At 36.9% G+C, this 72,089-nt stretch overlaps 3 protein-coding genes and 1 long non-coding RNA gene across 5 annotated transcripts in view; all 4 read left to right on the top strand.

The window, feature by feature from the left end:
- The window catches only part of armh3 (armadillo like helical domain containing 3), a 3,993-nt gene extending 3,186 nt beyond the window's left edge, over positions 1-807 (top strand). The window contains exon 1 of the mRNA XM_026921731.3: positions 1-807. This exon is cut by the window's left edge and continues 3,186 nt beyond it. The gene's annotated coding sequence lies outside the window, so the exon portion shown is untranslated.
- A 2,044-nt stretch (positions 808-2,851) lies between these two features.
- Positions 2,852-4,539, top strand: LOC117596696 (uncharacterized). Its single transcript, XR_008301102.1, has 3 exons — positions 2,852-3,066; positions 3,232-3,283; positions 3,380-4,539. It is a non-coding gene; the product is annotated as an uncharacterized LOC117596696 (long non-coding RNA).
- A 17,825-nt stretch (positions 4,540-22,364) lies between these two features.
- Positions 22,365-63,288, top strand: LOC113531474 (microtubule-associated protein 1A). 2 transcript variants are annotated; one of them, XM_053230304.1, is made up of 5 exons: positions 22,887-23,368; positions 24,487-25,005; positions 25,283-25,354; positions 25,659-25,730; positions 59,380-63,280. In XM_053230304.1, exons 1-5 carry the CDS (start codon positions 23,344-23,346, stop codon positions 60,018-60,020), a joined length of 1,329 nt encoding a protein of 442 aa, XP_053086279.1. In that variant the 5' UTR covers positions 22,887-23,343; the 3' UTR covers positions 60,021-63,280. The 2 variants fall into 2 exon arrangements, with proteins under 2 accessions (XP_053086280.1, XP_053086279.1); XM_053230305.1 differs by lacking the exon at positions 25,283-25,354 and having other exon boundaries at positions 22,365-23,368; positions 59,380-63,288.
- Positions 32,235-37,125, top strand: LOC113531240 (butyrophilin subfamily 1 member A1-like). Its single transcript, XM_053230317.1, has 4 exons — positions 32,235-32,480; positions 32,646-32,697; positions 32,798-33,118; positions 35,428-37,125. The coding sequence occupies exons 2-4, from the start codon at positions 32,682-32,684 to the stop codon at positions 35,517-35,519; spliced, it is 429 nt and encodes a 142-aa protein (XP_053086292.1). The 5' UTR covers positions 32,235-32,480; positions 32,646-32,681; the 3' UTR covers positions 35,520-37,125.
- Positions 63,289-72,089: the final 8,801 nt, after the last annotated feature.

Here is a 72,089-nt window from a genome sequence, read left to right as displayed (position 1 = left end):
TAAATGCTGATGTGCTTGATAACGTCCGAGGCATCATTTACCATTTTAACTCTAAGACTGAATCCTATTCGGAGCAGCCAAGAAGTGGATTTGAGAGAGGCGCTTCAAGGTTTTTCTTTTCAATGAATTCTGTTCTATATCCTGAGACGACTACCAACAGCCCATAACTATAACGACAAACACAATAACCGTCAATCATGTAACTACTGATTTTCAGGTGTAGTTCTTCTTGGAGTCACGGTTTAACACCCCAACTTGAATGTGTTTGCAGATTGTCAGTATATTTTTTGTTTCGTTTTGTTTTATGCAGCATTTATTGGTTATCTGTTGTTGTTCTTGTATTTTTTGCTTTTCTTCCCTGACTACATTCATTACAAATCATGTTTTTGGTGTCCTGCTGAACTGCTTGATTTCATCTGGATATTGAAAAGGTTAACTGACTTGATTTAATGTACAGAGTGCATTAGTGAACTAACAAATTCTGACAATATTTAAATTGGATTAATTTTTGATAAATCTTCAGTTCAGATCATCAGTGTTTCCCCGGTATAATGTTTATAATGATGAACATTTTAGTTTTTATGTAATGGTCAAAAGTCATTAAAGAAATTGGTAAAATTTAAGCAAGCACCCATTCAAAATATTCATGGTGAGCTACTGTTATGACCCTTGACACATTGTGTTTGATTTTTATTTTTATTTTTTAAACCTACTACTCACAATGTTCACATGCATAATGTACTCGTTTCATTACTGGCATTACTAGATTGTCGTAGGAAAGAAATAAAAACTCAAATAGAAAGAAAAGCCTGTCAATGACTGGTTTTATTGTGTCGTGTGGAAACTTATCTAGAATTTCATCTAGATGCTTAGCAGTGATGTCAAAATGTTTAAAATGATGTAGCTGTTTGTAGGGAAAATTAGTGTAGTGGAAGATAACCCCAGGCCATACTAATGAAATAGACCAAATTACACATGAAAAACTGCTTTATGACACCTACAAACCAGAGAATCATCAACTTTGACAAGGTTTTGTAGAAAACATTTGTATTTTTGACACATACTTGACCTCATACATAAGTGTAATTTAGAAATAAACAGCAATTTATGAGCTCAGAAGAAATTCTGATTGTTGCATGTCCAAAACCACATGCTGTTCACTATATTGTGCACCAGTTAGGGAGTTTTGCCATTTTATAAATGTTGCAATTAAGAAACACACTCCTACAATCACACAATCCACTGCAGCAGGTTAGAATTCAAACCATAACCTGTGCATTACAGCTAGATATAGAGTCAATGGTCCAAACAATGGTCTTAAAGCAATACCACCCTCTCTTAATGGTCTGAGGCATGCTGTGAGTTTAGACTTAAGAGTTGTTTTGTGATGTTCTGGTTTCATTCTGGCAACAATGGGCAACCTAAATGGTGCCCTACTCCCTGTGCCCAATAAATGGCAAAGTGGATTTTGGTTAGCAGCTAAGCAGCATCATGCAGTCACATCAGATGGGTTTTACTGTCATTCCTCCATATCATTAAGATAAGATAAGATAAACTTTATTAATCCCCGAAGGGAAATTCAGGTAGTCTTGTAGATAAGTAAGAAAGAAAGTAGTAAGAGTAGTAAAAAGTAGTGAGAGTAGTAGAAATTAGTATGCAGTGGAATGAAATGTTTCTTCAGGACTATGGTGCACACAATACAGCAACATGGTATGCTGGGTGGCCTAAAGTGCAAATACACCACGGTGTGAGACATGTGCACAAATATACAATAAGTACACAGAACAGTGCATGACAACAAAACTACACAATGATTAAAAACACACACACACACATCAGGATCTATGGAAATAAAAAGATATGAATTTTATAATAAATAATAAAATGAGTCCAGGTATGACTTGGGGGGGGGGTGTACTACACCACCAGAGTCTGGAACAAATTATTTATATATTTTTATTTATATATATATATATATATATATATATATATAATTTGTTCCAGACTCTGGTGGTGTAGTGGATAGCGCATTGGACTTCTAAGCTCAAGTTTGCTGCTATTCAAAGGTTGTGGGTTTGCGTCCCACCAGAGTCGTAGATTTTGTGGCGCAGGTGGGAAAAGAAAAAACCCGCTGCAATAGCCAATTGCACTGGTAAAACAATACAGAAGAACTTCTGAGATGGATGACTAGATAGATAAATAAAAATGAGATAGATTATAAATAAAAAGACAGACAGATAGATAGATGATAAAAAGACTGACAGACACATAATAAATAAAAAGAAACAGACAGACAGATGAGCCCGTGAAGGTAAACCTGTGATTTGCAGCTGCACTACTGTCAGCGCTGCTGTTAATCTTCTGACCAATCAGACTGAAGAATTCACAGCTAGTATATTCCTACAGTAAATATTTAATACTCTACACAGTGTATATGCAGGTTTATACAGGAACTGAAATCACCGACTAAAACATTATAAACATTCATAATGACATACTCTTCATGTTTTGTGCAGTTACAGTGTCACCTTTACTCATTAATTCTTTTTTCTAAAAATGTTACATTTTTACAAAATAAAAAACTGAGTGTATGTTTTCAAACCCAATTTCTGTAACATGAATGCAGAATATGAATCCTAAATTTATAAATGTGATACCAGCGACCAGAATTTGATAAGACGTTACTTAAAGAATTAACCCTAGGAAAAATATTGATTGATTGATTGAATGATTGATTGATTGATCAGGACATACATGTATAATTAGGAATTAGTAATGCTGAGCACAGGGGGCGGGGTTATCAGAGCAGAAGGGGCGGAGCTTCTCTCAGTTCTCTGGAATGAAAGTGAAAGTGAAAGTAGCTCTCCACTCGGAAACAGAGCAACTGCGCCATTACACTTCCTGCTGTAACGGACTAAAACAGGGGGAATATATGTGTTTTTAGACAGAGGACATTTTAATCACGGGGTTTAAACTGTAATGAGGTAAATATGAATATGAGCCGCTCTGAAATGTGGACACACTTCAGCTAAAGCAGCAGATATGTTTATATGAGGAACAGAAAAGGTAAGAGGAGTTAGCATCATGCTAAAGTACATGTTAGTCACCAACGACTCGATAAGCTGTTAAACTAATCCTCCAGAATACACTGTGGAATTGTGCTTTCTAACCATGTATTTGTGTGAGTTCAGTTGTTTAAAAGGATGACTCTCTCTTTCTGTGTGTGTTTAGGATTTTATTAGTTTGAATCTACAGAAAGAGATAAAGATGGCGACTGCAAGCAGTAAGTTACATTTCCAGAGATACATTTATCTGTATTATTTATTGCAGAGTAAACTAATTGTGTGTGTGTGTGTGTGTGTGTGTGTTTCCTACACAGATGAGTTTAAACTCATTGGTCCCAGTGATGAAGAGCGGTTTAATCCCTCTGCTGTCACTCTCTCATGTCGTCTGTCTCCTGAAATCAGTGCTGTTAACATGGAGATCCGGTGGTTTAAGGAGACAGACTGTGTTTGTGTCTATAAGAACAGACAGGTGACAGAGGGGAGAGGTTACGAGGGCAGAGTGAGTCTGTTCACTCAGGAGCTGGAGAGAGGAAACGTCTCCTTACAGCTGAGAGACTGTGAATGGTCAGATACAGGACATTACCTGTGTCAGGTCACTGCTGGAGACAGAACAGAGGAGATTACAGTATACATGAGTAAGTGTTCCTGACCTCCACACTGCATAAACTCCACATCATCATCTGTGCTTCTCATCTCAGTACATGAAACACACACTCAGTATTCAGTATGAGGTTCAGTATACAGGCTGCTAATGTGGAGTGAAGTTCATTTTAGTTGAATAAACAGTAACTGTGTTTTTCACTCTGCTCCACACCTGCACAAGGGCCTAAAAGCAGCAGCTTGTACAAATATGAATTAAATAGTGATTTAAATTGTATTTAATTTTATAATCAGAGACATTTTTCCATCAGAGAGGACATGAAATTACACACTAAATGTGGCCTTTAGATTGTTCCAGTCAGGGGCGTCGCTAGACCCTTTTTACTGAGGCACGAGCTCCAGTAAAATTTTCCTGATAAATCATTGTCTGATGAGGTAGATTACAGTAGACAGGTCCGAAAATAGGCTTTTCTATTCATTGAACGTTATCATTTACATCATTTGAGTGATTTAAAACATGAAGGCTGATTGTAGCGCCAGCTGAAGCGAAAATATCCTGCGCATCCTCTTCAATCATACGCCCCGCCCCCTCGCTGTGCTCCTCCTCCCTTCACTTTTCCCTGTGGAAACCTCCACTTTCAGTCAGACGATAATTCATAATCGACATTGTAGCTGAGGAGAGCTAACCACCAGGCTAACGCTTATCACTGTGTTAATGAGTGCTATGTGAATTTGTATTTAGCTGAATGAGGACATCCCGGTGTTGTACCGAAATCTGACTCCCCGGACAAATCATACACCCCTTTGTGTGCATCACGCAGTTGCCACGTGGTGCAGTGAGTTTGAACGCTCCTCTGTTTACCATAGCTGTTCATCCATCAATTTTCACACAGCTAGCACCAAGACCGTACATGGAAGCGTAGTCTAAACTTAAATTTAATTAATAATATTCAGCAAAACTGTTCATTTCACATTGACATGAATGTCCTGCTGCCTGAACTTCACACCCAAGAAGTTTGTGCTGTTGACATTTCTTATTAGTTCCCGCCGTGCTTTTTACTAGTTTACTACTTTCGTAGTAAAGTACTGTATCACTCTTCCCATTGCACAGGCATATGAATGTCATTAAAATACTAATATATAATAACATAGAATCATAACCTTAAACCATTTTTTTTCATGAAAGTAGGTTTTATATAACGCTCATCACACAAAATTTAGTCATTTTGATATTAATAATTGTCACTATTTTCCAGCACATTAGGGCTCAAAAAGCATTGTCATGTTTTTCTTCAGATCTTTTTTTTTCGTCTTGTATAGCTAATAAACCTACAACCGAAATAACAGGAACAATTGCTTTGAGGTCAACTCCTGTTTTTTTTTTTTTTTTTTTTTTTTTTTTTGCCATGGTACTTAAAGAGATAAAGATTGATGAGTTCATTGCAGGGTTTAATACAAAGCCACATGACTTCAGTATGTGCCTAAACCACATTTATGCTGCTAACACATCTTGTTATTGGGGCTGTGTCCTCAAAAGCATTGGACTGTAGCTTCAGTAGGATGGGTTTACCGGGGGGAGTATAATTTCCACAATGTTAACATTACCCCTGTTGAAATTATTCTCTCCTCCCCAACACAGGTGGCATTTTCCCCAAGCCCTCGTTAATTTCTGACCCTGTATCATATGTATTTAATGTTTTCTTTAAAACTCATATGACAGCTGGGAGGGGGCTGCACATTTATAAAGTTACATTTCATATTTCCATTTTGTGAATATACATCATATGTAGAAATTTATTCTCTTTTTTGTAGAAAAGTATGTGTCATTTAGGCTTCAAGCAGGCTTATTGAACTAATGAAATGATCTGCAGCACATACTTACATTAATGTTTGTTACATTATATGATGAAAAATTTCTTCCTGGGGTGTCGTGCCCCCGGACCCCTCTAGAAATTTTTAAGTCCTTTTGTACAGTTTTTGGGAGGCCTGTGCCCCAGTAGTGATCAAACTCTAGAAATGCCCCTGGTTCCAGTTACTGGATATCCAGCAGAACAGACTAGATCACTGCCAAATTTAGCACTGAAAACCAAAACAACACACATTTAGCTTAAAGTTAGAGAAACACAACACAGTTTGGCTGATGATTGAGACTTTTGGTGTAAGTATATCTGGCTAGTAGCTAATGAGAGGTGTATAACAGTCTAGAGAACACAAATAAGCTAGTCATGTAGCCAGCTTAGCTACTGCTAATGCGCTGTGTACGTACTTCTCTACTTCTGTACGTCTGTAAATTCATAGCGGAGACTAATATCAGGAGATACCGGTTGTAGTGTTGGATTTGCTCTTTTCACCAGCAGCCTTGTTCCAAAACCAGCACAGTAAGGTGCAAATCTGGAGAACACAAACTGCATTGTCTTTGGAACTGTGTTGTGCTGAAATGATCGACTGAACAGCCGACAACATGAAATGAGAAGCTGCTGCTCAAGTGAAAGACTCACACTACACTGTAGACACTCATCTTTCATTAGCCGTGTTTACACACAAAGATTTTACCAGTCTGAACGAATTTAGTCAGACTGCAGATTCCTAATAAACTATTTATGTGTGTCCTGAAATGGACAATTTTCATTTATATGCATGTTACATGTGATCTGATCCAAAGTTATCTTCATGCTGGGAGGGCAGTATAGTGTTAACATTACCACAACAACAAGGAGCACGTGAGAGCAAAAACCTAGTGTGATTTTTAAATGGACAGAGTTTGTGACTGCAATAAAGTTTCTCAACATTCCATATTTCCCGACATTCAGGAGCACAGATAAATATACTGTTGAAAATAACATAAAGGTTTTATTAAAACTTTTCCTCCTGATTTCACCGTGTGTATGTTCTGCATCTTCACTGAATATCTGACAAATTTCAAATGCTGAACAGACATTACTGAGGTCAGTTCCTGTCCCTCTTCTACCTTCTACCAAATGTTTGATGTCAGTCGAGACTCACAGTTAGATTTGTGAGATACAACAATCTTATCATCCTTACACGATATTTAATTTCCACAATATTCAGTGACGTTTGTTGCAGATTATATTATATTACCTAACCTAGCACATTTTGCATAGGAGCTCTGCTAAAACATTGGAGTCACTATTGTTAGAGGGCTAAGGGGTTAATTTAGGTGCACTGCATTATGGGTATTGTAGTTTGAGGTGGGGGTTGGTGCTGTGAGTGTGTGTGAGGTGCAGAGAGACAGTGACTCTCCTCTTTTTATTCTTCTAGCATATTTTCATTGTTCTGTCTTATAATTGTGAAGGGAAAAGACCTGAAAATATGGAAATTACTGAGTGGCGGAAATTTTGGAGTGCTAAAGCCCTGGAGCTCTCTGAGTAGAGTGGAGCCTCATGACCATGGTCTAGAGCTGGAAATCAGTTAAGATAGTACGAATTATCACTCAAACATACGCTAAGAGCAGTCTTTTCCCAATTAAATGGCAGATTAGCCAATTGACATGTGACTCTGGAATGATATGTGCATTTAGATTCATATTTAACATATACATTTACCATTTATATTTACATTCAAATTTTACACAAGCTTATAATTGTTCAATACAAATGTAAATGCTAAATTTAAATGTTAAATATAAATCTAAAATTACATTTAGAGGCCTGACCTACCCAAAAAACACTCTTCTAGGTGTTACACCGTGGTATTGTTAACATTATTCACACACAAAAAAAAGTTCCCGCTCAATAGGAGCTGTCACTTTCAGAGGCTCTGTATAGCTTTATATGAAACTCTGTATAGCTCTATATGAAGCTCTGTATAGAGTTATATGAAGCTCTGTATAGCTCTATATGAAGCTCTGTATAGAGTTATATGAAGCTCTGTATAGCTTTATATGAAACTCTGTATAGCTCTATATGAAGCTCTGTATAGATTTATATGAAGCTCTGTATAGCTTTATATGAAGCTCTGTATAGCTTTATATGAAGCTCTGTATAGATTTATATGAAGCTCTGTATAGCTCTATATGAAGCTCTGTATAGCTTTATATGAAGCTCTGTATAGTTTTATATGAAGCTCTGTATAACTTTATATGAAGCTCTGTATAGATTTATATGAAGATCGGTACAGATTTATATGAAGCTCTGTATAGCTCTATATGAAGCTCTGTATAGCTCTATATGAAGCTCTGTATTGCTTTATATGAAGCTCTGTATAGCTTTATATGAAGCTCTGGATAGTTTTATATGAAGCTCTGTATAACTTTATATGAAGCTCTGTATAGATTTATATGAAGATCGGTATAGATTTATATGAAGCTCTGTATAGCTCTATATGAAGCTCTGTATAGCTCTATATGAAGCTCTGTATTGCTTTATATGAAGCTCTGTATAGCTTTATATGAAGCTCTGTATAGCTCTATATGAAGCTCTGTATTGCTTTATATGAAGCTCTGTATAGCTTTATATGAAGATCGGTATAGCTCTATATGAAGCTCTGTATAGCTTTATATGAAGCTCTGTATAGCTCTATATGAAGCTCTGTATAGCTCTATATGAAGCTCTGTATAGCTCTATATGAAGCTCTGTATTGCTTTATATGAAGCTCTGTATAGCTCTATATGAAGCTCTGTATAGCTCTATATGAAGCTCTGTATAGTTTTATCTGCATTGAGTGCCGTTGCTTTCCTGAGCGATGTGTAGGCGTGTAGCAGGTCAGTTCAGTAAAGAGTTTAGTTTCTCTGAAACAGACACCAGGCCGTGCCTTTTCCCACTGCCACTCGTACACTGTAATCAGAGGATACAATCACATGAAATGTATTTCAGTTTCTGTTAACACTGGAACACGCTGTCAGAGTGGAGATCGGACTCATCCGAGAGCTGAAGAACAGAACTGCAGTTATTTGAGGAATGCACAATGCAACGCTAAAACAAAATTATTTTTACCCGTAATAAAAACTCTAAACAAAGTTATGGCTGTGTACTGTACATGTTATCTTTAATCACAGGAATTAGAAAAACCCTGCTTTCCTTTTTCTCAGTCGAAATCTGGCTTTTGCTGTAGTTTTGTACAAAATTAAATGACTGAATAAAAATCTGATGAGGCAGAGGCTAATTTCATTGGTTACATGTTTCCTCGAAATTTTACATCTTAAGCCTACATAGCCTATAGGAAACATTATGTCTGAAAAGACATTACATTTAAATTGACAGGCTTTTTGCTCTGTTCATATTAAGCCTATAGATTCCTCAAATGTGTGTTTTTATCTGCTGTAGCTGTAGCAACATGCTTGTGTGTGTGTGTTGTGAACTGAAGTGAATTAGGCCATGTGTAGTCTCTCCAAACTGGAAAAAGAACAAACTCTTGAGTGACAGTCTTGAGTTTTCTTTTCAAACTCTTGCCCACCCTGGTGTACCGAGGCCCACCACTGTTCAATAGGTTGGTGGGGTTGCCAGATTTACACCAAACTGTGCTAGTTTTGGAACAAAGTTGCCGGGTAAAATGAGCAAGTCCATCACTACAACCGGCATCTCCTGATATTAGTCTTCACTATGAATTTACAGATGTGCAGAAGTAGAGAATACGTACACAGCACATTAGCGGTAGCTTAGCTGGTTACCTGACTAGCTAGTCCTACAGCTAACTGTGATGAGTGATGTATATTTACCTCCTCAAAACAGTGAACTGTAAAGTCAGTGTTATAGATTTAACATGTGAATATGTCTGTATGTTGATTGAGCTAAAGCAAATACTTGTATATACAGTATAACTCATTTAAAGGTAAAAAAATACTTTGTTAACGTCTGGTGCTGTGAGCAGCCATGTTGATTTACGTCACTCCTTGAACTCGGTAGTTGAGAAGACCACCCCAATTTCACAAGTAGGAATATCGAGTTAAGGGGCTTTTTCTTTGGCCTTTTTTGTTGAACACATTAAACACTGCTGGTGGCTCCGTCGCTTCTGTCAAGGTAAATGGAGAATATTTTAATTCATTAATGTGAATAAAATCCATCAATGTACATTCGACTTTAACATTATACACATATACACATATATATTTATTAGGGACGCCATGAACAATTTCAGAGTTTCAAGTGAAAGAGAAAGAGAAAAAAGGACAAAGACTTTGACCCAAAAAGATCAAACTGACCCTCGACAAAGTGTCAAATCTAACACTTTACAAATTATGTTAATTCTGCAGTTTTGGTGTTTGGCCGTTACTCTCCTGCTCAACACTGAGCAGCATCAAGAGTGAAAATGTCACCATGTGAACATCAGACAATTGATTTGTAAAAGAGTTATATCAAAATGTTCTGTTATGGGTTTTTCACTGTTTACCCCACAATACTGCAGATTACAGTTTGCTAAAAAGTAGATGATGGACAGATGAGACAAAGACTAAGCTGTAGCAGAGTGATGAAAAGAGGAAAGTCTGAAGTAAAAAGCAAAGTGCTCATGATCCAAATCAAAGCAGCACTTCTGTGAAACATGGAGACATGGACATTTATGGAAGACAGTAGAACTTGTCTTTATTTTTCCCTGATACAGATAGAAATGGGATTAAAATATGCTGATGCTCAGCATTTTCACTTCATATGGAGTGTTTTATTCAACAGTTGATCACAGATATGTGTTACAGCACTGAGAAAAAACACTCCATGAAGTATTTCATTGTTTAAATCTCAACTATTTATAATGATTCACTATCTGTTGTTATATTTTATACAAATTAGTAAAATTGTAGCTGAACATCTTTGTACTGAAAGCACAGAGTGCAGATTGTTTAGCAGCTATTCTGACTGTAAATCATAAGTTTTTCTCTTTGTATTTTATCTAACATTACATTTCTCTCTGGTGTTTTACACGCCACCTTCAGAATCGGTAAGTAAATAACTCGACTTCACACTAATGGTAAAGGCTGATATTTTATAAACTCATCACATATATTACATTTTAATCCAGGGATCAAATAGAAAGATAAAAAGCATTTTCAGATCATGTTTACGTGAAGGACTCTGATCAGTAAGTGAGATTCCACTTCCATCAGTCAGCTTCTTTCCCACAATGCACCTGTGCGTAACCCCACTGCACTGCAATAATGTAGGCAGAGACGTTTCCCATGTCGAGTAAAAGACACAACAAACATGCAGCATATAACACACACCACTGCCAGACTCCATCAGAATCTTCTACAGAATCATATAAGAATAAAAATATAAAATTTCCCAGGATTCCTCTAGTTGGAATAGTTGTCTTTTTTGTGAATATCCAAGTACCATTTCACCTTTTTGGATTATACACCGATCATCCATAACATTAAAACCACTGATAAGCAACATGAATAACTTTGATTATCTCATTACAGTGGCACCTGTCAAGGGTTGAGATATATTAGGCAGCAAGTGAACAGTCAGTTCTCGAAGTTAATGTGTTGGAAGCAGGAAAAAATGGGCAAGTTTAAGGATCTGAGCCACTTTGACAATGGCCAAATTGTGATGGCTAGACGACTCGGTCAGAGCATCTCAAAAACAGCAGGTCTTGTCGAGTGTTCTCGGTATGCACTGGTTAGTACCCACCAAAAATGGTCCAAGCAATAAAAGCCGGTGAACCAGGAACAGGGGCATGGGCATCCAAGGTTCACTGATGCGCGTGGAGAGTGAAGTCTAGCCTGTCTGGTCCGGTCCCACAGAAGAGCTACTGTAGCACAAATTGCTGAAAACGTTAATGCCGGCTATGATAGAAAGGTGTCAGAACAATCAGTGGATCGCAGCTTGCTGTAGCCGCAAACCAGTCAGAGTGCCCGTGCTGACCTCCGTCCACCACCAAAAGTGCCTACAATGGGCACGTGAGCATCAGAACTGGACCATGGAGCAATGGAAAAATGTGGCCTGGTCTGATGAATCACGTTTTCTTTTACATCATGGGGACGGCCGGGTTCCTCTGCGTTTCTTACCTGGGGAAGAGGTGGCACCAGGATGCACTATGGGAAGAAGGCAAGCCGGCGGAGGCAGTGTGATGCTCTGTGCAATGTTCTGCTGGGAAACTTTGGGTCCTGGCATTCATGTGGATGTTACTTTGACATATGCCACCTACCTAAACATTGTTGTAGATTCATGGCAATGGTATTCCCTAATGGCAGTGGCCTCTTTCAGCAGGATAATGCGCCCTGCCAAACTGCACTGTTCAGGAATTGTTTGAGGGACATGACAAAGAGTTAAAGGTGTTGACTTGGCCTCCAAATTCCCCAGATCTCAATCCAATCGAGCATCTGTGGCAAGTGCTGGACAAACAAGTCTGATCCATGGAGGCCCCACCTTGCAACTTACAGGACTTAAAGGATCTGCTGATAAGGACTTGGTGCCAGATACCACAGGACGCCTTGAGAGGTCTTCTGGAGTCCATGCCTCAACGGGTGAGAGCTGTTTTGATGCCACAAGTGGGACCTACACAATATTAGGCAGTTGGTTGTAATGTTATGGCTGATCGGTGTATTCTTAAGTTGTGACTCATAATTGTGTTCTTCCTGAAATGAACAGTAACATAACATTTACTCCCACTTCACAATAACCATAAATCATAGCTTTAACAGTTTTCAGTGCTTGCAGACAGAATAATTGCCATCACTTGCTCTGCGTAACAATCACAGCGTATTTTGAAAAAGCATTGAAGAGTTGACTCGGCCTAGCGTTTAGTCTCTTTAAGCTAACAGTAGTAAGCCATGTTAATGCACACAGCATGAAGACAACCTGACTGAAGTGAGAACAGAAGTCCTTAACTTCATTTCTAAAACTTCCATAATAGGAGAGAGGGATTTGGGAGCGAAAGAGAGAAAAACATAACGAGATCACGCATCTTCCCAAGTCTACTGCGACGTATCATATGCTGTCGTAACCAATATATAGACGAGGCAGTAGCAAAGCACATCATTCTGTTATCTGTTCCATTTTTTACACTGAGAAATGTCTGTGTTATTAATTAAAGGAAGTGGAATCTGATATTCTGTATATTCCTTTATGTACTACAATAGCACATAGATTTATTACAAAATATTTAACTATATATTTAAAATACACAGGGGGAAATGCACATATACTGACATACTGTATATTGGTAAATACACGCATGTATCAGAAAATAGTATTTTCCAATAAATCACAAGATATTTCTGTTCCTTAAGGGGAACTAGCGCTATATTAGCACAATGCTACATTATACAGATTTACTGTGTGTGATGACTGATTGTTGTCTAGTTTTCCTCTTTTTTATTAAGACACACATCAGCTGTGTTTTAACCAGAGTAACAGTTACTTTCCACATTTTCACATGGAACAATTCCATTTGTAATCATGCATAAAATCTTCACACTGTATTATTTATTTTACAGCGTATGATGAGACGTGAGTATAAACCCCTTTTCTGTGATAGTGATGTGTTGATGCTGCATGAATAATATATTTCTTGTGCAGATGAAATAGATTAGACTGTGCTGTGTGTTCAGAGTGCAATAGCACATAGATATATGAGCATCATGAGCATAGTGTAGTGAACACAACAGACTGTGATCGCTGGCAGAACATTCATCATGCTGTTGTCTAGTTTGTCATTAGTGTTATACACACACAGAAATCTGATCTACACGCTGATACTGAGAGCTAAAAGCTGATTGTTTATTTACAAATGACACACACTCATTAGTGAACAATCTGATCTAATGGAGCTAATAATCAGAGCTTGACTCAATATCAGTTTAAAGTGAAAGAATCAGAGACATTTTTCCATCAGAGAGGAAATGAAATTACACACTAAATGTGGCCTTTAGATTGTTCCAGTTACTGGATATCCAGTAGAACAGACTAGATCACTGCCAAATGTAGCACTGAGAACCACAACAACACACAAAGCTAGCTAATATTGGGCAGCTAGTTTGTTCTGTAGCCTGTGTGCTGTGTTTGAATGAGCGCAGTCAGAATGATCACAGTTACACTGCCACATCGGAGATCAGACTGCTGCAGAATCAGACACAGCCACAGTGTGAGCTAACCGGCTAACGCTAGGTAAAAGACAAGCTCTTGTTGAAAGGGAGAGGTTTTGGTCTTTTACCTCGTACTCAGTAACTGTGACAGTCACATTGATGAGCAAATCAACTCCAATATTTTAAATACAACGAAAATACACCATGTACAACAATTAAACACAAACATTAGTGAAAGACTGTAGAGTTCTGAGACAAAGAAGAAAAATCCACCAGCATGACCTCAGAGGCTTTATCCAATAGATAGATAAACACACAGATAAGCTTGAAGAGCAAAGGAGCAGATTACAGTTTGCTAAAAAGTAGATGATGGACAGATGAGGCAAAGACTAAGCTGTAGCAGAGTGATGAAAAGAGGAAAGTGTGAAGTGAAAAGCAAAGTGCTCATGATCCAAATCAAAGCAGCACTTCTGTGAAACATGGAGACATGGACATTTATGGAAGACAGTAGAACTTGTCTTTATTTTTCCCTGATACAGATAGAAATGGGATTAAAATATGCTGATGCTCAGCATTTTCTCTTCATATGGAGTGTTTTATTCAACAGTTGATCACAGATATGTGTTACTGCACTGAGAAAAAACACTCCATGAAGTATTTCATTGTTTAAATATCAACTATTTATAATGATTCACTATCTGTTGTTATATTTTATACAAATTATTAAAATCGTAGCTGAACATCTTTGTACTGAAAGCACAGAGTGCAGATTGTTTAGCAGCTATTCTGACTGTAAATCATAAGTTTTTCTCTTTGTATTTTATCTAACATTACATTTCTCTCTGGTGTTTTTCACGCCACCTTCAGAATGGGTAAGTAAATAACTCGACTTCACACTAATGGTAAAGGCTGATATTTTATAAACTCATCACATATATTACATTTTAATCCAGGGATCAAATAGAAAGATAAAAAGCATTTTCAGATCATGTTTACGTGAAGGACTCTGATCAGTAAGTGAGATTCCACTTCCATCAGTCAGCTTCTTTCCCACAATGCACCTGTGCGTAACCCCACTGCACTGCAATAATGTAGGCAGAGACGTTTCCCATGTCGAGTAAAAGACACAACAAACATGCAGCATATAACACACACCACTGCCAGACTCCATCACAATCTCCTACAGAATCATATAAGAATAAAAATATACAATTTCCCAGGATTCCTCTGGATAAAACAGTTGTCCTTTGTGTGAATATCCAAGTACCATTTCACCTTTTTGGATTATTTTCATAAGGTGTGACTCATAACTGTGTTCTTCCTGAAATGAACAGTAACATAACATTTACTGCCACTTCACAATAACCATAAATCATAGCTTTAACAGTTTTCAGTGCTTGTAGACAGAATAATTGCCATCACTTGCTCTGCGTAACAATCACAGCGTATTTTGAAAAAGCATTGAAGAGTTGACTCGGCCTAGCGTTTAGTCTCTTTAAGCTAACAGTAGTAAGCCATGTTAATGCACACAGCATGAAGACAACCTGACTGAAGTGAGAACAGAAGTCCTTCACTTCATTTCTAAAACTTCCATAATAGGAGAGAGGGATTTGGGAGCGAAAGAGAGAAAAACATAACGAGATCACGCATCTTCCCAAGTCTACTGCGACGTATCACATGCTGTCGTAACCAATATATAGACGAGGCGGTAGCAAAGCACATCATTCTGTTATCTGTTCCATTTTTTACACTGAGAAATGTCTGTGTTTTTAATTAAAGGAAGTGGAATCTGATATTCTGTTTATTCCTTTATGTACTACAATAGCACATAGATATATTACAAAATATTTAACTATATATTTAAAATACACAGGGGGAAATGCACATATACTGACATACTGTATATTGGTAAATACACGCATGTATCAGAAAATAGTATTTTCCAATAAATCACAAGATATTTCTGTTCCTTAAGGGTAACTAGCGCTATATTAGCACAATGCTACATTATACAGATTTACTGTGTGTGATGACTGATTGTTGTCTAGTTTTCCTCTTTTTTATTAAGACACACATCAGCTGTGTTTTAACCAGAGTAACAGTTACTTTCCACATTTTCACATGGAACAATTCGCATTTGTAATCATGCATAAAATCTTCACACCGTATTATTTATTTTCACAGCACTCTTTTTCAGGTGAGTATAAACCCCTTTTCTGTGATAGTGATGTGTTGATGCTGCATGAATAATATATTTCTTGTGCAGATGAAATAGATTAGACTGTGCTGTGTGTTCAGAGTGCAATAGCACATAGATATATGAGCATCATGAGCATAGTGTAGTGAACACAACAGACTGTGATCGCTGGCAGAACATTCATCATGCTGTTGTCTAGTTTGTCGTTAGTGTTATACACACACAGAAATCTGACCTACACCTAAAAAGTAGATGATGGACAGATGAGCCAAAGACTAAGCTGTAGCAGAGTGATGAAAAGAGGAAAGTGTGAAGTAAAAAGCAAAGTGCTCATGATCCAAATCAAAGCAGCACTTCTGTGAAACATGGAGACATGGACATTTATGGAAGACAGTAGAACTTGTCTTTATTTTTCCCTGATACAGATAGAAATGGGATTAAAATATGCTGATGCTCAGCATTTTCTCTTCATATGGAGTGTTTTATTCAACAGTTGATCACAGATATGTGTTACTGCACTGAGAAAAAACACTCCATGAAGTATTTCATTGTTTAAATATCAACTATTTATAATGATTCACTATCTGTTGTTATATTTTATACAAATTATTAAAATTGTAGCTGAACATCTTTGTACTGAAAGCACAGAGTGCAGATTGTTTAGCAGCTATTCTGACTGTAAATCATAAGTTTTTCTCTTTGTATTTTATCTAACATTACATTTCTCTCTGGTGTTTTTCACGCCACCTTCAGCACCGGTAAGTAAATAACTCGACTTCACACTAATGGTAAAGGCTGATATTTTATAAACTCATCACATATATTACATTTTAATCCAGGGATCAAATAGAAAGATAAAAAGCATTTTCAGATCATGTTTACGTGAAGGACTCTGATCAGTAAGTGAGATTCCACTTCCATCAGTCAGCTTCTTTCCCACAATGCACCTGTGCGTAACCCCACTGCACTGCAATAATGTAGGCAGAGACGTTTCCCATGTCGAGTAAAAGACACAACAAACATGCAGCATGTAACACACACCACTGCCAGCCTCCATCACAATCTCCTACAGAATCATATAAGAATAAAAATATACAATTTCCCAGGATTCCTCTGGATAAAACAGTTGTCCTTTGTGTGAATATCCAAGTACCATTTCACCTTTTTGGATTATTTTCATAAGGTGTGACTCATAATTGTGTTCTTCCTGAAATGAACAGTAACATAACATTTACTGCCACTTCACAATAACCATAAATCATAGCTTTAACAGTTTTCAGTGCTTGTAGACAGAATAATTGCCATCACTTGCTCTGCGTAACAATCACAGCGTATTTTGAAAAAGCATTGAAGAGTTGACTCGGCCTAGCGTTTAGTCTCTTTAAGCTAACAGTAGTAAGCCATGTTAATGCACACAGCATGAAGACAACCTGACTGAAGTGAGAACAGAAGTCCTTCACTTCATTTCTAAAACTTCCATAATAGGAGAGAGGGATTTGGGAGCGAAAGAGAGAAAAACATAACGAGATCACGCATCTTCCCAAGTCTACTGCGACGTATCATATGCTGTCGTAACCAATATATAGACGAGGCGGTAGCAAAGCACATCATTCTGTTATCTGTTCCATTTTTTACACTGAGAAATGTCTGTGTTTTTAATTAAAGGAAGTGGAATCTGATATTCTGTTTATTCCTTTATGTACTACAATAGCACATAGATTTATTACAAAATATTTAACTATATATTTAAAATACACAGGGGGAAATGCACATATACTGACATACTGTATATTGGTAAATACACGCATGTATCAGAAAATAGTATTTTCCAATAAATCACAAGATATTTCTGTTCCTTAAGGGGAACTAGCGCTATATTAGCACAATGCTACATTATACAGATTTACTGTGTGTGATGACTGATTGTTGTCTAGTTTTCCTCTTTTTTATTAAGACACACATCAGCTGTGTTTTAACCAGAGTAACAGTTACTTTCCACATTTTCACATGGAACAATTCCCATTTGTAATCATGCATAAAATCTTCACACTCTATTATTTATTTTCACAGATCACAGTAATACGTGAGTATAAAACCCTTTCCTGTGATAGTGATGTGTTGATGCTGCATGAATAATATATTTCTTGTGCAGATGAAATAGATTAGACTGTGCTGTGTGTTCAGAGTGCAATAGCACATAGATATATGAGCATCATGAGCATAGTGTAGTGAACACAACAGACTGTGATCGCTGGCAGAACATTCATCATGCTGTTGTCTAGTTTGTCGTTAGTGTTATACACACACAGAAATCTGACCTACACCTAAAAAGTAGATGATGGACAGATGAGACAAAGACTAAGCTGTAGCAGAGTGATGAAAAGAGGAAAGTGTGAAGTGAAAAGCAAAGTGCTCATGATCCAAATCAAAGCAGCACTTCTGTGAAACATGGAGACATGGACATTTATGGAAGACAGTAGAACTTGTCTTTATTTTTCCCTGATACAGATAGAAATGGGATTAAAATATGCTGATGCTCAGCATTTTCACTTCATATGGAGTGTTTTATTCAACAGTTGATCACAGATATGTGTTACTGCACTGAGAAAAAACACTCCATGAAGTATTTCATTGTTTAAATATCAACTATTTATAATGATTCACTATCTGTTGTTATATTTTATACAAATTAGTAAAATTGTAGCTGAACATCTTTGTACTGAAAGCACAGAGTGCAGATTGTTTAGCAGCTATTCTGACTGTAAATCATAAGTTTTTCTCTTTGTATTTTATCTAACATTACATTTCTCTCTGGTGTTTTTCACGCCACCTTCAGCACCGGTAAGTAAATAACTCGACTTCACACTAATGGTAAAGGCTGATATTTTATAAACTCATCACATATATTACATTTTAATCCAGGGATCAAATAGAAAGATAAAAAGCATTTTCAGATCATGTTTACGTGAAGGACTCTGATCAGTAAGTGAGATTCCACTTCCATCAGTCAGCTTCTTTCCCACAATGCACCTGTGCGTAACCCCACTGCACTGCAATAATGTAGGCAGAGACGTTTCCCATGTCGAGTAAAAGACACAACAAACATGCAGCATATAACACACACCACTGCCAGCCTCCAGGAGAGAGGGATTTGGGAGCGAAAGAGAGAAAAACATAACGAGATCACGCATCTTCCCAAGTCTACTGCGACGTATCATATGCTGTCGTAACCAATATATAGACGAGGCAGTAGCAAAGCACATCATTCTGTTATCTGTTCCATTTTTTACACTGAGAAATGTCTGTGTTTTTAATTAAAGGAAGTGGAATCTGATATTCTGTTTATTCCTTTATGTACTACAATAGCACATAGATATATTACAAAATATTTAACTATATATTTAAAATACACAGGGGGAAATGCACATATACTGACATACTGTATATTGGTAAATACACGCATGTATCAGAAAATAGTATTTTCCAATAAATCACAAGATATTTCTGTTCCTTAAGGGGAACTAGCGCTATATTAGCACAATGCTACATTATACAGATTTACTGTGTGTGATGACTGATTGTTGTCTAGTTTTCCTCTTTTTTATTAAGACACACATCAGCTGTGTTTTAACCAGAGTAACAGTTACTTTCCACATTTTCACATGGAACAATTCGCATTTGTAATCATGCATAAAATCTTCACACTCTATTATTTATTTTCACAGTGGGCAGTATTAGGTGAGTATAAACCCCTTTTCTGTGATAGTGATGTGTTGATGCTGCATGAATAATATATTTCTTGTGCAGATGAAATAGATTAGACTGTGCTGTGTGTTCAGAGTGCAATAGCACATAGATATATGAGCATCATGAGCATAGTGTAGTGAACACAACAGACTGTGATCGCTGGCAGAACATTCATCATGCTGTTGTCTAGTTTGTCGTTAGTGTTATACACACACAGAAATCTGACCTACACCTAAAAAGTAGATGATGGACAGATGAGCCAAAGACTAAGCTGTAGCAGAGTGATGAAAAGAGGAAAGTGTGAAGTAAAAAGCAAAGTGCTCATGATCCAAATCAAAGCAGCACTTCTGTGAAACATGGAGACATGGACATTTATGGAAGACAGTAGAACTTGTCTTTATTTTTCCCTGATACAGATAGAAATGGGATTAAAATATGCTGATGCTCAGCATTTTCACTTCATATGGAGTGTTTTATTCAACAGTTGATCACAGATATGTGTTACTGCACTGAGAAAAAACACTCCATGAAGTATTTCATTGTTTAAATATCAACTATTTATAATGATTCACTATCTGTTGTTATATTTTATACAAATTATTAAAATTGTAGCTGAACATCTTTGTACTGAAAGCACAGAGTGCAGATTGTTTAGCAGCTATTCTGACTGTAAATCATAAGTTTTTCTCTTTGTATTTTATCTAACATTACATTTCTCTCTGTTGTTTTACACGCCACCTTCAGAATCGGTAAGTAAATAACTCGACTTCACACTAATGGTAAAGGCTGATATTTTATAAACTCATCACATATATTACATTTTAATCCAGGGATCAAATAGAAAGATAAAAAGCATTTTCAGATCATGTTTACGTGAAGGACTCTGATCAGTAAGTGAGATTCCACTTCCATCAGTCAGCTTCTTTCCCACAATGCACCTGTGCGTAACCCCACTGCACTGCAATAATGTAGGCAGAGACGTTTCCCATGTCGAGTAAAAGACACAACAAACATGCAGCATATAACACACACCACTGCCAGACTCCATCACAATCTCCTACAGAATCATATAAGAATAAAAATATACAATTTCCCAGGATTCCTCTGGATAAAACAGTTGTCCTTTGTGTGAATATCCAAGTACCATTTCACCTTTTTGGATTATTTTCATAAGGTGTGACTCATAATTGTGTTCTTCCTGAAATGAACAGTAACATAACATTTACTGCCACTTCACAATAACCATAAATCATAGCTTTAACAGTTTTCAGTGCTTGTAGACAGAATAATTGCCATCACTTGCTCTGCGTAACAATCACAGCGTATTTTGAAAAAGCATTGAAGAGTTGACTCGGCCTAGCGTTTAGTCTCTTTAAGCTAACAGTAGTAAGCCATGTTAATGCACACAGCATGAAGACAACCTGACTGAAGTGAGAACAGAAGTCCTTCACTTCATTTCTAAAACTTCCATAATAGGAGAGAGGGATTTGGGAGCGAAAGAGAGAAAAACATAACGAGATCACGCATCTTCCCAAGTCTACTGCGACGTATCATATGCTGTCGTAACCAATATATAGACGAGGCGGTAGCAAAGCACATCATTCTGTTATCTGTTCCATTTTTTACACTGAGAAATGTCTGTGTTTTTAATTAAAGGAAGTGGAATCTGATATTCTGTTTATTCCTTTATGTACTACAATAGCACATAGATATATTACAAAATATTTAACTATATATTTAAAATACACAGGGGGAAATGCACATATACTGACATACTGTATATTGGTAAATACACGCATGTATCAGAAAATAGTATTTTCCAATAAATCACAAGATATTTCTGTTCCTTAAGGGGAACTAGCGCTATATTAGCACAATGCTACATTATACAGATTTACTGTGTGTGATGACTGATTGTTGTCTAGTTTTCCTCTTTTTTATTAAGACGCACATCAGCTGTGTTTTAACCAGAGTAACAGTTACTTTCCACATTTTCACATGGAACAATTCCCATTTGTAATCATGCATAAAATCTTCACACTCTATTATTTATTTTACAGCGTATGATGAGACGTGAGTATAAAACCCTTTCCTGTGATAGTGATGTGTTGATGCTGCATGAATAATATATTTCTTGTGCAGATGAAATAGATTAGACTGTGCTGTGTGTTCAGAGTGCAATAGCACATAGATATATGAGCATCATGAGCATAGTGTAGTGAACACAACAGACTGTGATCGCTGGCAGAACATTCATCATGCTGTTGTCTAGTTTGTCGTTAGTGTTATACACACACAGAAATCTGACCTACACACTGATACTGAGAGCTAAAAGCTGAAGGTTTTTGTTTGAATGTGATTTCATAGCAATAAGTCCTTCTGAAAGTGATTGAGACTGGCTAACATTACTGTAGTGTATAGAACTACAGAGAGAGATGTGAGTTAGAGAGTTCACACTGGATAATGGTGCATGAAAGAGATTATAACAGAATGGAAGTCAGTGATCTGGTGAATATGTTTCTTATGGCATTAATACTGAAAGAACCTGAAGAGATTTTTTTTCAGATCAGCAGAAAGAGGAGAGAAACAAGCCAGTACAGGATAAAAACACACTTCATGAGAACAGCTACAGAATGCTTCTAGCTAATACTATAGAATAAAATACAGAGAAAATTACTGAAAATAACAATGTATTTTTAATAATCTCAACAATCTGACTTTTCTTTGTTGTCTCTGTTCTCGTCTATATGGAGGTTTCTGGGTTTATGAGGTGAGTAAACTTTTATAAACTCATAAGTTCATGAATCTCTTACTGATGGTCTCTTATTGAAGAGTCGTAAATTATGTAATAAATAAGCCTGTGCCTGGTGACGGTGACTGAGTTACCATGGTAACAGAGCCACGTGACATTTGAAAGCTTGTTTACCTCGGGTTAAAATAAACTAAAAGTTGTTTGTAATCCCACATTTAGTGGTGATTGTAGAAACACAGGTGTTGAGCTGCGCTGGTTGAAAGTGTTTAGGGGGCGGGGCTCTGTGTGGGCAGATATCATTTAAAAAATAAAAACAATTGTGCAGAGAAACTCACGCTCGCTTCCTTTCACCTCGCGAGTCAAGTTATTTAAAGTAAAAGAGCCATGGACTAAAGGAAATATTGTGTAATGTTTATTTTATCTCTATTCTAACAACTAATTTAAAATCAAATGTGTCTTTCTGTGAGGATTGTTATTGTCACATTTAATAACAATTTATTATTATTAATAGTATTATTATTATTATGTAAAAAATAGTCAAAATAAAATGAGTGTAAAAAATAAAATGTAGTCAAACTTTGTATTAAATTACTTTGTAAGTGGCGCTGAAAAGGTTTAAAAAGTATTAAATTTAACTTGGGGGTATGTGCAGACACCCTATTTGGAAAAAATTAATAAAATTAATTTTCATAAGAACATTTTCCCTCAAAACATGTGAAAATATTAATGGCACCACAAAAGAGATTTTTAATTTAATTTTTTTTGGTGAAAATAAAAGAATACATAAACTGCTCTCAGTGTCCAGGAACTCTGCTGTTTCCTTTGTCCATGACTGACAGATGGTCACGAACATGTAAAAGTCATGCAGTGAACATAAAAAACAGAAACACTTCCTGTTTAACTCTTTATTTACATACAGTATGGAGTCACGTATAAAACCTTCACACTGTTTTATTCACTTCCACAGAGTGACAGAAAATGGACAGAAGATGAGAGACTGAAAATGGAGAAATCTGCTCTACTGACTGGTGAGTTTGGAAGGAGCTACAAAAGTAAACGCACCTGTTCATTTGTTGCACAGTGATTATTCAAACATTATAGAGAAAGCACACAGTCTATGGAGGGGTAAAAACTCAGTTACAGATGTGCACAATTTCAGTATTAATTTTCACTATACACACTTAACTCTGAATACAGCCCACAGTTTAATTTATGAATTTACTTATTATTTATTTTTATATCTGTAACAATGAATTACTCTAAATCACGTGTCAAACTCAAGGCCCAGGGGCCAAACACACACCACTGCCTCATGTGTGGCCTTCAGTGTGATTCACTGATTAATGCCAAATCCTGAAATGCATCACCCAGTGTACAGACCTATAAATACAGTATGTTGGGAAAAAGAAAACTTGATGGGACGCAAAGACAAGAGAGACAGGAGACTAAGGATATGTAGGTTCCTTACAGAAATAATCCTGTGTGAGTTCTTCTTCATCTCTTAATGTTATATATTTTTGATATTTAGAAAACAGATATATGTTTAAAGTTTTTTTAATCAGTATAATAATTGTTATTGATATTTCAAACAGTTGAGTAGTTTATGTTTGCTTTTCTTTTACCAAGAAACATCTCATCCTACTTTCAAAGCCTAAGGTACTGGTGTTAATTAACAGAAATATTAATATATTTAAAAATAAATAGTCTTAGTTCACAGCCCTTAAACACTTCAAATAATGTTAATGTGGCTGGGGCAGAATTTGCTCTAAAGCATATTTTATACAGCCATCAAAAAACACTGAACACTACAGAGCTTTACAGGTGACTACAATCCACAGAGAAGCGGAATGTATTTATTTTTATGTGTTTTAAATGTTTAGCCATTTTTAAACTGAACTACAGTTAGGTCTATAAAATGTTATAATATTATAATGAATAAGAGCTTAGAGTACATCACTAGTTTTACTGTATTAAAATAGTGAATGCTTCACGTTATTAAGTGCACTGCTCACTTTAGTTTTTATGCTAAAGTAATTATAAACAGTAATTTTGTCTTTAATCATAACAAGCGGTAGTTCTGTAGCTGATCACTGGTTATGAACATATTAATAATTCAGCTCACTCTCCTGCCTAAATTTTTTTAAAGAACTGGATGGAGCATCAAAATCACTGAGAAATAAAGACCAACAGCTAGAAGACTGTAAAAGACAAATGGAGAATAAAGATACAGAACTGAGAAATAGAGAGAAAATCATCAAGGAGAAAGACACAGAAGTGGAGAAGATGACTACAGAGCTACAGGAGAGAGAAAGAGCTTTGAGTGAGAAAGATACACAGCTGAAGAACAGAGATAAAGAGCTGGAAACCAGTAAAAATAACCTGGAGACACTGGAACAGGAGCTGCAGGACAAGAAGAGACAACTACAGGAGATGATGATCGTACTGGAGCAACAGAAAACTGAGTTAGCAGAAAAAAACAAACAGCTTGAAGAGAAAGAGAGTCTTCTAACTGAGAGAGAGACACAGCTAATGGAAAGAGACAAACAGCTTCAGGAGAAAGACAGACTTCTAGAGAAGAAAACAAAGCAGCTGCAGGAACAGACAGATCCAGAATCATCAGCCCCCATCAGGAGAAGAAACAGCAAGGAAGACTTACCTCCAACAAGTGAGTAATTTATTAAATTAAGCAAGTAAAAGATGCTTCTCAGAAGGTCAGTACTTCCAAATGGTAAATATACACTTAATAAATCATATGTAAGTGTGTCAAATATACTGTAATGATACTTAATGGTGCAATTCTTCAGATATTGAAAGGAAATGTAATATAAACAGTTGAAGTGGTTAGTTATAGTGTATAAAACATATCTTAAATGAAATCATCTGTGTAACTGTGCCTTCTGAAGAATGTCTTTCTCATACTGACTGGTTCTGATGTTTCCTAGTGAGTGGAGAGACTCAGGACTCAGCAGCACCAATCAGGAGAAGAAACAGTATGGAGGGATTGCGTCCAACATGTAATTGATTAATGATTCATGTTGTATATTTAGTGTGTAACTCAACATTAGTTTTGGGTAAAAGAGACGACTATAAAGAGAGGCAGCAGGCAGATTTAGACACTTACATTTATAATTTGTTTACAGTGTAAATATAAAAATTATAAAGCTGAAATAACACAGGAACAGTGACAAGTAATGAAAAAATATCTAATATCAGGTAAAAATGAAAAATCTGCTGATATGTATGGATCCTGAGCGGTCTGTGTAACTATAACTTCTGAAAAATGTCTTTCTCATTCTGACTGGTTCTGATGTTTCCTAGTGAGTGGAGAGACTCAGGACTCAGCAGCACCAATCAGGAGAAGAAACAGTATGGAGGGATTGCGTCCAACATGTAAGTGATTAATGATTCTTGTTGTATGTTTAGTGTGTAACTCAGCATTAGTTTTGGGTAAAAGAGACCACTAAAATGAAAAATCTGCTGATATCTATGGATCCTGAGCAGTGCAACAGAAAAGCATTTGCCCTATCATGAGTTTGCCGTTGTTGTTGGGGAGGGATGGATGGCATTACTCTCTCCTCTGTCAATCACAGTGACACTGGCCCATCATGGGGATTATATACGTCATGTGTCTCAGAGGAAGCATATGCTAGCCTTCACCTGCAACAATTGTCAGCTGTTGTGTGAGAGGAGAGAGCTTACTAGTGGGTGGGAATTACAAATGACCAAACTGGGAGAAACTGGGGTAAAATAATTGTTCTTCATCTGTGAATATAGATACACAAATACTTTATTTCCAGCTCGACACATATATTACTGTTAAAAACAACACTTTACCTTAAGCATTGGGGAATTTGAATATGTGTTACATAAAGGATGTAGGCTATCCAGATGTCATCATTAATAAATGATCGATCCACCACTGTACTCCAGAGAACAGCATAATCACCATAATGCAGTAAGTGATTCTGTATTAAACGATTCATTCTTGTTCATTTTCAGTGAGTGGAGAATCATCCAGTGTCGGTTCAGATGGAGGAGAGGCACCAACAGGAGATGGAGGAGATCAGGGAGGTGTATGAAGGAGAGGTCAGGATGGAGGCAGAGAGAAACCTCATGAAGATCATCCTGCCTGAATTCCAGAGAAACATTTTGACCACAAAAACGAAGATGCAGGAAGAGTTCAGCAGACAGATGGAGGAGACTCACAGTCTGCTCGAAGAGCTTTATGAGAAAACTGTGAGAAGCAGCTCAGAACCAGAGAGAGCAGCTCTAACAGGAGAGGCATCGGCCAGAATCTCTCAGAGACTTAAAGACTTTTTATTATTATTAGTATCAGTAAGCAACAGTAATAATTATTATTATTATCAACGGTAAGCTAGTTACTGCTACTTTCTTGTCATGCAGGACAACATAACATAGTATAGTGAGTGGAGGTCATTTGGATATTTACACACTGAAGAAATCACATCATGCCCCAAGGTGTTTTATTCTTCTTATACAACAGCAATTTGCCAACAATTACATTTTAATTATTAAAAAAAAAAACACAAAATGTGTAAGAAAACCTGTTCATTGTTACTGTGAGCACTGAGGGGTTGATGACGTGACACAGACTTTTTCTGTCCAACAATTTTTTTTTTTTTGCCTTAAAATGTTTTTTTTTTGCATGTTATGTTTTGGTAATTTTTCATTAGAAGTGTAAAATATAATGTGGTGCAACCGTCTGAACATTATTGCAATTCTGAAAAGTTGAATATCTTGCTAGGAGAAGAGAAAAAAGAAAACGGTTACCAACGTATGTTGTTAATATTTTAAAACCATTTAAGACAGATATATGATAAAGGACCTCTGTTCTGATTGGCTGCTCTGTATTGCACTTCCTTAAACAACTAGTATAGGATAAAATGTTCACTGTAAATGGGCGTGTCTAAACTGCTATGGACTAAATCACAGTGATGTGGAAATGTGAATCACGACTAGGAATCGTTAAAGGACTGATGTTGCAGGGCTGAAGCATACAGTACACCCCCATCCATGAAAACTACACAGTGTTTTTTAACTTGCATCATACTTTCTATAAAACATTTTTAAAGTTTAATATTAATATTTTACCTAATGATTGTCTATGCGATTTCACACCTGGTGTAGTGTGTATTAATATATTTTTAATCATGTGTGATATTCTCATCATTTGATGTGATAGTGTCATCACTGCTTTTACTGCTGTCTGACATCCACCTGAAATGCACAAGCGCACCACACTTATCAATTAAACTGTACAGATTTCAAAACAATCATGATTTTATTTTGTATATTTACTCATCTGACCGAAATTAATTCCTTAATTACGCCACAACACCTGATGTGATTCTGCATTGTTTTTAGACGTGAGTGTGACTCACATGAAACACAGCTGACAGGCGTTGATTTAAATCAGTGTTTCAGCACTGTGACACTTGAGCCTGTACAGTGGAGCTTGCTACACTACAGATCTGCTGTGAATTGTAGATAGTGTGAAAATGTTCATGTACTACATGCCATTTCAGTATTTTTTTTCCAGGTTCATGTGGACTGAATGAAACGAGGCTGCAGCTGTATTTGACCCATGGGCCTTGTGTTTGTTGCACTTATGCAAATCATAAAGACACAGGAACATGTGTGTACCTGAACTTCATACACCCTCAGGTCCACATTTTGTAAATGCCACCAAATGGTGGATTGGAGTTGGACTGCAGGGCTTAGGCTGCCAGTTTTGGACAGGGCTAATATGTAGAGAGCAGCTGCTAGTTTTGTTGGGAGAACGGGTGTTTGGAGAAACATCAGTAGTATTCAAAATGGAACAATAGATATGAGACACCTCATCATTAGCTGCTGTTGCTAGCTCACACAAAACACATCCACCACATTTCAAGAGGCCAGCTTTGATTGTAAGCCAGTGCAGGTCTATGGAAGGACGCAGATCTACCCTGATCAAATCATCTTTAACTTTGAGAGACACCATGCTGAAGCTATGTGCATCATTAAAAACTAGGGATTGTCATATTACTGAGAAACTGCAAAACCATCCATCCTGAAGACTTTCCCATGTAAAGGAACAACTTTACCTCTGACTGTTACAAAGCACTGACACTGGACACTCATATATGCTAAATAATTGTCATCTCACAGAAAGAAACACCACAGTAACTATTATTCACTTTTTAAATCTAATTATGTGGAATGTCTGCTGTTCAAGTCCCTGTGTGAGTTGTTACAATAGAAACAATTACTATAAAAAGGCATGAATATAAATCTGTAATGTGCAACTGCACGACTGTAGTAAGTACTCCACTTATTACTATAAACTGAATAATTAGTATTTAAGTGCTGTAATAATATCTGTATTTTTTCTTAGATAGCATGATAACATATGATTTCAGCAAGAAAGGTCTTCGCAGTGACCTTAAGATGATCTTGCCATGTAAAATGACCATAAGAGGAGAATGCTTTGTGAGCCGTGATTAATAATCAACTATTTCACTAACTGATTTTTGTCTTCCACAGGAAAGACAACACAGAAAAGATAACAAGTATTTAATTCTTCTAACAAAAAATGCACTGTATACTCCTGAGGACTTCATTTATTGTCTTACAAAACAAATACCAGACCTTCAGGAGGTGTTCACAGTGAATGGGTGTGATTTCGTTGTGGTTTTCTGCCTGGTTGTTGGAAGAGCTAGAACTGACATTGAAGCACCAGAAGTTTTCAGAACAATTTGATGTATAAACTGTGTAATGTATCATATGTAATGAGTAAATGCCTTATATGTTTTCTATGGACACTAAACCTGCTGTTCTGGTGGTGCTCCATCACACGTTTGATCCAGAGTGTGTTGTACCAGACAGCAGCAGAGTTGTAAACAGAGAGAACACGATCACAGTCGATCGTCTGTTCCATGAAGATCAGAGATTACTGCCAACCTGGAAGAATTATGAATCTTTAATAATAATTACAAACCACATAAATCCAGGTGTTTGTGTGACTTTTTACATATAGGAGCAAATTTTATGTTTTAGACTGAACAGTAAACTGATCAACTGCAGATCATTTAAAATACAGATCAAAGTTCATTTGAAATACATGTAATGCATATTTAATATCTTTAACTTTTACAAATTGAAATCTTTAATTAAACATACTCATCATAAAGATTGTTGTATTTCTTGCTACAAGTGATCGTTTTCTCATGGCTTTTTTTCTTTCCTGCTTTAAGTGTTAAGAAGAAATTTTTATTTTACTCAAAAGACAGGTATTTTAATTTAGGTCTCATACATATTGTTAGTTTTCAGGTCCTAGCTTATAATAAACCTTCGTATGTAAAATATTGCTAAAAACTGATCCATGTTCAGAATCTAAAAGTGTATGATTATTATTTTTACTGGGTTTGGTAGCATTATCCCAGCAGATGTTATCATTAAAGCGTGGTGTAGAAGAAGCCGCCAAGGTAATACTCTAGCTTTAAATCTGTAAATACATTTTTGGGGAACTGTAACAGAGTTTACAGGATAAAAGTGAGCAGACTATCACTGCATTCCATAAGAAGAAATTTATAACAGAAGCAAAATTTAGCCAAACTGAGTATAGCTGTTTTTATTTTTGTAGGTATGTGTAAATTGCAACTTTGTGACCATGTGTTCTGTTAAAGTGATCATTGTAGTGTGAAATGGAAAAACAAAATAAACATTTGAAAACCTCCTTTCTATGCAGACAACTGTGCATTGCTTTACCCCTCAATATTCTTAGCATAATTTGCACTAATAAGGGATAAATCTATCTATCTATCTATCTATCATATAAGAATTCAATTCAATTCAATTACATACTTTATAGCCATAATCCAGTTGAATGTATTTTATTAACAGTGTATTAAATGCTTTTACTGTATATGCAAATATATAAGAATTGTAATAAATCCCTCCACCAGTAGAGGGCAACAACACACTGTTGTTATTTTTCTTTCTCATTATGGCAGGCAGATTGGATATTTATTTCTGCACATCAGGGGATAAGTAACACACACTAACACTGCAGTGCATCAGGACCAGACAAACCTCATAGATACAGTGGGTGAAATAACTATTCAACAAGTCAACACTTTTTTTTTATTAAAGATAATTTCAATGTAGCTATGCGCATAAGATGTAGAGCAGACATTGGTATTAACTCAGTAAAGCTACACAGCTAAATATAATATTCCAATACATAAAAAAGTTATGTGCAACAGAGTGGAATGGCACAAGAAAAAAATATTTGTATATCAATAAAGTAACTAAACCAGCTAACTAGAATCAGCTGGGCTATTTAGAATCAGCTGGTTAATTAGAATCAGATGGGTTAGTGCATGTTGGTAGGTTAGTACTTTCATTCTCTGAAAAAGGGGAACCCACCTCTGAATACAAGTAAACAAACCATTTGTCACCAAGCTGTCATGCAAGAAACATCTCATGATGAGTTGAGGCAAAGAACTCTCTCAAGACCATCAGAATAAGATCGTTGAGCAGAATAGCACTGGCACTGGCTACCGATGGATTAGTCAAATCCTGAATGTTCCTGTAAGTACCACTGTGGCCATTACCTGTGAAAAGAACGTTTTCTTTTCATAGTGAAAGGAACGTCACTCGACCATCAACTGGCCATGCACAGGAGCTCCTCACAAGATTCAGAAAGTTAGTCAGAAGAGTAGCCCAAGAGTCAAGGACCACTCGAAAACAAGCTCCAGAAAGACCTGGAAGAGCAGGTACAGTCATCACAGAGAAAACAACAGACACTGGACTCCACCTCCTCACTCTTCATTCGTGATCACCCTGGAAGAAAAGGGATGTTGAAGCTTGTTTGAGTTTTGCTACAGAACATTTGGAGAAACTTGTAGATTACTGGGAGAATGTGGTGTGGGCAGACGAGACAAAAATCAAACTTTCCAGCAGCAATACGACATATTTAAAAATACCTACAGTGAAGTTCAGAGGTGGAAGCATCATGGTATGGGGCTGTTTCTCTTCTCATGGTACCAGCAAAATCCAAATTATCAAAGGGAAGTTGAATGGAGCCATGTCCCAGAAAAGTCTTGTAAAGAATCTATTGCCATCCACCAGGACAGTGAGGGTGAGACACAGGTGAACCTTCCAGCAGGACAACAAACCAAAATATACTGCAAAGAAGACTCTCAGTTGGTTCCACAGGAAGAAAATAAAGGTGTTGGAATGGCCCAGTGAATCACTAGACTTAAACCCAATAGAAAATATGTGGAATGAACTGATTAGAACAGATTAGGAATGTGGAAGATCAGATTAGTTTCTTCATACAGGAAGCATCTTGAAGCTGTTGTTGCAAACAAAGGCTTCTCCACCGAGTATTAAAATAAATATCAGTTAGCGTGTTCAATACATTTTCCCTGTGTCATTCCATTTAATTGCACATAACTTTTTTTATGGATTGGAATATTACGATTTCTTTAGCTGTGTAGTTTTATTGAGTTAATACCAATGTCGAGTCCACATTAAATGTGAAGAGTTGCACTGGAAATATGTTTTATTAAAAAATTGTTGACCTGTTGAATACTTATTTCCCCCACTGTAGACAGATAGATAGATACATACATACATACCTACATGGATTAAACATATTAACAATAGCACTTATGATTATGATACTCTACTGGTTATGATTTTCCACAGGAACTGAAATCTCCGAGTAAAACATTATAAACATCATTAATGACGTACTGTTCATGTTTTCTACACATCTACAGTTACACTTTCACTCTTTACTCTGCTAGCAATAGTGATAATAAAACATTGTGTAGGCTAATTATTAACTATGAAGGTGAACTATGAACAGGGCAGCGTTCTCAGAGTGTGAGGGAGGAAAGTTCTCTCAGCGATTGTACTGAAGGTGAAACTTTTTGACTAAAAAACAAACAGGTGTGACTGCACCATTAGACTTCAAGGTATGATAGAGACATTTGTCTGTGGGTACGTGAAAAGTTTAAACAGGGTGTTAAACGCTTACTGTAATGAGGTAAATAGTGAATATGAGCCGCTCTGAAATGTGGACACACTTCAGCTAAAGCAGCAGATATGTTTATATGAGGAACAGAAAAGGTAAGAGGAGTTAGCATCATGCTAAAGTACATGTTAGTCACCAACGACTCGATAAGCTGTTAAACTAATCCTCCAGAATACACTGTGGAATTGTGCTTTCTAACCATGTATTTGTGTGAGTTCAGTTGTTTAAAAGGATGACTCTCTCTTTCTGTGTGTGTTTAGGATTTTATTAGTTTGAATCTACAGAAAGAGATAAAGATGGCGACTGCAAGCAGTAAGTTACATTTCCAGAGATACATTTATCTGTATTATTTATTTATCTTATTATACATTTATCTGTAAACTAATTGTGTGTGTGTGTGTTTCCTACACAGATGAGTTTAAACTCATTGGTCCCAGTGATATAGAGTGGTATAATCCCTCTGCTGTCACTCTCTCATGTCGTCTGTCTCCTGAAATCAGTGCTGTTAACATGGAGATCCGGTGGTTTAAGGGGACAGACTGTGTTTGTGTCTATAAGAACAGACAGGTGACAGAGGGGAGAGGTTACGAGGGCAGAGTGAGTCTGTTCACTCAGGAGCTGGAGAGAGGAAACGTCTCCTTACAGCTGAGAGACTGTAAATGGTCAGATAGAGGAGATTACCTGTGTCAGGTCACTGCTGGAGACAGAACAGAGGAGATTACAGTATACATGGGTAAGTGTTCCTGACCTCCACACTGCATAAACTCCACATCATCATCTGTGCTTCTCATCTCAGTACATGAAACACACACTCAGTATTCAGTATGAGGTTCAGTATACAGGCTGCTAATGTGGAGTGAAGTTCATTTTAGTTGAATAAACAGTAACTGTGTTTTTCACTCTGCTCCACACCTGCACAAGGGCCTAAAAGCTGCAGCTTGTACAAATATGAATTAAATAGTGATTTAAAGTGGATTTAATTTTATAATCAGAGACATTTTTACATCAGAGAGGAAATGAAATTACACACTAAATGTGGCCTTTAGATTGTTACAGTCAGGGGCGTCGCTAGACCCTTTTTACTGAGGCACGAGCTCCAGTAAAACTTTCCTGATAAATCATTGTCTGATGAGGTAGATTACAGTAGATAGGTCTGAAAATAGGCTTTTCTATTCATTGAACGTTATCATTTACATCATTTGAATGATTTAAAACATGAAGGCTGATTGTAACACCAGCTGAAGCGAAAATATCCTGCGCATCCTCTTCAATCATACGCCCCGCCCCCTCGCTGTGCTCCTCCTCCCTTCACTTTTCCCTGTGGAAACCTCCACTTGCAGTCAGACGATAATTCATAATCGACATTGTAGCTGAGGAGAGCTAACTACCAGGCTAACGCTTATCGCCGTGTTAATGAGTGCTATGTGACTTTGTATTTAGTGGAATGAGGACATCCCAGTGTTGTACCGAAATCTGACTCCCCGGACAAATCATACTCCCCTTTGTGTGCATCACGCAGTTGCCACGTGGTGCAGTGAGTTTGAACGCTCCTCTGTTTACCATAGCTGTTCATCCATCAATTTTAACACAGCTAGCACCAAGAATGTACATGGAAGTGTGGTCTAAACTTAAATTTAATTAATAATATTCAGCAAAACTGTTCATTTCACATTGACATGAATGTCCTGCTGCCTGAACTTCACACCCAAGAAGTTTGTGCTGTTGACATTTCTTATTAGTTCCCGCCGTGTTTCGTAGTAAAGTACTGTATCACTCTTCCCATTGCACAGGCATATGAATGTCATTAAAATACTAATATTTAATAACATAGAATCATAACCTTAAACCATTTTTTTTTTCATGAAAGTAGGTTTTATATAACCCTCATCACACAAAATTTAGTCATTTTGATATTAATAATTGTCACTATTTTCCAGCACATTAGGGCTCAAAAAGCATTGTCATGTTTTTCTTCAGATCTTTTTTTTTCGTCTTGTATAGCTAATGAACCTACAACCGAAATAACAGGAACAATTGCTTTGAGGTCAGCTCCTGTTTTTTTTTTTTTTTTTTTTTTTTTTTTTTTTTGCCATGGTACTTAAAGAGATAAAGATTGATGAGTTCATTGCAGGGTTTAATACAAAGCCACATGACTTCAGTATGTGCCTAAACCACATTTATGCTGCTAACACATCTTGTTATTGGGGCTGTGTCCTCAAAAGCATTGGACTGTAGCTTCAGTAGGATGGGTTTACCGGGGGGAGTATAATTTCCACAATGTTAACATTACCCCTGTTGAAATTATTCTCTCCTCCCCAACACAGGTGGCATTTTCCCCAAGCCCTCGTTAATTTCTGACCCTGTATCATATGTATTTAATGTTTTCTTTAAAACTCATATGACAGCTGGGAGGGGGCTGCACATTTATAAAGTTACATTTCATATTTCCATTTTGTGAATATACATCATATGTAGAAATTTATTCTCTTTTTTGTAGAAAAGTATGTGTCATTTAGGCTTCAAGCAGGCTTATTGAACTAATGAAATGATCTGCAGCACATACTTACATTAATGTTTGTTACATTATATGATGAAAAATTTCTTCCTGGGGTGTCGTGCCCCCGGACCCCTCTAGAAATTTTTAAGTCCTTTTGTACAGTTTTTGGGAGGCCTGTGCCCCAGTAGTGATCAAACTCTAGAAATGCCCCTGGTTCCAGTTACTGGATATCCAGCAGAACAGACTAGATCACTGCCAAATTTAGCACTGAAAACCAAAACAACACACATTTAGCTTAAAGTTAGAGAAACACAACACAGTTTGGCTGATGATTGAGACTTTTGGTGTAAGTATATCTGGCTAGTAGCTAATGAGAGGTGTATAACAGTCTAGAGAACACAAATAAGCTAGTCATGTAGCCAGCTTAGCTACTGCTAATGCGCTGTGTACGTACTTCTCTACTTCTGTACGTCTGTAAATTCATAGCGGAGACTAATATCAGGAGATACCGGTTGTAGTGTTGGATTTGCTCTTTTCACCAGCAGCCTTGTTCCAAAACCAGCACAGTAAGGTGCAAATCTGGAGAACACAAACTGCATTGTCTTTGGAACTGTGTTGTGCTGAAATGATCGACTGAACAGCCGACAACATGAAATGAGAAGCTGCTGCTCAAGTGAAAGACTCACACTACACTGTAGACACTCATCTTTCATTAGCCGTGTTTACACACAAAGATTTTACCAGTCTGAACGAATTTAGTCAGACTGCAGATTCCTAATAAACTATTTATGTGTGTCCTGAAATGGACAATTTTCATTTATATGCATGTTACATGTGATCTGATCCAAAGTTATCTTCATGCTGGGAGGGCAGTATAGTGTTAACATTACCACAACAACAAGGAGCACGTGAGAGCAAAAACCTAGTGTGATTTTTAAATGGACAGAGTTTGTGACTGCAATAAAGTTTCTCAACATTCCATATTTCCCGACATTCAGGAGCACAGATAAATATACTGTTGAAAATAACATAAAGGTTTTATTAAAACTTTTCCTCCTGATTTCACCGTGTGTATGTTCTGCATCTTCACTGAATATCTGACAAATTTCAAATGCTGAACAGACATTACTGAGGTCAGTTCCTGTCCCTCTTCTACCTTCTACCAAATGTTTGATGTCAGTCGAGACTCACAGTTAGATTTGTGAGATACAACAATCTTATCATCCTTACACGATATTTAATTTCCACAATATTCAGTGACGTTTGTTGCAGATTATATTATATTACCTAACCTAGCACATTTTGCATAGGAGCTCTGCTAAAACATTGGAGTCACTATTGTTAGAGGGCTAAGGGGTTAATTTAGGTGCACTGCATTATGGGTATTGTAGTTTGAGGTGGGGGTTGGTGCTGTGAGTGTGTGTGAGGTGCAGAGAGACAGTGACTCTCCTCTTTTTATTCTTCTAGCATATTTTCATTGTTCTGTCTTATAATTGTGAAGGGAAAAGACCTGAAAATATGGAAATTACTGAGTGGCGGAAATTTTGGAGTGCTAAAGCCCTGGAGCTCTCTGAGTAGAGTGGAGCCTCATGACCATGGTCTAGAGCTGGAAATCAGTTAAGATAGTACGAATTATCACTCAAACGTAGGCTAAGAGCAGTCTTTTTCTTCCCAATTAATGGCAGATTAGCCAATTGACATGTGACTCTGGAATGATATGTGCATTTAGATTCATATTTAACATATACATTTACCATTTATATTTACATTCAAATTTTACACAAACTTATAACTTTTCAATAGAAAGTGTAAATGCTAAATATAAATGTTAAATATAAGTCTAAGATTACATTTAGAGGCCTGACCTACCCAAAAAACACTCTTCTAGGTGTTACACCGTGGTATTGTTAACATTATTCACACACAAAAAAAAGTTCCCGCTCAATAGGAGCTGTCACTTTCAGAGGCTCTGTATAGCTTTATATGAAACTCTGTATAGCTCTATATGAAGCTCTGTATAGAGTTATATGAAGCTCTGTATAGATTTATATGAAGCTCTGTATAGCTTTATATGAAGCTCTGTATAGATTTATATGAAGCTCTGTATAGCTCTATATGAAGCTCTGTATAGCTTTATATGAAGCTCTGTATAGTTTTATATGAAGCTCTGTATAACTTTATATGAAGCTCTGTATAGATTTATATGAAGATCGGTACAGATTTATATGAAGCTCTGTATAGCTCTATATGAAGCTCTGTATAGCTCTATATGAAGCTCTGTATTGCTTTATATGAAGCTCTGGATAGTTTTATATGAAGCTCTGTATAACTTTATATGAAGCTCTGTATAGATTTATATGAAGATCGGTATAGATTTATATGAAGCTCTGTATAGCTCTATATGAAGCTCTGTATAGCTCTATATGAAGCTCTGTATTGCTTTATATGAAGCTCTGTATAGCTTTATATGAAGCTCTGTATAGCTCTATATGAAGCTCTGTATTGCTTTATATGAAGCTCTGTATAGCTTTATATGAAGATCGGTATAGCTCTATATGAAGCTCTGTATAGCTTTATATGAAGCTCTGTATAGCTCTATATGAAGCTCTGTATAGCTCTATATGAAGCTCTGTATAGCTCTATATGAAGCTCTGTATTGCTTTATATGAAGCTCTGTATAGCTCTATATGAAGCTCTGTATAGCTCTATATGAAGCTCTGTATAGTTTTATCTGCATTGAGTGCCGTTGCTTTCCTGAGCGATGTGTAGGCGTGTAGCAGGTCAGTTCAGTAAAGAGTTTAGTTTCTCTGAAACAGACACCAGGCCGTGCCTTTTCCCACTGCCACTCGTACACTGTAATCAGAGGATACAATCACATGAAATGTATTTCAGTTTCTGTTAACACTGGAACACGCTGTCAGAGTGGAGATCGGACTCATCCGAGAGCTGAAGAACAGAACTGCAGTTATTTGAGGAATGCACGGTGCAACGCTAAAACAAAATCATTTTTACCCATAATAAAAACGCTAAACAAAGTTATGGCTGTGTACTGTACGTGTTATCTTTAATCACAGGAATTAGAAAAACCCTGCTTTCCTTTTTCTCAGTCGAAATCTGGCTTTTGCTGTAGTTTTGTACAAAATGTATGTTGTTGATGGTGACATTTAATGGTGAAGATAATTCGATGATGATTAAATACGCTGTTTTGGTGTTTGGCCGTTACTCTCCTGCACAACACTGAGCAGCATCAACAGTGAAAATGTCACCATGTGAACATCAGACAACTGATTTGTAAAAGAGTTATATCAGAATGTTCTGTTATGGGTTTTTCACTGTTTACTCCACATTACTGCAGATTACAGTTTGCTAAAAAGTAGATGATGGACAGATGAGACAAAGACTAAGCTGTAGCAGAGTGATGAAAAGAGGAAAGTGTGAAGTAAAAAGCAAAGTGCTCATGATCCAAATCAAAGCAGCACTTCTGTGAAACATGGAGACATGGACATTTATGGAAGACAGTAGAACTTGTCTTTATTTTTCCCTGATACAGATAGAAATGGGATTAAAATATGCTGATGCTCAGCATTTTCACTTCTTATGGAGTGTTTTATTCAACAGTTGATCACAGATATGTGTTACTGCACTGAGAAAAAACACTCCATGAAGTATTTCATTGTTTAAATATCAACTATTTATAATGATTCACTATCTGTTGTTATATTTTATACAAATTAGTAAAATTGTAGCTGAACATCTTTGTACTGAAAGCACAGAGTGCAGATTGTTTAGCAGCTATTCTGACTGTAAATCATAAGTTTTTCTCTTTGTATTTTATCTAACATTACATTTCTCTCTGGTGTTTTACACGCCACCTTCAGCACCGGTAAGTAAATAACTCGACTTCACACTAATGGTAAAGGCTGATATTTTATAAACTCATCACATATATTACATTTTAATCCAGGGATCAAATAGAAAGATAAAAAGCATTTTCAGATCATGTTTACGTGAAGGACTCTGATCAGTAAGTGAGATTCCACTTCCATCAGTCAGCTTCTTTCCCACAATGCACCTGTGCGTAACCCCACTGCACTGCAATAATGTAGGCAGAGACGTTTCCCATGTCGAGTAAAAGACACAACAAACATGCAGCATATAACACACACCACTGCCAGACTCCATCACAATCTCCTACAGAATCATATAAGAATAAAAATATACAATTTCCCAGGATTCCTCTGGATAAAATAGTTGTCTTTTGTGTGAATATCCAAGTACCATTTCACCTTTTTGGATTATTTTCATAAGGTGTGACTCATAACTGTGTTCTTCCTGAAATGAACAGTAACATAACATTTACTGCCACTTGACAATAACCATAAATCATAGCTTTAACAGTTTTCAGTGCTTGTAGACAGAATAATTGCCATCACTTGCTCTGCGTAACAATCACAGCGTATTTTGAAAAAGCATTGAAGAGTTGACTCGGCCTAGCGTTTAGTCTCTTTAAGCTAACAGTAGTAAGCCATGTTAATGCACACAGCATGAAGACAACCTGACTGAAGTGAGAACAGAAGTCCTTCACTTCATTTCTAAAACTTCCATAATAGGAGAGAGGGATTTGGGAGCGAAAGAGAGAAAAACATAACGAGATCACGCATCTTCCCAAGTCTACTGCGACGTATCATATGCTGTCGTAACCAATATATAGACGAGGCAGTAGCAAAGCACATCATTCTGTTATCTGTTCCATTTTTTACACTGAGAAATGTCTGTGTTTTTAATTAAAGGAAGTGGAATCTGATATTCTGTTTATTCCTTTATGTACTACAATAGCACATAGATATATTACAAAATATTTAACTATATATTTAAAATACACAGGGGGAAATGCACATATACTGACATACTGTATATTGGTAAATACATGCATGTATCAGAAAATAGTATTTTCCAATAAATCACAAGATATTTCTGTTCCTTAAGGGGAACTAGCGCTATATTAGCACAATGCTACATTATACAGATTTACTGTGTGTGATGACTGATTGTTGTCTAGTTTTCCTCTTTTTTATTAAGACGCACATCAGCTGTGTTTTAACCAGAGTAACAGTTACTTTCCACATTTTCACATGGAACAATTCCCATTTGTAATCATGCATAAAATCTTCACACTGTATTATTTATTTTCACAGTGGGCAGTATTAGGTGAGTATAAAACCCTTTCCTGTGATAGTGATGTGTTGATGCTGCATGAATAATATATTTCTTGTGCAGATGAAATAGATTAGACTGTGCTGTGTGTTCAGAGTGCAATAGCACATAGATATATGAGCATCATGAGCATAGTGTAGTGAACACAACAGACTGTGATCGCTGGCAGAACATTCATCATGCTGTTGTCTAGTTTGTCGTTAGTGTTATACACACACACAGAAATCTGACCTACACCTAAAAAGTAGATGATGGACAGATGAGACAAAGACTAAGCTGTAGCAGAGTGATGAAAAGAGGAAAGTGTGAAGTAAAAAGCAAAGTGCTCATGATCCAAATCAAAGCAGCACTTCTGTGAAACATGGAGACATGGACATTTATGGAAGACAGTAGAACTTGTCTTTATTTTTCCCTGATACAGATAGAAATGGGATTAAAATATGCTGATGCTCAGCATTTTCTCTTCATATGGAGTGTTTTATTCAACAGTTGATCACAGATATGTGTTACTGCACTGAGAAAAAACACTCCATGAAGTATTTCATTGTTTAAATATCAACTATTTATAATGATTCACTATCTGTTGTTATATTTTATACAAATTAGTAAAATTGTAGCTGAACATCTTTGTACTGAAAGCACAGAGTGCAGATTGTTTAGCAGCTATTCTGACTGTAAATCATAAGTTTTTCTCTTTGTATTTTATCTAACATTACATTTCTCTCTGGTGTTTTACACAGAACCTTCACCACCGGTAAGTAAATAACTCGACTTCACACTAATGGTAAAGGCTGATATTTTATAAACTCATCACATATATTACATTTTAATCCAGGGATCAAATAGAAAGATAAAAAGCATTTTCAGATCATGTTTACGTGAAGGACTCTGATCAGTAAGTGAGATTCCACTTCCATCAGTCAGCTTCTTTCCCACAATGCACCTGTGCGTAACCCCACTGCACTGCAATAATGTAGGCAGAGACGTTTCCCATGTCGAGTAAAAGACACAACAAACATGCAGCATATAACACACACCACTGCCAGACTCCAGGAGAGAGGGATTTGGGAGCGAAAGAGAGAAAAACATAACGAGATCACGCATCTTCCCAAGTCTACTGCGACGTATCATATGCTGTCGTAACCAATATATAGACGAGGCAGTAGCAAAGCACATCATTCTGTTATCTGTTCCATTTTTTACACTGAGAAATGTCTGTGTTTTTAATTAAAGGAAGTGGAATCTGATATTCTGTTTATTCCTTTATGTACTACAATAGCACATAGATATATTACAAAATATTTAACTATATATTTAAAATACACAGGGGGAAATGCACATATACTGACATACTGTATATTGGTAAATACACGCATGTATCAGAAAATAGTATTTTCCAATAAATCACAAGATATTTCTGTTCCTTAAGGGGAACTAGCGCTATATTAGCACAATGCTACATTATACAGATTTACTGTGTGTGATGACTGATTGTTGTCTAGTTTTCCTCTTTTTTATTAAGACGCACATCAGCTGTGTTTTAACCAGAGTAACAGTTACTTTCCACATTTTCACATGGAACAATTCCCATTTGTAATCATGCATAAAATCTTCACACTGTATTATTTATTTTCACAGTGGGCAGTATTAGGTGAGTATAAAACCCTTTCCTGTGATAGTGATGTGTTGATGCTGCATGAATAATATATTTCTTGTGCAGATGAAATAGATTAGACTGTGCTGTGTGTTCAGAGTGCAATAGCACATAGATATATGAGCATCATGAGCATAGTGTAGTGAACACAACAGACTGTGATCGCTGGCAGAACATTCATCATGCTGTTGTCTAGTTTGTCGTTAGTGTTATACACACACACAGAAATCTGACCTACACCTAAAAAGTAGATGATGGACAGATGAGACAAAGACTAAGCTGTAGCAGAGTGATGAAAAGAGGAAAGTGTGAAGTAAAAAGCAAAGTGCTCATGATCCAAATCAAAGCAGCACTTCTGTGAAACATGGAGACATGGACATTTATGGAAGACAGTAGAACTTGTCTTTATTTTTCCCTGATACAGATAGAAATGGGATTAAAATATGCTGATGCTCAGCATTTTCTCTTCATATGGAGTGTTTTATTCAACAGTTGATCACAGATATGTGTTACTGCACTGAGAAAAAACACTCCATGAAGTATTTCATTGTTTAAATATCAACTATTTATAATGATTCACTATCTGTTGTTATATTTTATACAAATTAGTAAAATTGTAGCTGAACATCTTTGTACTGAAAGCACAGAGTGCAGATTGTTTAGCAGCTATTCTGACTGTAAATCATAAGTTTTTCTCTTTGTATTTTATCTAACATTACATTTCTCTCTGGTGTTTTACACAGAACCTTCACCACCGGTAAGTAAATAACTCGACTTCACACTAATGGTAAAGGCTGATATTTTATAAACTCATCACATATATTACATTTTAATCCAGGGATCAAATAGAAAGATAAAAAGCATTTTCAGATCATGTTTACGTGAAGGACTCTGATCAGTAAGTGAGATTCCACTTCCATCAGTCAGCTTCTTTCCCACAATGCACCTGTGCGTAACCCCACTGCACTGCAATAATGTAGGCAGAGACGTTTCCCATGTCGAGTAAAAGACACAACAAACATGCAGCATATAACACACACCACTGCCAGACTCCAGGAGAGAGGGATTTGGGAGCGAAAGAGAGAAAAACATAACGAGATCACGCATCTTCCCAAGTCTACTGCGACGTATCATATGCTGTCGTAACCAATATATAGACGAGGCAGTAGCAAAGCACATCATTCTGTTATCTGTTCCATTTTTTACACTGAGAAATGTCTGTGTTTTTAATTAAAGGAAGTGGAATCTGATATTCTGTTTATTCCTTTATGTACTACAATAGCACATAGATATATTACAAAATATTTAACTATATATTTAAAATACACAGGGGGAAATGCACATATACTGACATACTGTATATTGGTAAATACACGCATGTATCAGAAAATAGTATTTTCCAATAAATCACAAGATATTTCTGTTCCTTAAGGGGAACTAGCGCTATATTAGCACAATGCTACATTATACAGATTTACTGTGTGTGATGACTGATTGTTGTCTAGTTTTCCTCTTTTTTATTAAGACGCACATCAGCTGTGTTTTAACCAGAGTAACAGTTACTTTCCACATTTTCACATGGAACAATTCCCATTTGTAATCATGCATAAAATCTTCACACTGTATTATTTATTTTACAGCGTATGATGAGACGTGAGTATAAAACCCTTTCCTGTGATAGTGATGTGTTGATGCTGCATGAATAATATATTTCTTGTGCAGATGAAATAGATTAGACTGTGCTGTGTGTTCAGAGTGCAATAGCACATAGATATATGAGCATCATGAGCATAGTGTAGTGAACACAACAGACTGTGATCGCTGGCAGAACATTCATCATGCTGTTGTCTAGTTTGTCGTTAGTGTTATACACACACACAGAAATCTGACCTACACCTAAAAAGTAGATGATGGACAGATGAGACAAAGACTAAGCTGTAGCAGAGTGATGAAAAGAGGAAAGTGTGAAGTAAAAAGCAAAGTGCTCATGATCCAAATCAAAGCAGCACTTCTGTGAAACATGGAGACATGGACATTTATGGAAGACAGTAGAACTTGTCTTTATTTTTCCCTGATACAGATAGAAATGGGATTAAAATATGCTGATGCTCAGCATTTTCACTTCATATGGAGTGTTTTATTCAACAGTTGATCACAGATATGTGTTACTGCACTGAGAAAAAACACTCCATGAAGTATTTCATTGTTTAAATATCAACTATTTATAATGATTCACTATCTGTTGTTATATTTTATACAAATTAGTAAAATTGTAGCTGAACATCTTTGTACTGAAAGCACAGAGTGCAGATTGTTTAGCAGCTATTCTGACTGTAAATCATAAGTTTTTCTCTTTGTATTTTATCTAACATTACATTTCTCTCTGTTGTTTTACACAGAACCTTCAGAATCGGTAAGTAAATAACTCGACTTCACACTAATGGTAAAGGCTGATATTTTATAAACTCATCACATATATTACATTTTAATCCAGGGATCAAATAGAAAGATAAAAAGCATTTTCAGATCATGTTTACGTGAAGGACTCTGATCAGTAAGTGAGATTCCACTTCCATCAGTCAGCTTCTTTCCCACAATGCACCTGTGCGTAACCCCACTGCACTGCAATAATGTAGGCAGAGACGTTTCCCATGTCGAGTAAAAGACACAACAAACATGCAGCATATAACACACACCACTGCCAGACTCCATCACAATCTCCTACAGAATCATATAAGAATAAAAATATACAATTTCCCAGGATTCCTCTGGATAAAATAGTTGTCTTTTGTGTGAATATCCAAGTACCATTTCACCTTTTTGGATTATTTTCATAAGGTGTGACTCATAACTGTGTTCTTCCTGAAATGAACAGTAACATAACATTTACTGCCACTTGACAATAACCATAAATCATAGCTTTAACAGTTTTCAGTGCTTGTAGACAGAATAATTGCCATCACTTGCTCTGCGTAACAATCACAGCGTATTTTGAAAAAGCATTGAAGAGTTGACTCGGCCTAGCGTTTAGTCTCTTTAAGCTAACAGTAGTAAGCCATGTTAATGCACACAGCATGAAGACAACCTGACTGAAGTGAGAACAGAAGTCCTTCACTTCATTTCTAAAACTTCCATAATAGGAGAGAGGGATTTGGGAGCGAAAGAGAGAAAAACATAACGAGATCACGCATCTTCCCAAGTCTACTGCGACGTATCATATGCTGTCGTAACCAATATATAGACGAGGCAGTAGCAAAGCACATCATTCTGTTATCTGTTCCATTTTTTACACTGAGAAATGTCTGTGTTTTTAATTAAAGGAAGTGGAATCTGATATTCTGTTTATTCCTTTATGTACTACAATAGCACATAGATATATTACAAAATATTTAACTATATATTTAAAATACACAGGGGGAAATGCACATATACTGACATACTGTATATTGGTAAATACATGCATGTATCAGAAAATAGTATTTTCCAATAAATCACAAGATATTTCTGTTCCTTAAGGGGAACTAGCGCTATATTAGCACAATGCTACATTATACAGATTTACTGTGTGTGATGACTGATTGTTGTCTAGTTTTCCTCTTTTTTATTAAGACGCACATCAGCTGTGTTTTAACCAGAGTAACAGTTACTTTCCACATTTTCACATGGAACAATTCCCATTTGTAATCATGCATAAAATCTTCACACTGTATTATTTATTTTCACAGTGGGCAGTATTAGGTGAGTATAAAACCCTTTCCTGTGATAGTGATGTGTTGATGCTGCATGAATAATATATTTCTTGTGCAGATGAAATAGATTAGACTGTGCTGTGTGTTCAGAGTGCAATAGCACATAGATATATGAGCATCATGAGCATAGTGTAGTGAACACAACAGACTGTGATCGCTGGCAGAACATTCATCATGCTGTTGTCTAGTTTGTCGTTAGTGTTATACACACACACAGAAATCTGACCTACACCTAAAAAGTAGATGATGGACAGATGAGACAAAGACTAAGCTGTAGCAGAGTGATGAAAAGAGGAAAGTGTGAAGTAAAAAGCAAAGTGCTCATGATCCAAATCAAAGCAGCACTTCTGTGAAACATGGAGACATGGACATTTATGGAAGACAGTAGAACTTGTCTTTATTTTTCCCTGATACAGATAGAAATGGGATTAAAATATGCTGATGCTCAGCATTTTCTCTTCATATGGAGTGTTTTATTCAACAGTTGATCACAGATATGTGTTACTGCACTGAGAAAAAACACTCCATGAAGTATTTCATTGTTTAAATATCAACTATTTATAATGATTCACTATCTGTTGTTATATTTTATACAAATTAGTAAAATTGTAGCTGAACATCTTTGTACTGAAAGCACAGAGTGCAGATTGTTTAGCAGCTATTCTGACTGTAAATCATAAGTTTTTCTCTTTGTATTTTATCTAACATTACATTTCTCTCTGTTGTTTTACACAGAACCTTCAGAATCGGTAAGTAAATAACTCGACTTCACACTAATGGTAAAGGCTGATATTTTATAAACTCATCACATATATTACATTTTAATCCAGGGATCAAATAGAAAGATAAAAAGCATTTTCAGATCATGTTTACGTGAAGGACTCTGATCAGTAAGTGAGATTCCACTTCCATCAGTCAGCTTCTTTCCCACAATGCACCTGTGCGTAACCCCACTGCACTGCAATAATGTAGGCAGAGACGTTTCCCATGTCGAGTAAAAGACACAACAAACATGCAGCATATAACACACACCACTGCCAGACTCCAGGAGAGAGGGATTTGGGAGCGAAAGAGAGAAAAACATAACGAGATCACGCATCTTCCCAAGTCTACTGCGACGTATCATATGCTGTCGTAACCAATATATAGACGAGGCAGTAGCAAAGCACATCATTCTGTTATCTGTTCCATTTTTTACACTGAGAAATGTCTGTGTTTTTAATTAAAGGAAGTGGAATCTGATATTCTGTTTATTCCTTTATGTACTACAATAGCACATAGATATATTACAAAATATTTAACTATATATTTAAAATACACAGGGGGAAATGCACATATACTGACATACTGTATATTGGTAAATACACGCATGTATCAGAAAATAGTATTTTCCAATAAATCACAAGATATTTCTGTTCCTTAAGGGGAACTAGCGCTATATTAGCACAATGCTACATTATACAGATTTACTGTGTGTGATGACTGATTGTTGTCTAGTTTTCCTCTTTTTTATTAAGACGCACATCAGCTGTGTTTTAACCAGAGTAACAGTTACTTTCCACATTTTCACATGGAACAATTCCCATTTGTAATCATGCATAAAATCTTCACACTGTATTATTTATTTTACAGCGTATGATGAGACGTGAGTATAAAACCCTTTCCTGTGATAGTGATGTGTTGATGCTGCATGAATAATATATTTCTTGTGCAGATGAAATAGATTAGACTGTGCTGTGTGTTCAGAGTGCAATAGCACATAGATATATGAGCATCATGAGCATAGTGTAGTGAACACAACAGACTGTGATCGCTGGCAGAACATTCATCATGCTGTTGTCTAGTTTGTCGTTAGTGTTATACACACACACAGAAATCTGACCTACACCTAAAAAGTAGATGATGGACAGATGAGACAAAGACTAAGCTGTAGCAGAGTGATGAAAAGAGGAAAGTGTGAAGTAAAAAGCAAAGTGCTCATGATCCAAATCAAAGCAGCACTTCTGTGAAACATGGAGACATGGACATTTATGGAAGACAGTAGAACTTGTCTTTATTTTTCCCTGATACAGATAGAAATGGGATTAAAATATGCTGATGCTCAGCATTTTCACTTCTTATGGAGTGTTTTATTCAACAGTTGATCACAGATATGTGTTACTGCACTGAGAAAAAACACTCCATGAAGTATTTCATTGTTTAAATATCAACTATTTATAATGATTCACTATCTGTTGTTATATTTTATACAAATTAGTAAAATTGTAGCTGAACATCTTTGTACTGAAAGCACAGAGTGCAGATTGTTTAGCAGCTATTCTGACTGTAAATCATAAGTTTTTCTCTTTGTATTTTATCTAACATTACATTTCTCTCTGGTGTTTTACACGCCACCTTCAGCACCGGTAAGTAAATAACTCGACTTCACACTAATGGTAAAGGCTGATATTTTATAAACTCATCACATATATTACATTTTAATCCAGGGATCAAATAGAAAGATAAAAAGCATTTTCAGATCATGTTTACGTGAAGGACTCTGATCAGTAAGTGAGATTCCACTTCCATCAGTCAGCTTCTTTCCCACAATGCACCTGTGCGTAACCCCACTGCACTGCAATAATGTAGGCAGAGACGTTTCCCATGTCGAGTAAAAGACACAACAAACATGCAGCATATAACACACACCACTGCCAGACTCCATCACAATCTCCTACAGAATCATATAAGAATAAAAATATACAATTTCCCAGGATTCCTCTGGATAAAATAGTTGTCTTTTGTGTGAATATCCAAGTACCATTTCACCTTTTTGGATTATTTTCATAAGGTGTGACTCATAACTGTGTTCTTCCTGAAATGAACAGTAACATAACATTTACTGCCACTTGACAATAACCATAAATCATAGCTTTAACAGTTTTCAGTGCTTGTAGACAGAATAATTGCCATCACTTGCTCTGCGTAACAATCACAGCGTATTTTGAAAAAGCATTGAAGAGTTGACTCGGCCTAGCGTTTAGTCTCTTTAAGCTAACAGTAGTAAGCCATGTTAATGCACACAGCATGAAGACAACCTGACTGAAGTGAGAACAGAAGTCCTTCACTTCATTTCTAAAACTTCCATAATAGGAGAGAGGGATTTGGGAGCGAAAGAGAGAAAAACATAACGAGATCACGCATCTTCCCAAGTCTACTGCGACGTATCATATGCTGTCGTAACCAATATATAGACGAGGCAGTAGCAAAGCACATCATTCTGTTATCTGTTCCATTTTTTACACTGAGAAATGTCTGTGTTTTTAATTAAAGGAAGTGGAATCTGATATTCTGTTTATTCCTTTATGTACTACAATAGCACATAGATATATTACAAAATATTTAACTATATATTTAAAATACACAGGGGGAAATGCACATATACTGACATACTGTATATTGGTAAATACATGCATGTATCAGAAAATAGTATTTTCCAATAAATCACAAGATATTTCTGTTCCTTAAGGGGAACTAGCGCTATATTAGCACAATGCTACATTATACAGATTTACTGTGTGTGATGACTGATTGTTGTCTAGTTTTCCTCTTTTTTATTAAGACGCACATCAGCTGTGTTTTAACCAGAGTAACAGTTACTTTCCACATTTTCACATGGAACAATTCCCATTTGTAATCATGCATAAAATCTTCACACTGTATTATTTATTTTCACAGTGGGCAGTATTAGGTGAGTATAAAACCCTTTCCTGTGATAGTGATGTGTTGATGCTGCATGAATAATATATTTCTTGTGCAGATGAAATAGATTAGACTGTGCTGTGTGTTCAGAGTGCAATAGCACATAGATATATGAGCATCATGAGCATAGTGTAGTGAACACAACAGACTGTGATCGCTGGCAGAACATTCATCATGCTGTTGTCTAGTTTGTCGTTAGTGTTATACACACACACAGAAATCTGACCTACACCTAAAAAGTAGATGATGGACAGATGAGACAAAGACTAAGCTGTAGCAGAGTGATGAAAAGAGGAAAGTGTGAAGTAAAAAGCAAAGTGCTCATGATCCAAATCAAAGCAGCACTTCTGTGAAACATGGAGACATGGACATTTATGGAAGACAGTAGAACTTGTCTTTATTTTTCCCTGATACAGATAGAAATGGGATTAAAATATGCTGATGCTCAGCATTTTCACTTCATATGGAGTGTTTTATTCAACAGTTGATCACAGATATGTGTTACTGCACTGAGAAAAAACACTCCATGAAGTATTTCATTGTTTAAATATCAACTATTTATAATGATTCACTATCTGTTGTTATATTTTATACAAATTAGTAAAATTGTAGCTGAACATCTTTGTACTGAAAGCACAGAGTGCAGATTGTTTAGCAGCTATTCTGACTGTAAATCATAAGTTTTTCTCTTTGTATTTTATCTAACATTACATTTCTCTCTGTTGTTTTACACAGAACCTTCAGAATCGGTAAGTAAATAACTCGACTTCACACTAATGGTAAAGGCTGATATTTTATAAACTCATCACATATATTACATTTTAATCCAGGGATCAAATAGAAAGATAAAAAGCATTTTCAGATCATGTTTACGTGAAGGACTCTGATCAGTAAGTGAGATTCCACTTCCATCAGTCAGCTTCTTTCCCACAATGCACCTGTGCGTAACCCCACTGCACTGCAATAATGTAGGCAGAGACGTTTCCCATGTCGAGTAAAAGACACAACAAACATGCAGCATATAACACACACCACTGCCAGACTCCAGGAGAGAGGGATTTGGGAGCGAAAGAGAGAAAAACATAACGAGATCACGCATCTTCCCAAGTCTACTGCGACGTATCATATGCTGTCGTAACCAATATATAGACGAGGCAGTAGCAAAGCACATCATTCTGTTATCTGTTCCATTTTTTACACTGAGAAATGTCTGTGTTTTTAATTAAAGGAAGTGGAATCTGATATTCTGTTTATTCCTTTATGTACTACAATAGCACATAGATATATTACAAAATATTTAACTATATATTTAAAATACACAGGGGGAAATGCACATATACTGACATACTGTATATTGGTAAATACACGCATGTATCAGAAAATAGTATTTTCCAATAAATCACAAGATATTTCTGTTCCTTAAGGGGAACTAGCGCTATATTAGCACAATGCTACATTATACAGATTTACTGTGTGTGATGACTGATTGTTGTCTAGTTTTCCTCTTTTTTATTAAGACGCACATCAGCTGTGTTTTAACCAGAGTAACAGTTACTTTCCACATTTTCACATGGAACAATTCCCATTTGTAATCATGCATAAAATCTTCACACTGTATTATTTATTTTACAGCGTATGATGAGACGTGAGTATAAAACCCTTTCCTGTGATAGTGATGTGTTGATGCTGCATGAATAATATATTTCTTGTGCAGATGAAATAGATTAGACTGTGCTGTGTGTTCAGAGTGCAATAGCACATAGATATATGAGCATCATGAGCATAGTGTAGTGAACACAACAGACTGTGATCGCTGGCAGAACATTCATCATGCTGTTGTCTAGTTTGTCGTTAGTGTTATACACACACAGAAATCTGACCTACACCTAAAAAGTAGATGATGGACAGATGAGACAAAGACTAAGCTGTAGCAGAGTGATGAAAAGAGGAAAGTGTGAAGTGAAAAGCAAAGTGCTCATGATCCAAATCAAAGCAGCACTTCTGTGAAACATGGAGACATGGACATTTATGGAAGACAGTAGAACTTGTCTTTATTTTTCCCTGATACAGATAGAAATGGGATTAAAATATGCTGATGCTCAGCATTTTCTCTTCATATGGAGTGTTTTATTCAACAGTTGATCACAGATATGTGTTACTGCACTGAGAAAAAACACTCCATGAAGTATTTCATTGTTTAAATATCAACTATTTATAATGATTCACTATCTGTTGTTATATTTTATACAAATTAGTAAAATTGTAGCTGAACATCTTTGTACTGAAAGCACAGAGTGCAGATTGTTTAGCAGCTATTCTGACTGTAAATCATAAGTTTTTCTCTTTGTATTTTATCTAACATTACATTTCTCTCTGGTGTTTTACACGCCACCTTCACCACCGGTAAGTAAATAACTCGACTTCACACTAATGGTAAAGGCTGATATTTTATAAACTCATCACATATATTACATTTTAATCCAGGGATCAAATAGAAAGATAAAAAGCATTTTCAGATCATGTTTACGTGAAGGACTCTGATCAGTAAGTGAGATTCCACTTCCATCAGTCAGCTTCTTTCCCACAATGCACCTGTGCGTAACCCCACTGCACTGCAATAATGTAGGCAGAGACGTTTCCCATGTCGAGTAAAAGACACAACAAACATGCAGCATATAACACACACCACTGCCAGACTCCATCAGAATCTTCTACAGAATCATATAAGAATAAAAATATACAATTTCCCAGAATTCCTCTGGATAAAATAGTTGTCTTTTGTGTGAATATCCAAGTACCATTTCACCTTTTTGGATTATTTTCATAAGGCGTGACTCATAATTGTGTTCTTCCTGAAATGAACAGTAACATAACATTTACTGCCACTTCACAATAACCATAAATCATAGCTTTAACAGTTTTCAGTGCTTGTAGACAGAATAATTGCCATCACTTGCTCTGCGTAACAATCACAGCGTATTTTGAAAAAGCATTGAAGAGTTGACTCGGCCTAGCGTTTAGTCTCTTTAAGCTAACAGTAGTAAGCCATGTTAATGCACACAGCATGAAGACAACCTGACTGAAGTGAGAACAGAAGTCCTTAACTTCATTTCTAAAACTTCCATAATAGGAGAGAGGGATTTGGGAGCGAAAGAGAGAAAAACATAACGAGATCACGCATCTTCCCAAGTCTACTGCGACGTATCATATGCTGTCGTAACCAATATATAGACGAGGCGGTAGCAAAGCACATCATTCTGTTATCTGTTCCATTTTTTACACTGATAAATGTCTGTGTTTTTAATTAAAGGAAGTGGAATCTGATATTCTGTTTATTCCTTTATGTACTACAATAGCACATAGATATATTACAAAATATTTAACTATATATTTAAAATACACAGGGGGAAATGCACATATACTGACATACTGTATATTGGTAAATACACGCATGTATCAGAAAATAGTATTTTCCAATAAATCACAAGATATTTCTGTTCCTTAAGGGGAACTAGCGCTATATTAGCACAATGCTACATTATACAGATTTACTGTGTGTGATGACTGATTGTTGTCTAGTTTTCCTCTTTTTTATTAAGACGCACATCAGCTGTGTTTTAACCAGAGTAACAGTTACTTTCCACATTTTCACATGGAACAATTCCCATTTGTAATCATGCATAAAATCTTCACACTCTATTATTTATTTTCACAGAGCGAAGATTCTGGTGAGTATAAACCCCTTTTCTGTGATAGTGATGTGTTGATGCTGCATGAATAATATATTTCTTGTGCAGATGAAATAGATTAGACTGTGCTGTGTGTTCAGAGTGCAATAGCACATAGATATATGAGCATCATGAGCATAGTGTAGTGAACACAACAGACTGTGATCGCTGGCAGAACATTCATCATGCTGTTGTCTAGTTTGTCATTAGTGTTATACACACACAGAAATCTGACCTACACACTGATACTGAGAGCTAAAAAGCTGAAGGTTTTTGTTTGAATGTGATTTCATAGCAATAAGTCCTTCTGAAAGTGATTGAGACTGGCTAACATTACTGTAGTGTGTAGAACTACAGAGAGAGATGTGAGTTAGAGAGTTCACACTGGATAATGGTGCATGAAAGAGATTATAACAGAATGGAAGTCAGTGATCTGGTGAATGTGTTTCTTACAGCATTAATACTGAAAGAACCTGAAGAGATTATTTTTCAGATCAGCAGAAAGAGGAGAGAAACAAGCCAGTACAGGATAAAAACACACTTCATGAGAACAGCTACAGAATGCTTCTAGCTAATACTATAGAATAAAATACAGAGAAAATTACTGAAAATAACAATGTATTTTAATAATCTCAACAATCTGACTTTGCTTTGTTGTCTCTGTTCTTGTCTATATGGAGATTTCTGGGTTTGTCGGGTGAGTAAACTTTTATAAACTCATAAGTTCATGAATCTCTTACTGATGGTCTCTTATTGAAGAGTCGTAAATTATGTAATAAATAGGCCTGTGCCTGGTGACGGTGACTGAGTTACCATGGTAACAGAGCCACGTGACATTTGAAAGCTTGTTTACCTCGGGTTAAAATAAACTAAAAGTTGTTTGTAATCCCACATTTAGTGATGATTGTAGAAACACAGGTGTTGAGCTGCGCTGGTTGAAAGTGTTTAGGGGGCGGGGCTCTGTGTGGGCAGATAGCATTTAAAAAATAAAAACAATTGTGCAGAGAAACTCGCGCTCGCTTCCTTTCACCTCGCGAGTCAAGTTATTTAAAGTAAAAGAGCCATGGACTAAAGGAAATATTGTGTAATTTTTATTTTATCTCTATTCTAACAACTAATTTAAAATCAAAATGTGTCTTTCTGTCAGGATTGTTACTGTCACATTTAATAACAATTTATTATTATTAATAGTATTATTATTATTATGTAAAAAATAGTCAAAATAAAATGAGTGTAAAAAATAAAATGTAGTCAAACTTTGTATTAAATTACTTTGTAAGTGGCGCTGAAAAGGTTTAAAAAGTATTAAATTTAACTTGGGGGTATGTGCAAACACCCTATTTGGAAAAAATTAATAAAATTAATTTTCATAAGAACATTTTCTCACAAAACGTGAAAATATTAATGGCACCACAAAAGAGATTTTTAATTTAATTTTTTTTTTGGTGAAAATAAAAGAATACATAAACTGCTCTCAGTGTCCAGGAACTCTGCTGTTTCCTTTGTCCATGACTGACAGATGGTCATGAACATGTAAAAGTCATGCAGTGAACATAAAAAACAGAAACACTTCCTGTTTAACTCTTTATTTACATACAGTGTGGAGTCACGTATAAAACCTTCACACTGTTTTATTCACTTCCACAGAGTGACAGAAAATGGACAGAAGATGAAAGAATGGAAATGGAGAAATCTGCTCTACTGACTGGTGAGTTTGGAAGGAGCTACAAAAGTAAATGCACCTGTTCATTTGTTGCACAGTGAAGTGTTCAGTAACGAGATCTCCTGTAAGCATGTAATCTGAAATTCACAACTTGTCACATTTTCTATTAAAGATATTATTTACACACCATCCAGAAAGTGAAGTTTATTGGGTTGTAAAGAATTCACACTGCATGCCTTTGTTTTTGTGTGCATTTGTACAAAAACATGAATTTCAGGATTATTGTGACTACAGTAAATAATCAGAATATTTCAGGGGTGGAAATCACAAAGCAAAAATTCAAGAAATAATTGAGAATTAAACAAATGAATTATTTTAGTTAATAAATTCAGGCAAATCTGCTCTATAGTAGCAAATAGACAGCAGCTCTTAAAGATACAGAAGAAGTGTATGTAGCCCTCACACCCTCACACTCAACTCTGGTGTTACCGGGGAGACTTACAGTACTGTGCAAAAGCTTTAGGCAGGTGTGAAAAAATGCTGTAAAGAATGCTTTCAAAAATAGAAGTGTTAATAGTTTATTTTTATCAATTACCCAAATGGAAAGTAAATGAACAGAAGAGAAATCTTAAATCAAATCAGTATTTGGTGTGACCATCCTTTGCCTGCAAAACAGCATCAATTCTTCTAGGTACACTTGTGAAGTTCCTTCAAAAACTGCGTGCAGGTAGGTTGTTCCAAATATCTTGGAGAACTAACCACAGATCTTCTGTCAATGTAGGCTGCCTAAAATGCTTCTGTCTCTTCATGTAATCCCAGACAGAGTCGATGATGTTGAGATCAGGGATCTGTGGGAGCCAAACCATCACTTCCAGGACTCCTTGTTCTTCTCTACCCTGGAGATAATTCCTAATGACATTGTCTGTATGTTTGGGGTCATTGTCCTGCTGCAGAATACATTTGGGGCTAATCAGACGCCTCCCTGATGGTATTGCATGATGGATAAGTATCTGCCTGTATTTTTCAGCATTGAGGACACCATTAATGCTGACCAAATCTCCAACTCCATTAGCAGAAGTGCAGCCCCAAACTTACAAGGAACCTCCACCAAGCTTCACTGTTGCCTGCAGACACTCATTATTGTACCGCTCTCCAGCCCTTCGGCAAACAACCTGCCTCCTGCTACAGCCAGATATTTAAAATTTTGACTCATCAGTCCAGAGCACCTGCTGCCATTTTTCTGCACCCCAGTTCCTATGTTTTCATGCATAGTTGATTCGCTTAGCCTTGTTTCCACGTTGGAGGTATGGTTTTGGGTGCAGTTCTTCCATGAAGACCACTTCTGGCCAGACTTCTCCAGACAGTAGATGGGTGTACCTGGGTCCCACTAGTTTCCGCCAGTTCTTTTGCTACTGCTGGACATTTTCCGATGTCGAAGGAAAGTAAGCATGTTATGTCTTTCATCTGCTGCATTAAGTTTCCTTGACCAACCACTGCGTATACGGTCCTCTACATTGCCCGTTTCTTTGTGCTTTTTCAAAATAGCTTGAAGAGCACATCTTGAAACCCCAGTCTGCTTTGAAATCTTTGCCTGGGAGAGACCTTGCTGATGCAGTATAACTACCTTGTGTCTTGTTGCTGTGCTCAGTCTTGCCATGGTGTATGACCTGTGACATGAAACTGTCTTCCACAACCTCACCTTAGTAGCAGAGTTTGGCTGTTCCTCACCCAGTTTTAAGCCTCCTACACAGCTGTTTCTGTTTCAGTTAATGATGGTGTTTCAACCTACATATGAAACTGATGATCATTAGCACCTACTTGGTATAATTGGTTAATCATACACCTGACTCTGATCCTACAAAATCCCTGACTTTGTGCAAGTGTACAAAGTAAGAATTGATGCTGGTTTGAAGCCAAAGGGTAGTCACACCAAATATTGATTTGATTTAGATTTTTCTAAATTTTGTAAATTGATAAAAATAAACAATTAAAATATATATTTTTGAAAGCATTCTTACTTTACAGCATTTCTTCACACCTGCCTAAAACTTTTGCACAGTACTGTAGATAGCAAAGGGAAATGGTTGGGAGTGATATTGGTTAAAAAAAGAAAAAATACACAATTCATGTCAAATATGTAAAAACCTATAGCTACTCGAGGGACTAGAAGGCTAAAATTGTGTAGTATTTTAATGTATTTTCTAATCAGATTTTTTAATCAGATCTGAATGAATAAAACCTAATGAATGAACGAGAAAACCCCATGAATAATGAGTAGCAATTTTTTAAAAATGATATTATACAGATTTTATAAATTATGTTTTCTGAAAATAGCATTCTTTCTACACACATTTTTTTTTACATTTAACAATCACTTTTAATTATTTCGCAATGTAAAATAGATGAACAGATTAAGGAGAAAAACAGACTTCTAGAGGAGAAAACAAAGCAGCTGCAGGATCAGACAGATCCAGAATCATCAGCTCCCATCAGGAGAAGCAACAGCAAAGATTTTTTGCCTCCAATAAGTGAGTAACTTGTAATTTAAAATTTAAAAAGATGCTTCTCAAAAGGTCAGTACTTTCAAAAAGTAAATATACACTTAATAAATCATATGTAAGTAGACAAAATATACTAAGTGATACTATATACTACGATACTTAATGGTGCAAGTGTTTTAAGTGTAATGTATACAGTGAAAATGGCTAGTTATAGTCTCTTATATATAACTGATATCATCTGTGTAACTATTCCTTCTGAAGAATGTCTGTCATTCTGACTGGTTCTGATGTTTCCTGGTGAGTGTAGAGACTCAGGACTCAGCAGCACCAATCAGGAGAAGAAACAGTAGGAAGAGATTTCATTCAATGAGTATGTGGTTAATGATAATGTTTATGGAACTCAACCCTAGTTTGTGCTAACAGAGTATAACGAGAGGCAGAAGTGATTTAACACTTAGATTTATAATTTGATTACAGTAGAAATATCATGATTCAAAAGCTGACATAAAACAGTGATAGTAGCAAATAATCAAAACAAATCTAATATGTAAAAATGAAAAATGAAATCTGCCAATATGTGGCACAACAAATTTGCCTTATCATGAGTTTGCCATCATGGTCAGAGATATAAACAAAATTGGCCATGCTTTCTGGGTGCAATGGATGGGATTACTCTTTCCTCTGTCAATCAGAGTGACACTAGCCCATCAAGGGCATCTGTGAGCTTTTGTGTGTACAAGAGTGCAGGTAGCTTTTTCCTCTGGTTGTGTTACATGGCCCTATGATGCAGCATGAGTATTAGGTTCAGAAGATACGATGGCTTTATGTGTCACAGAGGAAGCACATGCTAGCCTTCACCTGCCATGACTGGTAGCTGTCATGGGAGAGTGCTGAGAGGAACTGGGGGTAAAATAATTGTTTTTCATCTGTGAATATAGATACACAGATGCTTTATTTCCAGCTCAACACATATATTACTGTTAAAAACAGGGTACCTGGGGGTCCTTGAAAAGCCTCAAAAAGCATTAAATTCACTTTCAACAAATATATGGCCATAAAAAGTCTTAAAAATCATGAAATAGTGGAGGAAAAGTCTTATAAATCGTTCGTGGAAGTCTTAAATTTTGGAGCGCAAACAGAGGAGACACTTGAACCATCAAATGTGTTTTTGGTTGGAGGGCCATTATTATGGTAACTGATTTGCATGCTAACAGAGCTGCTGGAGCATCACGAGATGCGCTGAGGTGGACGTGAAGTAATGGGGAAATGTAAATTTAACATTTTTGGCTAAAAAATAATCAATTCTTGGATTGGTTAAAACCAGTACCGGGAAATGATTTGGAAACCCGCTGTAGCATTTGTAAGAAATGCTTTAAACTTGGCTCTATGGACGTTAAGGCTGTGGAATTAAGGGGAAATTAAGGGGAAAAAGCACAAGCAATATGTGCGAGCTCGTCAGCAAAATCGTATTGCTCCCTATTGCTCCCAGGTAGCCATCCCAGTTTGCGATGTTACTACTGAAACTGTTAGCGTACAAGCAACAACTTTCAGCCAGGAATCATTCGACATTCAAGCAATCTGTGGCTCTACTCCAACACTGAAAGCAGAGGTTATCGGGGCATTACGGATAGTAGCGAATCATCACTCATACACTTCTAACAACAACATCAAAGAGACAACAACGTCAAAGCAATGTTTCCTGACCCAAGCTTGTGAAAACCTTCACATGTTCACATGTTTTAAGTAGTTTGCATGTATCTTAATGCAGGTTATTTAGAATATTAAGCATATGTTCTTTGTGTATGTTCTATATTCATAATAAATGTATTACATTATTTACAATAGAAAATACATAAATGCACAGTATAATAAAATAACCATGTCCAGAGGCATCCAAGTAGCCTTAATGGTGTTGATTTGGTAGTATTGATTTTGTGGTATCTTCAGTTTTACAAACCGGCTGTGTTTTTAAACTTTTTTTTATTGTGAATTTGGTCTTAAGTTTTCTTCTTTTTTTGCCCTAAAAAGTCTTAAAAAGCCTTAAATTTCATGATCTCAGACGTGCAACTAACCTGAAAAACACTTAAGTTTTGGGGAATTTGAATATAAGTTACATAAAGGATGTAGGTTATCCAGAGCCTGCCATTAATAGACCATAGATCCACAACCATACTCCAGAGAACAGCGTAATTGCCATAATGCAGTAAGTGATTCTGTATTAAATAATTCATTCTTGTTCATTTTCAGTGAGTGGAGAATCATCTCCAGTGTCGGTTCCTGTATCAGAACTGAGGCTGGTGCTGCTGGGGAGGACGGGGTCTGGGAAGAGTGCAGCAGGAGACACAATCCTTGGCAGAGGGGAGAGGAACCAGGATGCTACATCTACAGCTACGTCTACATCCACCCAGCAGAGTGAGAGCACACAGGGGGAGGTGGCTGGGAGGAAGGTGACTGTGGTGGACACTCCTGACTGGTTCTCTCCTGGACTCTCTCAGGAGAATCTGAGACAGGACGTGGGACTCTGTGTCCGTCTGTCTGCTCCAGGACCCCACGCCTTCCTCCTGGTCATACGTGTAAAGCAGCCTACAGGAGAGGAGAGAGGGATGCTGGAGAAAATGGAGGAGATTTTTGGAGAGAGATGTTGGAGAAACACTATGATCCTTTTCACTGTTTCTGATGAACTTCAGAAGAAGAACATTGAGGAGTTTATCCAATCAGGAGACCAGGAGGTCCAGAGACTTGTAGAGAAATGTGGGAACAGGTTTCACTGTCTCAACATTAAGGAGAGTGGAGATGGTTCTCAGGTCTCAGAACTGCTGGAGAAGATAGAGAAGATGGTGGAAGGAAGCAGAGAGAACTTCTACAGCAGTGAGACTTACTTTCAGTAAGAATCTCAGATTAGAGCAATGGAGACAAACTGAACAACTAAACTGGAGAGAAAAATGAAAGAAGAGAGGGATGAAGAGAAAAAGTGAGAAGGTGAGAGGGAGCTATTCAAGCACTTTAGGGCCTTTAAGGACATGCATAAAAAGATACTACTTACTATTATGCAAGCCTATAAGCACCTAGATAGTCAGATAGAGCTGAGGTGGAATCTGTATTTGTAGAGCTCTCTGGTGTCTCCAGTGAAAGAATGTTATTGTTGGTGTTATTTACTGACCACCTGATTCTAGCATCAAGGACTTTAATGAAAGTTTGACCAGTTCTGATAAACAATGAGGATAAACCCATTTATATTTTAGGTGATATTTTAGGTGATACTGGGGATTTTCTTAATATTCTTTATTGTAGTTACTTTTTTCTTCTTATTCATAAATCTACATGAGTTAAAGAGAATTCAGCAACTTGGATAACATTTTAACTAATTCTTTAAGCAAAGGAATGAAATCTGGGGTCTTGTATTTAGACTTGTCAGATAATTTCCCCATATTTCATTATTCTTTAATTAAGGTTAATAGAGCTAAACATAGCCAAAAAAAATATTGCAAAAGAGAATTATGAGCCAAACATTTCAAATTTAAAGATATTCTTTCTAGTAATTCATGGGATGATCTATATGAGGAGCATAATACTGATATTGCATATCAAAATTTTCTGAGATAGAAAACAGTTTGCTTGTGTTAAGGGTTGCTATTCAAACAAAGCCATACTACTCTGTGGGGTTCCTCAGGGGTCCATTCTCGAACCATTATTATTCCTTATTTATATAAATGATTTGTCTAAAGTCTCAAATATCCTTAATCCAATAATGTTTGCAGATGACACAACCCTAGTTCTCTCTCATTCAAATTTTGTGAATATTCCTGAGGAATTCAAGACTCATATGCATACATATATGCACATTCACACAGGCATGCACATACGACATACACATATATATACATGCTCTCGCCCATTTCTGTAATTATATTTTTTGTTGTTGATAAACTAATATCACTTTGATGTAGTGTTTTCTATAACTTTGTGAAAATTTAACATTGTTTAGGTAGAGTCTTTAAGTAAGCCCTTACAGGTTTTTGCCACTCACTGCACTATATGTTTGTATTCTTACTACTTTTCTTTTTGCGCATATTTTTAATCATGCAAAATAATAATAATAATAAAAAAATACTAAAACCTAAATTAGAGAAAAAGCAAGATCATTTTAAGAAATATATGGTAATTTACCGTAAAATAGCATTTTTAAACATTTAAACTGTTGTAGCGCCATCTATTGTTCAATCTCCATTAAATTTTGCATGCTTCTTAAGAATCATATATGTTAAATGTTCTTACTTAATTTCATGCAGTGTTGAGTTTTCCTTTAGAAGTTAAGCCACACTCATTTTTGTAAATAACCCTGCTATGACTATCTAAATAAAAAAGTTCCAGATTGAGAAGATGTAACATATGGTACACCGTGTACACCGTGTGCGCATAATATACAATAATTTACACACGTAGACATCTCCCGATGGCCAATTTTTTTTTTCAAATTTTGCACAGACCTCTGGGGCAGGGAGTCAAATAGGCCCACCAACTTTTCTTCTGATCGGCCTTCATTAACTTTGTCTAATAGCTGCTGAAATTTGATTGGCTGATGGCAGCCATGTTTTTCAAGATTCACAACTCTCCTCATAGACACTGATGGGACCTTGGACAAAGACACTTCGTGCAAGATTTCAAGTTGATTAGACAAGTGATTCCATATTTAGTACCAATTTCATGTTTTGTCCTGTTATAGCACATGGCCATGTGAGGTCAATCTGACCTCACACTGAGCCCATACATAAGTGTGCCAAGTTTGGTGAAAATATCTCATTCTGTTCAAGAGTTATAGCCATTTCAGTAAACATGTCCATGCCCTCTTCAGAAGTTTTTGCCTGCCATCACGGTGATGAAAGGTTCAACTTTTTTTAATAATTACTGATCTAAAGAGTCCAAACAATTGTCCTGCACTGGTTTTATTTTGGTTGAGCAAAAAACTGACAGTAGGACTAGTTCGCAAAAGTATTTTTTAAGTAATCACAAACATTTGACGAACAATCGTTCTTGAGGCAAAGTTGTTCAGAAAGAGGAGCTCCATAAAACGGTATGAATTACTTGTACTTGTGTGAAACATTGTGGTATATAAAACATTTATGTGCATGAAAAACCTGATAGCACCCCCCAGTGGCTGATTAGTTTCAAATTTCTCACAGACCTCTGGTGCCAAGAGTAAAGCAAGTCCACCAGCCTTTGTTAACCTTGTCTAATAGCTGCTGAAATTAATTGGCCGATGGCGGACATGTTTTTCGAGATACACGAGATAAGATCTTGCAGTGTACAGTCTAGCAGCTTTATTATAGTGATTTTAGATGTACTAACACTGCACTAACACACACCAACTCTGTACCAGCACACACCAAAACTACAGTAACACACACCAAAACTATGCTAACATACCAAACACTGCACTAACACCAACACTGCAGTAACACACTAACACTGCACTGCATCAGGACAAGTAAATGGACAGTACACTATGATAGATAACCTGAACACAGTGACTAACCAAAATCACAAAACCACACTGACAAAGTACAGACTCAGTGCACACAGACTAACCATCAAGATGGGCATAGTGCTGCACACAGTGCAACACCAACTCCATGGAGGCAAAACTGCACTTCTTAACTTAGTGTGAAAAATATACTCATTTATGACAATCTTCATTTAGAAAATTTCTGAAAGTTCTTCCTCAATTCTACACTCAATTCTACACTCTCACCAGCACTGACAAACTGTTCATCCTTTTAAGAGAACCGCAGAACAGCAGCACTCTGGCAGCACAGTACATCTCACCTGAATCACTCACTCACACACACACACACAGCCCTGAATGACTTTGCACTGAGTAGTTATATGTGGGCCATTTCACTGAGTGGGTGCCATTTGTTTGTTGTAACGCTTCCAAATTAAACTTCAATTTTTATCTTTTTTTCAACACTGAATCTAATAACCCACATATTTAACTATTCAAAATGTTTATTGGTCAATATCAAGTAATTTACTTCATTTTTTACAAGGTTTCTAAGCGGAAGATGTTACCAAAACTCATGTGTCATTTAAAAAGCATGTCAACTAATTTCTTTGTTTTCCCCTCAAGAAAGTGTTTGTTTTAAAGAAATGGTAGGTTAATGTTCAAATTATGGATATTTGTGACTAAAAAATTTTTTATATATGCATACCTGTATTTTTCTAAAAAAAAAACAAAACAAAAACAATGCAGAGCCATTTTTTCCTTTTAAAGGATGCATGCCATGGGTTATATATTATTTAATATTAATTATATATTATAATACAATAATAATATGAAGCTATACAGTACACTAATAATAATAATAATAATAATAATACACTAATATGAATCTATACAGTACACCTCTGTCCTGAGAGCAGCTTACAGGAGCCGTTGACTTTTAATTGACAGAAAATTCATTAATTCTCCATCTGTGTTCGCAGGGTAGCATTGGATAAGCCTGTTTGACTCTATTACCCCTATGAGCAACTGTAGTGCTGTCCACGGATAAAACCGTTTCAGTTTTAGTGCTGTCCACGGATAAAACAGTTTCAGTTTTAGTGATGTCCACTGATAAAACAGTTTCAGTTTTAGTGCTGTCCACGGATAAAACAGTTTCAGTTTTAGTGCTGTCCACGGATAAAACAGTTTCAGTTTTAGTGCTGTCCACTGATAAAACCGTTTCAGTTTTAGTGCTGTCCACTGATAAAACAGTTTCAGTTTTAGTGCTGTCCATGGATAAAACAGTTTCAGTTTTAGTGCTGTCCACTGATAAAATAGTTTCAGTTTTAGTGCTGTCCACTGATAAAACCGTTTCAGTTTTAGTGCTGTCCACTGATAAAACAGTTTCAGTTTTAGTGCTGTCCACGGCTAAAACAGTTTCAGTTTTAGTGCTGTCCACTGATAAAACAGTTTCAGTTTTAGTGCTGTCCACTAATAAAACCGTTTCAGTTTTAGTGCTGTCCACGGATAAAACAGTTTCAGTTTTAGTGCTGTCCACTGATAAAACAGTTTCAGTTTTAGTGTTTTCCACTGATAAAACCGATAAAAAAGTGTTTTATTCCATAACGGTGTTAGTTAGGGGAGTCTATAATGATGAAGTGTTTAATAATATCATTGTGTCACTTTTACTTTTTAAGCTCAGTTCTCCTGGTGTCTAATTCTGCTTCTTAACTCATGCCTCATTTCTGTAATAGAAACAGAACAGATGAATGAAGTACACATTTCTACATACTCTATAGGTGTAATCCAGTTGAATGTATTTTTCATTTAAGTTGTATGGATTGTTTTTATGTGGAAATATACAGTATAATTGTAATCAATCCCTCCACCAGTAGAGGTCAACAACAGACTGTTGTTTATTTTCCTTTCTCATTATGGAAGGCAGATTGGATCTTTATTTCTGCACATCAGTGGATGAGTAATAGCAGAACAGATCCAGTAGGAATGGTCACTGAAACACTCTTAATCCTGTACAGCTCATCCTCTCTCTCTTATTGCTGCTCCACACTGCAGCTCTCTATCAGGATCCATCACCTGCTCCAATACACCAGACTGACAGTTAATTACACATGTCATGCTCAGTTCAGAACCAGCAAGTTTTAACAGCAGTTTTAGCATACAGTCAGGTCCATAAGTATTCGGACAGTGACACAATTTTCGTAATTTTGCATCTGTATAGCACCAAAATGGATTTGAAATAAAGCAGTTAAGATGTGATTGAAGGGGAGACTTTCAGCTTTAATTAATTGGGTTTAACAAAAAATATTGCATTAATTGTTTAGGAATTATAGCCATTTTTTTCATAGCACCTCCATTTTCACAGGCTCAAAAGTAATTGGACACTTGACTGCTTAGCAGTTGAATGGCCAGGTGTGGCCTGTTTCCTCCTTATTTCATGACAAATTAAGGAGATAAAATGTCTGGAATTGATTCCAAGTGTTGAATTTGCATTTGGTACCTGTTGATGGGAACTCTCACTATGCAGTCCAAAGAGGTGTCTACGCAAGTGAAGGAGGCCATCATTAGGCTGAAAAAACAAAACAGACCTATCAGAGATATAGCAAAATAGGAGTGGCCAAGTCAACAATTTGGTACATTCTTAAAAAGAAGGCATGCCCTGGCAAGCTCAGCAATATCAAAAGGCTTGGAAAACAACTAAAGTGGATGATCACAGAATTCTTCCCTTGGTGAAGAAAAACCCCTTCACAACATCTAGCCAGGTCAAGAACACTCTTGAGGAGGTAGGCATATCACTGTCAAAGTCTACAGTCAAGAGATGCCTTCATGAGTGTAAATATTCAATTCACTTAAATTTTATTTATACAGCGCTTTTAACAATGGACATTGTCACAAAGCAGTTTTACAAAAATAAATACATTCAGGATATAAATTGTAAATGTATGAATTTATCCCTAATGAGCATGCCAGAGGTGACGGTGGCAAGGAAAAACTCCTTGAGACAATATGAGGAAGAAACCGTGAGAGGAACCAGACTCAGAAGGGAACCCATCCTCATTAAGGTGACAACGGATAGTGCAATTATAAATAAATCCCTTCTATAACTGTGTATTACATGGATAAATAGTGCAATTGTGTAACTATCACAACTTGGAGCAGATAACTGGACCCAAATGCACAACTCAGTACACAGCTGGTGGTTCAAAAGGCTCTACTGAAGTTTAAGGTCCCACAGGTACAAAAGATCTCAAAAATTCCAGGTTCTTGTGATCAGTCCACACCAGGAACGGATGCTCTGCACCCTCCAGCCAGTGACGCCATTCCTCTAGAGCCACCTTGACCGCTAGTAGCTCTCGGTCCCCCACATCATAGTCCTCCTCAGAAGGAGAGAGTTTTCGGGAAAGGAAGGCACATGGGTGAAATCTGTTGTCTTTAGGCGAATGCTGGGAAAGAACAGCTCCAATCCCAATGACAGAGGCATCCACCTCTACCACAAACTGCAGGTGCAGGTCACGCAGAACCAATATAGGGGTGGTAGAGAAACACTCCTTGAGACTTTTAAAGGCCTTATCAGCTTGGGGAGTCCACTGGAATGTAACCTTTGGAGAGGTTAAAGCATGCAATGGGGCAGCAACCATGCTAAAATCTCTTATGAATTTCCTATAAAAGTTTGCAAACCCCAAAAAGCATTGGATCTGTTTGCGATTGGTGGGAGTGGGCCACTCTGAGACTGCACTGACCTTAGCTGGATCCATCTGGACCTTCCCTTCAGAAACCACAAACCCCAGGAACAACACGGAGGGCACATGGAATTCACACTTCTCTGCTTTGACAAAAAGCTGGTGATCGAGGATGTGCTGTAGCACTAGTCGTACCTGCTGGATGTGGGTTTCCTCAGTGGGAGGGAAAATGAGAATATCGTCCAGATAGACAAAAACAAATATGTTTAACATTTCACGGAGGACATCATTAACTAGGGCCTGAAAAACAGCTGGTGCATTGATTAGTCCAAAAGGCATCACAAGATACTCATAATGACCATTAGGTGTATTGAATGCTGTCTTCCACTCATCCCCCTCCCTAATTCTCACCAAGTGGTAGGCATTCCTTAGGTCTAATTTAGTGAAGATTTTAGCACCACACAACAGTTCAAAAGCCGAAGAGATAAGAGGGAGGGGGTACCTGTTCTTTATGGTTATCTCATTCAGGCCACGATAGTCAATACAGAGGCGGAGAGTCTTATCCTTTTTGTCCACAAAGAAGAACCCAGCTCTAGCATGTGAGGACGAGGGACGGATAATACCAGCAGCCAGTGAAGACTCCACATACTCTTTCATGGCCTGCATCTCCAGTGCAGATAGAGAATAAAGTCGCCCCCTAGGAGGCGAAGTGCCTGGTAATAAGTCTATGGCACAATCATATGGGCAGTGAGGAGGTAAGGAGGTGGCTCTAGCCTTGCTAAACACCTCTTTCAGATCATGGTAGCAGGGGGGAACTTTGGAAAGATCTGGGAGGTCATTGTCAGAGGGAGCGGGAGCTGTCTGGGAGGAGGAACTGTTACTACAGGAATACATGAAGGAAAGGGCATGGACAAAAAAACACTTTTTTGAGCACTCCTTACACCAGGCTGTAACTTTCCCTGAGGGCCAGTCTATTTGAGGATTGTGCTGAGTTAGCCAAGGGTACCCCAATATTAACGGGTGTTGAGGGGAATTGAACAAATGAAAACTAAGAGTCTCTGTATGGTGACCAGGGAAGGTGAGTAGTATGGGTTCTGTGTTGTGAGTTACCCAAAAAAGCAGGCGTCCATCAAGTGCACTAGCTTCAAGTGGTCTCGGCAGAGGAACGGGATTCAGACCCAGTCTTTTAGAGAGATTGTAGTCCATGAAATTAGCATCAGAGCCAGAATCCACCAACACCGCATGACTGAGGGAAAAGGAGGGAGAGGTGAGAACGAGAGGGGGTAACAGAAAAAGTTGTTCAGCTCACCAGAGCCCCCTTCTTTACTGAGGAGCCCGGCCTTTTACATGGCAGGAGGCAATGAAGTGTCCCAGCACACTAGATACACCGCTCCTCCCGCAGGCGTCGCTGGCGCTCTTCGGGAGTCAGCCTGGTACTACCTAACTGCATGGGCTCCTCTGGAGCTGACAGGGGTAACGTAGGAGAGTCAGACTGAGGGGGCAGACTGATGGGACGCCACGAAGAGGGATGCCTCCTCTGGGCGGGAGGAGAAGCACTGGGCCGGGGTCTCTCCTTTTCTCTTTCCAGGAGTCGTTTGTCAATCTTAATGGCCAGAGCAATGAGTGAATCTAACTCAGCAGGTAAGTCAAGGGGAGCTAACTGGTCCTTCAGAGTGTTAGATAATCCATAAAGAAAAGCGTCAAACAAGGCTGACGGGTGCCATTCACTGTCAGCAGCCAAGGTGTGGGATTCAATAGCATAATCAGATACTCTTCTCTTGCCCTGCTGAATCCCCACTTGTGCTCTGGCTGGCTCTCGACTGGGCACAGTGTGCTGAAAAATTTGGCTGAAAGTCTGTGAAAAAAGCTGAAGGGAGTTGCAAATGGGGGACTTCTGGCTCCATTCAGCTGTTGCCCAAGCCTCTGCTCTGCCAGTAAGATGAAAGATGATATAAGCTATTTTGGCACGATCAGTGGGAAAGGAGGCAGCCTGGAGCTCAAAATGGAGGTCACACTGAGTCAGGAAGGCTCGAAAATCAACTGAATCCCCTGAAAACTGCCCTGATTTTTCCACATCACAAACACTGAATCAGAATCAAAAAAAGGCAAAACTAAACAGGAAATTAGCTCAACAAAAGTCACCAGAGATTCACTGAGAAAAAGGCTGGAACGCTAGGCAGTAAGGAGCTTAGACGAACTAGCAACTAGGACAGGAAACACAGGGCTTAAATACACAAGGAGACAATCAGACACAGGTGAACCACATCAGGGCGGGGCCGTAGTCAGCATCCAAACATCCCAGTTCACCACAAAAGAAAAAAATATTCACAAAAGGCTTGACTAAACAAATGTGTTTTCAGCCTAGACTTAAACATTGAGACTGTGTCTGAGTCCCGACCACTAATTGGAAGGCTGTTCCATAACTGTGGGGCTTTGTAAGAGAAAGCTCTACCCCCAGTTGTAGGCTTCACTATTCGAAGTACCAACATATAACCTGCAACTTTTGATCAAAGTAGGCATGGCAGAACATTTAAGACCAAATGTTCGCTCAGGTGCTGCAGCGCGAGACCATTCAGTACTTTATAGGTCAGTAGTAGTATTTTATAATCACTGCAAAATTTAATTGGGAGCCAGTGCATTGTGGATAAGATAGGGGTGATGTGGTCATATCTTCTGGTTCTAGTAAGGATTCTCTGTGATACATTCTGGACATGTTTATGCACCTACTGGAACATCCAGACAGTAAGGCATTACAATAATTCAACCTAGAGGTAACAAAAGCATGAACTAATTTTTCTGCATCGTGTAGTGAGATTATATTTCCTAGTAATATTATATACATGAGCTTCAAATGAAAGACTGGTGTCAATAATCACACCAAAGTCTTTTACTGCTGCACATGATGAAACAGAAATGCCATCCAGAGTTACTATGTAATCAGATAGCTTACTTCTAGCTGCATGTGGTCCTAGTACAAGTATTTATGTCTTGTCAGAAGTAAGTAAAAGGAAGTTAATAAGCATCTAGTGTCTAATGTCCTTTACACATTCTGCAACTTTATTAAGTTGGTGTCTGTCATCTGGCTTTGCTGAAACACCGCCTAACTGTTTTTCATCAGCATAACAGTGGAAGCTAATACCATGTTTATGATTAATTTTGCGCAGTGGTAGCATATATATAGAAAAGAGCACCTTGCAGCCTAAAAGAGAACATTGCGGAACACCAAACTTTACCTTAGTATGCGTAGAGAAGTCACCATTTAGATGTACAAACTGATAAAGATCAGTCAAATAAGACCTGACCCAGGAGATGGTCATTCCCTTAATGTCTACAACATTTTCTAGTCTATCAAGGAGAATAGTATGATCAATGGTATCAAAAGCTGCACTGAAGTCAAGCAACACAAGCAAGGAGACACAACCCTGATCAGAGGCCAGTAGTGGGTCATTTACCACTTTTACCAGTGCTGTCTCTGTGCTATGATGAGGCCTAAATCCTGACTGATACATTTCATGACTGTTATTCCTATGTAGGTATGAGCATAACTGCTGTGCTACAAACTTTTCTAGGATCTTGGAGATAAAGGGGAGGTTCGATATTGGCCTATAGTTAGACAATGGACAGGGGTTGAGGTCAAGTTTTTTAATCAGGGGTTTGATAACTGCTAGTTTAAATGATTTAGGTATATAGCCAGTGCTAAGGGAAGAATTGATTATTTTTTGAAGAGGTTTGATTGCTTCTGGAATTATCTATTTGAAGAAACATGTAGGTAAGGGATCTAGTATACAAGTTGATGATTTTTGATGAGGAGATTAGTGAAATTAGTTTGGTCTCTCAAAGGGGAGTAACACATTCTAATTATTGATCTGCTATTGTTATATTATTATCTACAGGGTTATAAAACTGTCTGAATTTTTTGCCTGATATTTTCAATTTTGCCACTGAAAAAATTCATAATGTCATCACTGCTATATAATGATGAATGATGTGCATGTTTCTGTTGTGGTCTTATTCCTAGTTTAATCTTGCTACAGTATTAAATAAGAATCTAGGATTATTTGTGTTATCTTCTGTGGAGAGATATATTGATCTACCAGCACTAAAAGCTTTTCTATAGCTCAGGAGGCTCTCCTTCCATGCTGTTTGAAATATTACCAATTTAGTTTGATGCCATTTACATTCTAATTTTTGAGTGGTCTGTTTTAAGGTGTGTGTGTGTGATCATTATACCAGGGTACTAGCTTTTTCTCTCAAATTATTTTTCTTTTAAGTGGAGGTACCTTATCTAGCGTGTAGCAGAACATTGACTCTAAGCATTCAGTTGCCTGATCAAGTTCTTTGGGATCAGATGGTGATTATGGTTGGTAACTCTGGGAGATTATTGATAAAACTCTGTGCAGTAGCTGATGTGAATGTATGTTTGATGCGGTAGTGTGGCAAGGTGCATATATTATAATTAAATCACATTTTAAATGAGATGAGATAATGATCTGAGATAGCTTCAGACTTTGGAAATGTGACTATATTTTCTATATTTAATTTGAATGTTAGTATTATATCAAAATTGTGACCACCACTGTGAGTGGGATTCTAATACCTTCTGATTGACCCCTACTGAATCTAGAAAGGACAGGACTGCTGTTCTCAGAGAGTCTTCTGGTTTATCAAAATGAATATTAAAGTCTCCAACAATTAATGCTCTGTCTAAAGAAACAACCAGGTTAGAGATGAAATACGCTAATTCACAAAGGAATTCGGAATATGGCCCTAGGGGTCTGTAAATAATAATTAGCAGAATCAATTGGATAAACTTATTTTTTGTGGCTATGCATGTTATGTTGTGTTAGTATAAAGAACTTCAAACACATTGAATTTATGACTAGGTTTTTGTGTAATGCCTAGATTATCATTATAAATAATTGCGCCACGTCCTCCTCTGCCAGTTAGACGGGGCTGATGTATATAACTGTATCCAGAAGGACTAGCTTCATTTAATGCTACATACTCATTTGGTTGAATCCATGTTTCTATTAAACACAGTACATTAAATTTCTGATCAGTAATAGTTTCTTTAACAATAAGTGCTTTAGATGTATGAGATCTAATATTTAACAGTCCTAACTTCAGATCAAAGGTGCTGGCTGTGCATTCAGTATGATCTCATTTTATGTTAATTAGGTTACTAAAACAAACATTCTGAGTATTTCTACATTTTTGTTTAGCTCATGGAACAGACAGTGTCAATAATTTTGGAATCTAAGTGTCAACTCAGTGCAGCTAGCAGACGTTCAGTTTAGCCTGCTTGTCTGCTTCCTGGCCTTGGCTCTGGATTGTCACCGATTAACTAGGCCTGTTCTGAGACTATGAGCTATGCTGTGTAACGATTGTTGTCCCCAATGTGGCCTTAACACATCCCACACAACTGTCACAAACTTTAAATGGACGACGCACACAAGACTCTGGTTGTCTGTTCTTTCTTTTATTCTCCGCAGCAGTGATAATCGTGTATGAGGGATACATCAAAACGTATTATTAGACAGGGTGAAAACACTGCAGACATAAACCACCGCAGCAGTGTCAGCCATTTTCTGCTGAACTACATACAACTTGTAACAATTCCATGTTAACGAAACAACAAAAATAAACATGAAAATCACATACCTGAGGGATACATCAAAATGTATTATTAGACAGGGTGAAAACACTGCAGACATAAACCACTGAAATAAGAAAAACATAAAATGAACAAACTCTCCGATTAAGGGTAACTGTGTGTA

This window comes from Pangasianodon hypophthalmus, chromosome 27, assembly GCF_027358585.1.
Source record: "Pangasianodon hypophthalmus isolate fPanHyp1 chromosome 27, fPanHyp1.pri, whole genome shotgun sequence".
Lineage (NCBI taxonomy): Eukaryota > Metazoa > Chordata > Actinopteri > Siluriformes > Pangasiidae > Pangasianodon > Pangasianodon hypophthalmus.
This window is presented reverse-complemented; position numbering and strand designations above follow the sequence as displayed.

What these genes read in the sequence shown, in the direction of transcription:
- LOC113531474 (XM_053230304.1), top strand. Translation starts at nt 23,344, where the DNA reads ATGGAGAAATCTGCTCTACTGACTG. An exon ending in GGAGGGATTGCGTCCAACAT is followed by an intron (nt 25,355 to 25,658) that starts GTAATTGATTAA and finishes GATGTTTCCTAG; the next exon opens with TGAGTGGAGAGACTCAGGAC. An exon ending in GGAGGGATTGCGTCCAACAT is followed by an intron (nt 25,731 to 59,379) that starts GTAAGTGATTAA and finishes GTTCATTTTCAG; the next exon opens with TGAGTGGAGAATCATCTCCA.
- LOC113531240 (XM_053230317.1), top strand. An exon ending in GGAGATTACAGTATACATGG is followed by an intron (nt 33,119 to 35,427) that starts GTAAGTGTTCCT and finishes TTTCACCAGCAG; the next exon opens with CCTTGTTCCAAAACCAGCAC.